General features: G+C 41.5%; 4 protein-coding genes across 8 annotated transcripts in view; 2 read left to right on the forward strand and 2 right to left on the reverse strand.

Moving 5' to 3' along the window:
• Positions 1 to 6,166, forward strand: part of LOC117705501 (uncharacterized) — a 10,840-nt gene extending 4,674 nt beyond the window's left edge. For both annotated transcript variants that reach the window (XM_076931520.1, XM_076931519.1), the window contains 3 exons: positions 297 to 428; positions 1,124 to 1,310; positions 3,536 to 6,166. In XM_076931520.1, the coding sequence (XP_076787635.1) occupies positions 297 to 428; positions 1,124 to 1,310; positions 3,536 to 3,541 (325 nt within the window). In that variant the 3' untranslated portion in view covers positions 3,542 to 6,166. The remainder of the gene's footprint in view (positions 1 to 296; positions 429 to 1,123; positions 1,311 to 3,535) is intronic.
• Positions 6,167 to 20,401: 14,235 nt separating this feature from the next.
• On the reverse strand, positions 20,402 to 25,627 carry LOC117706240 (uncharacterized). The gene is made up of 5 exons (XM_076930506.1): positions 25,498 to 25,627; positions 24,612 to 24,771; positions 23,518 to 23,649; positions 22,636 to 22,822; positions 20,402 to 20,574 (listed from the first exon to the last, which is right to left on the reverse strand). Exons 1-5 carry the CDS (start codon positions 25,625 to 25,627, stop codon positions 20,569 to 20,571), a joined length of 615 nt encoding a protein of 204 aa, XP_076786621.1. The 3' UTR covers positions 20,402 to 20,568.
• Positions 25,628 to 46,914: 21,287 nt separating this feature from the next.
• On the forward strand, positions 46,915 to 53,408 carry LOC117705677 (uncharacterized). Of its 2 annotated transcripts, XM_076931522.1 has the most exons (5): positions 46,915 to 47,631; positions 48,569 to 48,700; positions 49,393 to 49,579; positions 51,339 to 51,420; positions 51,821 to 53,408. In XM_076931522.1, exons 1-5 carry the CDS (start codon positions 47,225 to 47,227, stop codon positions 51,997 to 51,999), a joined length of 987 nt encoding a protein of 328 aa, XP_076787637.1. In that variant the 5' UTR covers positions 46,915 to 47,224; the 3' UTR covers positions 52,000 to 53,408. The 2 variants fall into 2 exon arrangements, with proteins under 2 accessions (XP_076787637.1, XP_034354255.2); XM_034498364.3 differs by lacking the exon at positions 51,339 to 51,420 and having other exon boundaries at positions 51,821 to 51,959.
• A 12,756-nt stretch (positions 53,409 to 66,164) lies between these two features.
• LOC117705679 (uncharacterized) overlaps positions 66,165 to 71,695 on the reverse strand; it is an 11,777-nt gene continuing 6,246 nt past the window's right edge. The window contains exons 5-6 of one of the 3 annotated variants that reach the window (XM_034498365.2): positions 70,150 to 70,231; positions 66,165 to 69,748 (exon numbers count right to left, since the gene is read on the reverse strand). In XM_034498365.2, the coding sequence (XP_034354256.1) occupies positions 69,570 to 69,748; positions 70,150 to 70,231 (261 nt within the window). In that variant the 3' untranslated portion in view covers positions 66,165 to 69,569. The remainder of the gene's footprint in view (positions 69,749 to 70,149; positions 70,232 to 71,695) is intronic. The other 2 variants (XM_076931525.1, XM_076931524.1) reach the window with 2 other exon arrangements.

Below are 71,695 nucleotides of genomic sequence, written 5' to 3' on the forward strand. Positions count from 1 at the left end.
GCATCAGAGATATCTGTTGGGCCCAAGCTTGTGGCAGAGACTAGGAGAAAGTTCTCACAGAACTAGTGTATTCCTTCAGGCTCACACAGGATGCTCTGGAAGATCTGCTCCCTCCATTTGGTCCCCTGGCTCTGCTGTCCTGTGCCCAGGATTATAAGTTTAATTAGAACCAATAGAATCCAGTTCCAAAGAGCAAGGATGTGCCATATATTATTGGTTGGGGTAGTCTAGGATACATCCATTTTGCACATGATCCTTAGAGAAATATTTGCTCCTTGGTCCATGCCCTCATACAGGATGAACATCGAATTCAATATCATGAAAAGAAACCATGAAAAGACCATTATGAATATCCAGAAAATTACTGAGTCAATAACTGATGCCATGGAGAGATACAAGGAGGTCATAGAAGAAAACTATGCCTACAGGTGAGTGACTGACACAGCTGAGACCCCAGCACTAGGCAGGCAATGCTTCTGTCCTTCTAGGACTTTGAACAAATGTCAGGGCTCTGGTTCTATACTATCTGTTTCTTAACAGGAACCCTGCCTTGAGGCAAGGGTCTTGGATTTGTACCTCTTGGACTCAGGTGTCCTAAGTCTGAAGAGTGTATAAGTGTATAAGTTTGTAAGACCTTTCCATCTTTATTCTTCCAAATTCAAGATCCTCCACATAGAAAACATTTCAACCTTGATGGGAATATCAAAAACACTGAACCTCTAGGGCTCTGACAAGAGATTTAAAAATCTGGGATCCATGACAAAAATGGAAAGAGTGTATTCCTGTTGGGTCTTTTCTCCTCTCTCAGAGGGGAATTGCCCTCTATCTGGTGATGGTTTTCTAGTACCAGGGACAGATAAGCACCCATGAGAAACATTTCCTCTTCCTTGATGGACACAAACCCTCTTACTGTCAGGCTTTACAGGAGTACTTTCAGTCTGGTGGAATGTGGCTGGTCTCTGGATGTGACCTGCCTCTAACTGGTGCTGATAGGTAGACTGGAGACTCTAGTCTGTCTAGGCTGTCTAAGGACCAGGGCACTTGCAGGGATGATGGTACTGGGAGGAGTGTTAGGCCAATGGAAGCTGGCTGGGAATCACCATTTTGTTTGTTTGTGGTTCAGCACCAGGCACTGCCAACTCCTTAGAGAATGTTCTCAACTGAAATACAATATCAGGGTATTGCTGCAGAACACGAACAGGAATCTGCTGGTAGAGCAGAGTGAACCACAAGTGTCCTATGGAGAAGATAAGAGCTTCTGTGAGGAGGCCAACAAGAACATCTATGTCCCAAGTGCCAAGCATCAGCAGGTAGGATGAGGCATCAGAGGCAGATTGGCCTCATGTCTAACCAGAAACATAGACAAACCAGTGTCAGTGTCCACGAAGTTATCTAGGTATGGGTGTTTGTATATACAACGGTTTGTGTGTTTGTGTGTGTGTTGTTAATGTGTGTCTTTCTGTGTGTATGTGTGACTTTCTTCTGACATACACCTGTATGTGTCTCGAGATGCCAAGTTTAATGAGTAAAGTATGCTGAGATATCAGTATGCTTCCATGAAATATCATATACATCAGTCCAATTATTCTGCATCTAAACCTAGCTCCCAAGGGAAACAGGACACAAAAACTCTTGTAAAGTCACATTTTCAAATGATTAGGGGGAAAACTGTTGGTTCTCACTGAAGTCCTTTGGAGCAAATCAAAGGAATATGGTGAATGGGTGTAAGGGGGAGGTTGCTATATAAAACCCATGTGTTTATGTCCCTTTTCTGCTCTTGGTGAATTGTCAAAGCCCACTGGAATGTCAGGTGACAAACTGTGCATTGTTAGTCTTCCAGGTTGTTTTCCTCATTTTCTACTACCATTTACTTTCAAGCTACCTCTGCTCAGTAAAAGTTTGCCTTGGAGTTTGTCTTGGATTTTATTCCTTGAGAGATTGAGTTGCTTGGAGCTGCATCTGCGTCCAGCAGAAGTCCCAGAGCTGTGGTGCAAGAACAGGGCTGTTTCAGGAGCTTTTGAGGGTCATGATACTCTAAAGCACTCAGTCTATATTATCTGTGTAGCATTCTGCAACTGCTGTTATTCAAAATCGCTTTCTCTGAGTTAAAATCAGCCTCAGTGGGGGTTGGGAGTCATGAGGACCTTTAGACAGGTCTAGTAGTGTAAAATCTGGTAGGTCTGTGAGAAGCCATGTTCAGAAAGTGGAAATTAAATCCCATTTGACCCAGCAAATCAGAACAAGTAGTAGATGTACACAGGGAAACTAGGGCACATCAGGGTTGCAGTGGTCTGCACAGCAGCCCTGAAGGAGAAACTATCCAGATGTCCATCAGCTAAAGAGTGAAAATGTACCATTTGGTGCAGCCCTTCCATGGACCATTGCTCCAGTGTGAGATAATCCAAACAAGCATTTGGCATTTCAATTAGTCAGCCTTATCTTACTGAAACTGTCCCTGACACAGTCACATGATGGGGAGAAATTGGTACATTTCTATCCTAGTTATGGGGATTTCTTATTATTCTGGGCTCATAGCTTTGGACAACAGGTCAGTCAGGCTATGGCAAAGGAAGCTCCTATGGGAAGAGGCTGTTGACTTAGGGACAAGGCTGACACAGTGAACAAGAAGCTACTCTACCACCGACATGTGACACAAGCCTGCTCTACACAGCCTTGGGAACTTGCTAAGCCAGGTTAGATAATAGGCCAAGAAGCCTGATTCCAAGTTCAGTTTAAGAGAGGAAAGCACATCACTGCCTGACCCGTCCATATGCTATGCCACTATGCACCTATCCCATTCAAGATTTGATGTTTGATACCTGGAATATATACTGAGCAATTTTTATATTAGCAATAACTGAAAAACTAAACTGGTTACTGCTATATACCATGGTCATATTGTGTGAACAGAAATATTTTGTATGTTTGAGATTATGCCCTACAATAGCCATAGACATACAAGGGTATGTTCTGTTTCTTCATGACCATCACCTTATAGTTCAGTGACTAGCCTTGGGAACATTTGCCTTTAACACACTCTTGCTGATTATAGGACCAGGGCAGTGCCCATGGAGTTCATGTGAGATGGTTTCTCTGGGTATTTCCAGATAAAGGGATTGACAAGTGGAACCCAGGTAGGTTCTAGCACTGAAGAAATAATCATAGCCTTCACTTAAATTATTGGCAGGCTCTCCATAAGGTTTCTACAGGGTTTCCGAGGTAGCTCTCATCTCTCTTGAACTCAGATTCAGACATTGCTACAATGTTCTCATTACTTAATATAATATACCTGGATTATAGGAGAAATATGGTGGTTTTTTTTAACTCTAGTTTAGTGTGTAGTTCTCAGGTCCGTTTCTAGCAGTTTTTAAAAGCTGAGAAAGCAATCCAAGCACAGGTGCTCTATGACACTTGGGGATCAGGGAATGGCCTCAGCTGATGGGTCATGTTGGATTGTCCAGCTGAATAGAGCTGCTGTGGGAGGGATAGCTGAATTGACAAATCCTTACCAGGCCTTTGGCCCTTCCTTCCATAGTTCTGAATGCTCCTGCAGAAACTCAAACATGGCACAGACCAGGACAAGATCTTCCACCAAGAGAACTGCTGTGTGAGGTGCACTGAGTGTGTGCAGCCAATGCACCACTATGACATCTCATCCCTAATCACCATGGCAATAGATGGCTGCAGTCTCTTCTTCATCTTGCTTTCCTTGGTGTGAATAGGCCTTAATTTCATCTGGCCACTAGCCCAGCAAGAGTGCACATTTGGAGGAATTCAGAGAAGAGGTGAGGCACATCAAGAGCTGCTGGGCATCCAGGAAGACTCTGAGACTGTACAGTTTTTCTTGTCCTGAGGGGTCATCAAGAATAACTTCATGAATATCAGTTAACAAACTTGCAGACTTTGAGCCAAGAACTGTAACATGTCTTATGCTCAGTCTTGGGAGGACATATCCTTCATACACACACTGCAAAAAAAGGAGACCTGCTTACATTTCTGTTGAAAAGATGATTTCCATCAGTAACTGCTTTTCTACTTTGTTGCCAAGGCCAGCCACAGGCTGTAAGTCTGTGCTGCAAAAGGAGCAGCCAAGGAATGCTGCTTCCCACAGTTCTGGAGTTTGGATTTTGTTTGTTTTTCTAACTTTGTTTATTTGGTTTTCCTTTGAAGTTTTGTTATTGATTTGTTGTTGTTTTGTTCCTGTAATTGATTTACTATTTTGATAAGGCTATACACTGTGCATATTGACTGCTTGGTTTCAGTCACTTTTGAGTATTCTTATGTATTCTTATGAATGAAAGTGTGATCTTTAACTCTTCACTCATAAGAACCTTCCTTATTCAGGTGTGGTGTCACCATGTTGAAATTCCACAGCTATCAGACAGAGATGGATCTCTAAATTCTCATGGGGCTTGGGCTTCTTAATTAATTTGTGCTCTTGTGTGTCAGGTCAGTCAACAGGGTCTAGCAAGAGAGAGAGTATGGATGGAAGGGCAAGAGTCACAAAGAATGGAGAGAAGACAGAGAATCTGATCAAGTCCCATTTATTGAAAAGAAATCCTGGGTATTTGTACACTTTACCACATGCCTTGAAACCAGGGACAAGCAGGGGATCACAGCTGAAGGTGCTTTACCAAGTTTGCCTTACAACTGGGGACACTAAACAGGAAAACAAGGTATGTGAGAAAAACAAGATGTTTATCAGAGTGTGCTCAGCTGTTGTAGGCTGTTTGCAAAACAAGTTTATTGTCAGGCTCTAAGGCTTGAGATGGCTGCAAAGAAGATAGCTGCTTTCTGCTAGGAGAAGGCTCCCAACAACTTCCAGCCAGACTGAACTACAAAGGTGCTGGGACCCCACTCCTAGCAGAAAGCAGCCATCCTCTTTGCAGCCCTCTGGGGCCATATATTTGTAGGTTGATCCTTGTCTACCCTGACTACAGACTTGTTTTTCTAGCATGATATTCTTGAGAGCAGCCACAACTGCTGAGCACATTCTGAAAATCATTTTGTTTTTCTGACATAGCCTGGACTTGTTGTTTAGTGTCCCCAGCTGCTAGGCACTAGTCATTAATTGTCTCCAGCTGCACTCCCCTGCTTGTGCTTATATATCCATGCTTGTGTTTCAATAAAAGAGACTTGATCAGAAAAATGTCTTGTCTCCATTTATTGCCCCTGAATCCCCACTGTCTCCCTTGCAGACCCCATTAAATGACCCTCAGGCCTGGTCACCTGGCATCCAATGTGGGGAAGGGAGAACAAGAAACTTTTTGAGGGACATTACTACAAGAAGGGTTTTCTACCAAAAATTCAAATGTGAAACAAAGATGGTCTCTGGGAAAACCTGCTGCATTGACACTGGTAAGTCATGGCATGAAAATGGGGCAAGAAATAAGTCAGCATGAACTATATGTGGAACAGATGAGAAACTCTTTAAAAACACAAGGAGTAAAGCTGAAAAATCAGCATTTGTTGTCATTTTTAATTGCATTATAGACTTATGTCCCTGGTTTCCTCAAGAAGGAACCATTGCAGAGAAAAGATGGCATAGAGTCGGAAATGCACTTAAAGAATTTTACAGGCTATTTGGGCCTGAAAAAGTCCCAGTTACTGCCTTTTCATAGTTGAGCTTGATAAATGAAATGATCTCAACAAAGTGTCTGTTGATAGAGGTGGTCATTGAAGGGGGTGATAAAAATTTAAAGGCAGTGAAAAGAAAGAAAAAGGGAAAGAAAGAAAAGGTTTATTTTTTTAAGAAAGATATAAATTTAATTTCTCTAGAGAGCAACCTGTCAAAGGTCATCCAGTAGGCCCCAAAATTTAGATCAGACTTTAGAGACAGAAAATCCGAGGGCGATGAAAGCCAAACCAAATAGAGTCCCTCGGCCCAAAGAGAAATGACTCAGCCATTCAAAAGAAAAAGATAAAATGCATATCCCCAAAATTAAAATCCAAAATAAGACCAAAGGATGATGACTATTTGTCTGAGTCAGACTCTGGTAACTTGAACTCAGGTACTGAGTTACCTTCCAAAGTTGTCTTATTCTTTGTGACTGCTTTGGCTAGCCATGTCTTTTGTGTTTCCACATGAACTTTAAAATTGTTTTCTAATTCTGTGAATAAAAATTGGCACCTCATTGATATATCCTTTTCATAGATTACTTTTCATAGAATGATTATTTTCACAATATTAATCTTAACAGTCCCTGCTCATGCGAGATCTTTCTATGTTTTAGTGTCTTCTTCAGTTTCTTCAGTGTTTCAATGTTCAATTCAGATGTCTTTTATGTCCTTGGTTAGGTGCACCCCAAAATATTCTCTTTTTTTAGGCTGTTGTGAATGGAATAGTTTCCTTGATTCTTTTTTTCTCAGTATATTTATCATTGTTAAATATGCTGGCTCGTTTATGGTTAACTTGACACATACTAGAATCAGTTGGGAAGAGAGACCCTCAATTGAAAAATGCCTCCATAAAAGTGTCCTATTGGCAACTTTATTAGACTGTTTCCTGAATAATTATCGATATGGGTGCATCCAGCCCACTATGTGTGTTGCAAACCCTAGGAATTGTTCTGAGTTGCAAAAAGAAAGTAGGCTTCATGAGAAGTAAGACAGTAGGCAATATTTCTCCACAGCTTCTGCTTCAGTTTCTGCTTCCATGTTTGTGCCTATGTTTAAAACATAGTCTTCATAGAGACTTCCAGGCAAATGAGTGTTGTTGCAGAAGCAGAACATAAACATAACAAGTGGATCATAACAGCCACGTGATACAGAAACATGGTTTCAAGTTGAACATCACTCCAAAGTGATCGTAACGGGTGGTCACAACAACATGTGGTCATAATTATCTTTAGAAGAAACAAAGGCATTTTTGCCATTCTGGAAGAGGTAGTACAGAGCCATTTGAGCTACAGTTATTGATAAGCTATAGGCCAATCCTTGCAAAATGTATTTAATCATAAACAGCAATGAACATACTTTTTCTTTAGTGTAAGACAGTTTTCAAGCCTAAGATGGAGGCAGGCTGGTTTATCAATATTATCTAAATGGCTATTTCTTTTCTAGGAGAGATTTGAAAAGGTGTGAATTCAGATACAAGGAGAGGGAGAGAGGATCTTAGAAGAGTTGGTGGAGAGGAAAGCAATCAGAATGTGTTGTATAAAAAAATTCAATAAATGAAATCTAGAAAAGAAAGAAAAAACTGGCTGCGTTATTTTTTCAATTTGAAATTTTGAGTGAATCTAAATTCAAAAATAAAAGATGAATTAACATGGCAGATGAAATTCCAAGGATGCATGAAATGATCTGTACTGACCACATTTAATGAGGTTTACACTGAGAATTAGAAGTAAAATGTAGAGCAAATAGATGTAGAAAAGTGTGAGAGAAAATGTAAGATTAAGACAAAGTGGTCATTATTAAAGAAATGAGTGCCCTAACCATTGGCTACTACTGGGTTCCCTCTCCATTTTTTCTATTTTCTTGCCTGATCTAAAGAATTAGCCTTGAATACTCAGATTCTGGTAAATTGCCTTTCATGAGACTCTGAGTATGGGTTCTGTCTCTCCTTAGGACTCTGTATATCAAGCTAAGTTCTTAGTAGAGCTGTTTCCACCTCTGCAGCACTAGATACATTCAGGAGCTTCTAGCCCTCATAGATGGGTGGGTCTCCAGAGCTTAGATAGGAGATATGACTGTGAACAACACCCTGCCTCCTGCAGACCTTTTTCTGCTGAACAAAGTCCATGCCTAGCTGCAAAAGAAAGGTCTTGGAGCTTCACCACATCTGGCTGGACTATAATATTTCCTCTAATTTAAGGAGTAGGAAACTTGAATGAGTCCTATTGTTTCTGACCATCCACTTAAGTTGAACTTAGGTCCTTGCTGATTATGGGCAGTGTGCTCTTCTCTGTATGGTAGCTGGTCAACCTGATGGTGCTGGTGCTGAGGTGCACTCAGGGCCTTGGTCCCATGGTCCTTCACCCCTGCATCAGCCCATATTTGTGTCCTAAGTGCGACTGTGTAGCATGGCAGTAGCCAACATGCTGGGCAAGTGTCAGTCAGTCCAGTGGTTCTAGCTGCCTAGCAGCAAACCCAGAGTCTACAGTAACTGCTGCCTGACCCAGGGAATCATTCATGGGATGCCATTGCCTTCATGCTCTTCTTCCTGCTGGTCTAGACATGGTAGGTGCTGGCTATGGTGCTGGAGAGAGTGCCAGCTGTCTTACGGACATTCCTTCTTCTACTCAAGCCACATTGCCCTGTGTAGGGAGTAAGTGCGGGCAGTGCTGGTTATGGATGCCTTCTGCTTGGATTTCTTCTGGCTCCAGTTTTCTGGCTTTGGGAAGTTCATGTAGATCTATCCGGGAACTTGGTGCTTCATCCAGGTGGTCCACAAGAATTACTGGGATTCTTAATTGGATTAAGACTATATTTTCATTAAATCTGCCCTCACTAGTATCCTAAAAGAGAAAAAAAAGGAGACACTAGTGATCTATTCCAGGACTTGCCAGCTGGGCTCATTGAAACACTACAGAAGGCCACAAAACAACAAAGATAAGTGAGGTCACACAGGGGTCATGAGAGCATCCTGCTCCTTTTGTTGAGTACTTCCTAGGGTTTTATCACACCCATACACACACAGACCCGTATGCACTGGAGAAGAGTCAAGAGTTCAACATACATTGCTTTTGTCACTCGGTTTGCACCAAATATTAGAAGTTTCAACATGTAGAAGGATTTGAAAATAGCAGTGGGACCCATTGAGTGGAGGTAGCTCAACAATGTGTGTGACAACAGTAAACTGATTTAGAGACAGACAGACAACACACTTAGCAATACTAAAGTAGTAGCCTGACGAGAAAATATGAATAATAATGTAGTCCAGTGAAACAGAAAAAAAATGGAGCCTCGAAACAAGCAATGCAGCATTAGAAAAAGAACAATGTGCCTACACCAAAGGAAAGTACATTGAAAAATGAGTGCCTTAATTGGAAGAAAAGACCCCCAACTCCGATGGATAAAAAAGTAGCTTCACCCCAGCTCGCTTGCTTTAAGCTCTGAGGATCCTAGGGAGGATCTTAGGGTAACACTTAAAGTTGGGGACAGAGCAACTGACTTCTGAATGGACACAAGGGTGACACTTTTAAGTCCTTAAGAATCCCACAGGCCAATTGAAGTTCAAAAGATTTCAGTCCAAGGGGAATCAGGAGTGCTACCTGTCTACCACTGGACCAGTAAATATTCCTCTGAATAGGGAAAAGAATCAAATATTACTGGTGTGTCAGATCATCCATACCCATTGTAGGCATGAGAATTTTTCAATATACTGAAAGTTACCACCATCTTCTCTGATAATGAGCCACAGCCTTCCACATACTCAAAAGAGGACTCTCAAAAAGTATAGTGTAGCATTCTAGTTTGTACATCCACCCAGGTCAATCAGCATGCCTGCTCCCCTCCCACACCTCACAGACCACATGTATCCCAGAGCTCTGTGGTAATCAGAGACACATGTGAGACACCTGCCAGAATATGCACCCAAGCTTGGATAACCACATAGCCCAGCTGACTGAGGACCTATCCCCACTCTCTGAACTCCATCATCCTTCAGGTCTATACCTCCATCTGCAAATGGGGCAGATCATGACCCTGGATCCCCAAGCTTGCTTGTCTCCCAGGAGATCTGCTCTAACCAGGGACATGGACAAGACACCCATCCCAATCCCCATGCCAGCAGGGAATCCTACAGAAACCAACATCAACCGGGTTCTATCCTGCTCTGCCTGATCCCAGTAGATCTTCCAGTTTGCACATCCCTCTCACCGGGGTAGATCCTTCCCTTGTACCACAAAGCCTGCCTGTCTTCCATTAGGTTTGCCTAACCAGGACCACAGCAAGTCTGCCCTAACCAGGGAAACAGAAGGATTGTTACAACCAGGGTCATAGGGAAGAAATAAAGACTTTCTATAATTCAATGAACACAAAGACACAGCATACCCAAACTTTTGGGAAACAAGAAAAGCAGTGTTAAGGGGAAAATTCACAGCACTGAGTGCTTTCATAAGGAATCTGGGGTCATCTTATCCCAACAACTTAACAGCCCACCTGAGGTCTCTAGGACAAAAAGAAGCAAACATATCAAAGAGAAGTAGATAGCAGGAAATACTCAAACTCAGGACTGAAATCAACCAAATAGATACAAAGAACAAGATATAAAGAAGCAACAACAGAGACAGCTGGTTCTTTGAGAAAATCAACAAGATAGATAAACCCTTATCCAAAGTAAATAAAGGGCACGGAGATAGTACCCCAATTAACAAACTCTGAAATGAAAGGGACACAAAACAACAGAAACAGGAAATTAAAAACTCATCACATCTTACTAGAAAAGCTTATACTCAACAAATCTGGAAAATCTACATGAAATAGATGATTTTATAGACAGATACCACATACCCAAGTTAAATCAAGATATGGTGAACTATGTAAACAGTCCCATTACCTCTATAGAAATAGAAGGAATCATTAACAAAGAAAAAAATCCCAGCACAAATGAGGAAAGTGATTCTCTAATCTGAAACGTGTCTGCACAGATCATCTTTGAGGCTTTGAAGACAGGTGATTTTGACTTCAACACCAGCACTTCCAGATACTTCCAAACCTTTTCTTCTACAGGCCCATGAAACAAAAGTTACTGCAAAGGGTGTGGAACCACACATTTTAGGCCATAGAATCACAGTGCACCAGACTTGTCCAAGCTATTGGACCCTGTATCATCAGGCTGGTCCACTTATCTAAGAATTGTGGTGGCTATCAGTAGTCTCATGAAAGAATCAGAGAAGTTAACTCTGGGTTAGCATCTTACACTTACATTCACCCTATGCAGTTGAGGCTCTTCTCAAAGGAACACCAGAACCCGGGCTGTTTAATGCATGTGTGAAATAGTAGCAGGTCCTACTTCTGACCCATCCTGGAGTCTGGTCTGAAAACCCCACAGGCATCAATCTTGCTACCATCTTGCCAGATGATGACCCACAGATGCTCATCAGTAACTGTATGAGGAAACAAACAAGATGAGAAAGATCAGTCTAGACCTAATGTAAACCTCCACATCTCATGTAAGAGTCTAATGCAATGCTCAAGATGGACAGGGAATCTTCATTAAATGTGGAACCAGGTACACGGGGTCTTCAGAAGTTATTGCAACTGAAACAATTTGGACACAAGAATTATAGCCCAAATATATGGTGAAAAAGAAAGACCTGTCTTCAAATATCAGGACACCACTATGCTTTAGTTACTGCATATGTGGATGTTATGATCTAGACGGAGAAAGACCTTATCCTGGCTGGCTGGAAGGACATTAAAAACAAAGAGGGATTCTTAACTCACCTCCAAACTAGTTGCCTTCCTCCATGAGTTTCCCTGTGTCAATGCTGAGGACACAGACTTGATGACTTTTTCTGGGTCAGAGATAACATGGAAGAGTGCTGTGTGGAAACAACAGGGCTGTATGTGGCGGCCAGCATGAAGATATATGACCTATGTACCAAGCAGCAGCAGCAGGATGCATGAAGCATCAGGGGCAGGTTGCCCTCATGACTAATAAACACTGTCAAGCCCATGGAACCATCCTCCACCTTATCCAGGCACTCTCCTATGTCTCATCCACGTGTTCTGTGATCATTTACAAGACTTTCTGTGGAGTTAGCCTCTTTCAAGAAACTGCATGATTTGCAAGCAACCTCTCCTTCTCAACTACAAGCTGCAGTTCATTAAGATAGATGGGGTGAACACACATTACACACCTACATTATGCTAGAAGGGTTCTTTTCGGGTGCCTACTTGACAGGAGCACAGAGCTTTGAGTGATGTAGTCAGGGACTGTAGCTCATTTGGTTGTAGGGGTCAGGTGAGGTCACATGTGCGAAGCAATTTGCAAGTCTTAGAGCCAAGTGGAATTGTAAAATGAATGGTTCTCATTGTCTTTTGGGGGGAGTTGTGTATTTTCTTTCCAAGGGATGGATAGTAGAGTCCTGGGTCTCACTTGAAACATCAGTGTTTCTACATTCAATGGTTCCTCCAGCATTGAGGTTTCCTTGTTGTTTCTCCTCACTTGTGGTTTCTGGTGGGGGGGGGGGCGGGTTGGGGGAGAAAGGGGATATGCATGTCTGTGCCAATATGTATATTGGTGGGTATGCTGAGAGGCCTGTTAATTATATGTGTCTTTGATCAGTCTTTCTGCTCATAGTGCCTTGAGCCCAGGTCTCTCACTGGATCTGAAACTTCCTGTTTTGGTTAAGCTGTCTGACTAGCATCTTTGAATCTTCTGTCCCCTCCCAGGCAGAGCTCCTGGTATCCTTTGGTCTCAAGTAACTGCTACAAGGGGAAATTACTCATAGAGAGGAAGAACATGGTGGCTCTCTCCACATTTTTACATATTTTATTGTTTTGGGTTTTGTTGTTGTTGTAAAAACCAGTTTATTAACATGGACTAAGCCAGTGCTGTCTGCTCCAGGTGTCGGACACACAACTTGGCCCACTGTGCTTTCTCATGAGCTTTCTTGTCATCAGGCTGAAGTCCCTAGGGAGAGGGAGGAGGGTGTTGGTGGGCCAGGATGGGTCTTATCCTATAAACCTAGGCTCCACGTAACCCACAGGTGAGTTTTCCAACCCAATAAAACTTTATTAAACAAACAGAACCCATGTTGCCAACACTTAAAAGTGAATAATTTCATATTTAGCCCTGCCCACCCTTCCCAAATCTTATCATGTGACCTCAGATTCCCCTTCCTAGTCCTTCCCTCTTTTATTACAACTTCCTAACCCTGGGTTTGGAGGCCCACCCATGTGCAGAACAACCATGAAGCAGACATGGTACTCTTGGAACCAGAGCAGGATGTGAGGCACAAAAGGGGTGCTCAACAATAGCTAGCTCCACACAGGAGACAAAAGATGGCTCCAAGGATCTGGGTGGTCCTATTTAAATGACTCTTCCAAACCTGAACACCAGCCTCTCATTCTAAGATGGGAGTATGAGCTCTTACAGGAGGAGAAGCAGGAGTCCAGGAACCCTAGATTCACATAGGGTAGTTCCCTGGTCTGGTGGGAAAGCAGTGGGTTTGGTTGACAGACCACCAAGGCCACCTCACCTGGTTTCTTATGACTGGTCATCTGCTGGTCCTCAGAATCCAGTGACCCCAGAGAACAAGCTTCTTTCCCAAGCTCCAGGTCTCAGTCCCTTCTTGACCTAGGGACTTTCACACAGCACTCTTTCTCTCACCTGTCTACCATATGGTTGCAGAAGGAGGAACAGCTGAATCTCAAACCCTCAAGTCACCCAAGCTGGACATGACCTTCCTGGCTGCTTCTCCAAAGGCCTCTTCCTCTGCTCCATCTCCCAGGCCACCACTGCTACCCTATCAATCCAGGCACAGGAGCTTCTGGTCCTGTGACCACCGCCCCTTCTAGATCTATGGTATGGAGAGGTGTCTAAGGATGCCACTTCTGGAATTATCTAGGACCCAGGTCCTCCCTACTGCTCTATGGTGGCTCACTCAGAGAGGCTAGGGTCCAGCCCTCTACCAGGACAAAAAGTGAGGCTCTCATTTTATTGGTTTTTTTTTTTTTTCATTTTATTGTTTTGTAATTAAAGTCTTTCAAAAATGAAAAGTTTAACAATATAGCTATTTTAAAAATAAAAAAATTAGATTTCTTTGCCTTACTTGTACTAAGATAACACCCTGGAAATTCATGGTGTGTCTTATTGGCTTTACCATGAGGATTCATGAAATCCTACAGTGCATCCCTCTGCTGACATTGTATGGATGAGTATATCATTGACATGGCTTTGCTTCAGGACAGTTCCCCCTCATAGTTTTGCAGAGTGCTGCATTTCAGAGAAATCGTTGCATGTTAATTCCCCAGCTTTCTTTGGAATGACATTAGGGATGTTTTCATATCTCATGAACTGTAATGTGTTGTAAAGATCATGGATAATAAAAGTGGCTATTTTTTTATGGTGCTACCAGGGTCTTCTGAGAAGGAACTAAGGTAGGTTTAGAGAGCAGAATATGATGTTTCAACATGAAGCTTGCTGGAGGATGTTCTTAAAACTCCCTTTCTTAGGATCTTGAATCATGTGTGGAACAGCTTGTCTGTGCAGAGCTTATAACTTATTGTAGGACCAGCAAGTATCTGCATGAAAAAAGTTCATGACAGAGAAATATGTACAGGCCTGGGCAGCAGAGGCTGAGTTAGTCTAAGAGCCTACTACACGGCTCAGGTGCAAGTACCTCCTCAAGTGACAGGAAATGTGCTCAAACAGAAATCTTTTGATTGATGTGTAGGTCTGTGCTGCAAAATCTACAGCAAGTGAATGCTGCTTAGCTTAATAACTGTGTTTTGGTTTTGGTTAGTTTTGATTGCCTGAGTATATGGTTTTCTTTCTTTTCATTTGAAGTTTTGGTATTTATTTATTTTTCTTACTGTAATTACTTTGCTGTTTGGTTAAGGATATGTACTATGTACTTTGAGCCCCCAGTTTAAGCTGGTATTCAATAAAATCAATGTATTTTATGAATAAAAAGGCAATCTTTAATTTTTATCTCATAAGAACTGCCTGTATTCATCTATGGTTCAGTCTTGTAACAGTAGAAGTGTCAGGTAGGAATGGACCTCTTCAAGTGTAATGTGGCTTAGGCTTCATTATTAGTTCCCAACCAGTCAGAGCTACACAGAGAATTGTGCTTTTGATGTGGATACTGTGTCAAACTCTGTGGATACCAGCTTCATGATGAAAAACATATCCATGCTGTATGTTTGTGGTCATAAATTCAGCTATGTTAAAATGTACTACTCCGTGGAAGTTCATGATGGACACACAGAGGAGAAACCCAAGAGTTTTTCTCTAATACATCCCAAAAAATAAAATTATTCACTAAGGGAGTATCAAAGAAATCTGTAAACACAGAGCTGTATGCCTCTTGTTTCCTTGAAAGGTAGCATCACTTATAACTGCACAGCAGAGATCATGAATTCCAAGACCTTTTGGGAGATGTTAGGTTGTTTGTTTGTTTGGTTTTTTTTGGTGTTGTTGTCCTATGATGATCATTTTTGTTCTCTTGTCTTTGAAAATGTATTTGGTGCTTTAAAAAAAAAATTGGTTAGGGCATTGTTTCTGGTTTTTTTTTATTATTTCTTTAATATGTATGGGTGTTCTACCTGCTGTATGTCTGTACACTACCTGCATACAATTTCCCTAAGGTCAGTGGATGCTACCTGGAACTGAAGTGACAGAGGATTGTTAATCATTGCTCTTAAGGGCCTCTGAGAAACAAATTCTCAAATGGATAAGCCCTGGTCTGGACATTTGTTCTTCCTTGTGTGGTGTTTTAGTTGCACTGGATGACACTCAACCAAAGAGAGTAGATTCTTGAGAACTGTGGCAGGCATGTTCAGTGTTTAAACTTTGAGGCCTCCATGTAGGGCATTATACTGGGTTCCAGATTGTGCCTCAGGATCTCTTATTATCAGGGTTGGGGCAGATCTCTCCTGTCTCATCCTGCATGACAGTGCAGATTAGGCTTTATCAGATGAATTGTAGAACTGAGAACTCTCTGAGGGGTGGAAGTGGTAAATAAATCTGTTGAAGTGCCATCAAAACAGTATTTAGATTAAGCATCAGACAAGCCAAGGAGGATGGAGCCTTCAGCAGAAGACACAGGACTGTGGGGTGAATATTTCAGTTCAAGGCTAGCAAGGGAGAGGGAGGGTAGATGTTACCTGTATCTTTGCTCTACCTTCTGCCTTTACTCTGGGAAGTGACTCTGCCACCAGGCCCCTCCTAGCTTTTCTTAAATCTGAGGCTAAAACACACACATAGATACACACACACACACAGAGTTGTTCATTTTCTACTTGTCCTCTCAGGGTTGTACTATCTCCAGACTGGAAAAGAGTGTCTTCATCAATTTCTTATCTCCACCTTTCCACCTCCCCTACATTTTAGCCTTTTAGTTACATCTGTCCCCTGCAAAATGCCCCTGACCACCTGCCTGAAGGAGCAGACTGTGTGGCCACTTTATTTTGATGACTCACATTCCTGTAAATTTCTTCTTTCTCCAAAGCATGCTCCCCTTCCTTTTGTCCACTTTTCCACAAGGAACCTGCACCTTCTGCCCACCAATTAGCCCATGGCTTTTTTACTGACAGGCCATGAAATAATTGAGAACAGGACCATAACATCAGAACTGTCCCCCACAGGTAGAAGGGGCACCTTTACCATAGTAGATCCCACAGTAAATTAGGACATGTTTCTTCAGATGAGTAACTGATTCTGGTGAAGCTCCCCTGAATCATGTGACTTCTGAGACTGAGGAGGAAGTAATCCTGTGCATCTACAGAATGGTGTTGTCAAAACCAAGAGCAAAAAGTATCACCTCTTTATGACTCATGGACAGATACACAGAGAACTTCAGTATAGGTACAGAGCTTCTTCAGTTCCATGACTGAGGTGATCAGGTGGTTTGCTGGCTCAACAAGTAAAGTCCTTTTTGCCAACTCTCCAAACCAGGGCTCCTTCCCTTATACCTACATGATTGGGAAAAAAAAGCAAACGACCTACAAAATGTCCTCTGATTTTAATGTTGGGGGTGCAGTGCGTTACCCACCACTCCAGATTTTCAGTGTTTTGCTGTTAGGTTTTTTAACTGCACTCATTTCTTTAATAATGACCACTTTGTCTTAATCTTACATTCTCTCACACACTTTTCTACATCTATTTGCTCTACATATTACTTCTAATTCTCACTGTAAACCTCATTAAATGTGGTCAGTACCGATCATTTCATGCATTCTTGGAATTTTGTCTGCCATGTTAATTCATCTTTTATTTTTGAATTTAGATTCACTCAAAATTTCAAATTGAAAAAATAACGCAGCCAGTTTTTTCTTTCTTTTCTAGATTTCATTTATTGAATTTTTTATACAACACATTCTGATTGCTTTCCTCTCCACCAACTCTTCTAAGATCCTCTCTACCTCTCCTTGTATCTGAATTCACAACCTTTCAAATCTCTCCTAGAAAAGAAATAGCCATTTAAATAATATTGATAAATCAGCATGCCTCCATCTTAGGCTTGAAAACTGTCTTACACTAAAGAAAAAGTATGTTCATTGCTGTTTATGATTAAATAGGTTTTTCAAGGATTGGCCTATAGCTTATCAATAACTGTAGCTGAAATGGCTGTGTACTACCTCTTCCAGAATGGCAAAAATGCCTTTGTTTCTTCTAAAGATAATTATGACCACATGTTGTTGTGACCACCTGTTATGATCACTTTGGTGTGATGCTCACCTTGAAACCATGTTTCTGTATCACGTGGCTGTTATGATCCACTTGTTATGTTTATGTTCTGCTTCTGCAACAACACTCATTTGCCTGGAAGTCTCTATGAAGATTATGTTCTAAACATAGGCAGAAACGTGGAAGCAGAAACTGAAGCAGAAGCTGTGGAGAAATATTGCCTACTGTCTTACTCCTCATGAAGCTACTTTCTTTTACAACTCAGAAAAATTCCTAGGGTTGGCAACACATAGTGAGCTGGATGCACCCATATCGATAATTATTCAGGAAACAGTCTAATAAAGTTGCCTATAGGACACTTTTATGGAGGCATTTTTCAATTGAGGGTCTCTCTTCCCAACTGATTCTAGCATGTGTCAAGTTAACCATAAACAAGCCAGCATATTTAACAATGATAAATATAGTGAGAAAAAAAGAATCAAGGAAACAATTACATTCACAACTGTCTAAAAAAAGAGAATATTTTGGAGTGCACCTAACCAAGGACATAAAAGACAGCTGAAACTAACATTAAAACACTGAAGAAACTGAAGAAGACACTAAAACATAGAAAGATCTCTCATGACCAGGGACTGTTAAGATTAATATTGTGAAAATGATCATTCTGTGAAAAGTAATCTATAAAACGGTGCCAATTTTTATTCACAGAATTAGAAAACAATTTTAAAGTTCATGTGGAAACACAAAAGACATGGCTAGCCAAAGCAGTCACAAAGAATAAGACGACTTTGGAAGGTTCAAGTTACCAGAGTCTGACTCAGACAAATAGTCATCATCCTTTGGTCTTATTTTGGATTTTAATTTTGGGGATATGCGTTTTATCTTATTCTTTTCAATGGCTGAGTCATTTCTCTTTGGGCCGAGGGACTCTATTTGGTTTGGCTTTCATCGCCCTCGGATTTTCTGTCTCTAAAGTCTGATCTAAATTTTGGGGCCTACTGGATGACCTTTGGGAGGTTGCTCTCTAGAAAAATTAAATCTATATCTTCCTTAGAAAAACCAACCATTTCTTTCTTTTCTTTTTTCTTTCTTTTCACTGTCTTTTAAATTTTTATCACCCTCTTCAATGACCGCCTCTATCAACAGACACTTTGTTGAGATCATTTCATTTATCAAGCTCAACTATGAAAAGGCAGTAACTGGGACTTTTTCAGGCCCAAATAGCCTGTAAAATTCTTTAAGTGCATTTCCGACTCTATGCCATCTTTTCTCTGCAATGGTTCCTTCTTGAGGAAACCAGGGACATAAGTCTATAATGCAATTAAAAATGACAACAAATGCTGAATTTTCAGCTTTACTCCTTGTGTCTTTAAATGTTTCTCATCTGTTCCACATATAGTTCATGCTGACTTATTTCTTGCCCCATTTTCATGCCATGACTTACCAGTGTCAATGCAGCAGGTTTTAGCAGAGACCGTCTGAGTTTCAGTTTCGAATTTTTAGTCAAAAACCCTTCTTGTAGTAATGTCCCTCAAAAAGTTTCTTGTTCTCCCTTCCCCATATTGGATGCCAGGTGATCAGGCCTGAGGGTCATTTAATGGGGTCTGCAAGGGAGACAGTGGGGATCCAGGGGCAATAAATAGAGACAAGACAGTTGTCTGATCAAGTCTCTTTTATGGAAACACAAGTATGGGTATATAAGCACAAGCAGGGGAGTGCAGCTGGAGACAATTAATGACCAGTGCCTAGCAGCTGGGGACACTAAACAACAAGTCCAGGCTATGTCAGAAAAACAACATGATTCTCAGAATGTGCTCAGCAGTTGTGGCTGCTCTCAAGAATATCATGCTAGAAAAACAAGTCTGTAGTCAGGGTAGACAAGGATCAACCTACAAATATATGGCCCCAGAGGGCTGCAAAGAGGATAGCTGCTTTCTGCTAGGAGTGGGGTCCCAGCACCTTTGTAGCTCAGTCTGGCTGGAAGTTGTTGGGAGCCTTCTCCTAGCAGAAAGCAGCTATCTTCTTTGCAGCCATCTCAAGCCTTAGAGCCTGACAATAAACTTGTTTTGCAAACAGCCTACAACAGCTGAGCACACTCTGATGAACATCTTGTTTTTCTCACATACCTTGTTTTCCTGTTTAGTGTCCCCAGTTGTAAGGCAAACTTGGTAAAGCACCTTCAGCTGTGATCCCCTGCTTGTCCCTGGCTTCAAGGCATGTGGTAAAGTGTACAAATACCCAGGATTTCTTCTCAATAAATGGGATTTGATCAGATTCTCTGCCTCCACTCCATTCTACTTGCCTCTTGCCCCTTCTTTCATCCTCTCTTTCTTGCTAGACCCTGTTGACTGACCTGACACACCAGAGCACAAATTAATTAAGAAGCCCAAGCCCCATGAGAATTTAGAGATCCATCTCTGTCTGATAGCTGTGGAATTTCAACATGGTGACACCACACCTGAATAAGGAAGGTTCTTATGAGTGAAGAGTTAAAGATCACACTTTCATTCATAAGAATACATAAGAATACTCAAAAGTGACTGAAACCAAGCAGTCAATATGCACAGTGTATAGCCTTATCAAAATATTAAATCAATTACAAGAACAAAACAACAACAAATCAATAACAAAACTTCAAAGGAAAACCAAATAAACAAATTAGAAAAACCCAAACGAAAATCCAAACTGTATAACTGTGGGAAGGAGCATTCTTTGGCTGCTCCTTGTGCAGCACAGACTTACAGCCTGTGGCTGGCCTTGGCAACATAGTAGAAAAGCAGTTACTGATGGAAATCATCTTTTCAACAGAAATGTAAGCAGGTCTCCTTTTTTTGCAGTGTGTGTTTGAAGGATATGTCCTCCCAAGACTGAGCATAAGACACGTTACAGTTTTTGGCTCAAAGTCTGCAAGTTTGTTAACTGATATTCATGAAGTTATTCTTGATGACCCATCAGGACAAGAAAAACTGTACAGTCTCAGACACTTCCTGGACGCCCAGCAGCTCTTGATGTGCCTCAGCTCTTCTCTGAATTCCTTCAAATGTGCACTCTTGCTGGGCTAGTGGCCAGATGAAACTAAGGCCTATTCACACCAAGGAAAGCAAGATGAAGAAGAGACTGCAGCCATCTATTGCCATGGTGATTAGGGATGAGATGCCATAGTGGTGCATTGGCTGCACACACTCAGTGCACCTCACACAGCAGTTCTCTTGGTGGAAGATCTTGTCCTGGTCTGTGCCATGTTTGAGTTTCTGCAGGAGCATTCAGAACTATGGAAGGAAAGGCCAAAGGCCTGGTAAGGATTTGTCAGTTCAGCTATCCCTCCCACACCAGCTCTATTCAGCTGGACAATCCAGCAGGACCCATCAGCTGAGGCCATTCCCTGATCCCCAAGTGTCATAGAGCACCTGTGCTTGGATTGCTTTCTCAGCTTTTAAAAACTGCTAGAAATGGACCTGAGAACTACACACTAAACTAGAGTTAAAAAACCACCATATTTCTCCTATAATCCAGGTATATTATATTAAGTAATGAGAACATTGTAGCAATGTCTGAATCTGAGTTCAAGAGAGATGAGAGCTACCTAGGAAACCCTGTAGAAACCTTATGGAGAGCCTGCCAATAATTTAAGTGAAGGCTATGATTATTTCTTCAGTGCTAGAACCACCTGGGTTCCACTTGTCAATCCCTTTATCTGGAAATACCCAGAGAAACCATCTCACATGAACTCCATGGGCACTGCCCTGGTCCTATAATCAGCAAGAGTGTGTTAAAGGCAATTGTTCCCAAGGCTAGTCACTGAACTATAAGGTGATGGTCATGAAGAAACAGAACATACCCTTGTATGTCTATGGCTATTGTAGGGCATAATCTCAAACATACAAAATATTTCTATTCACAAAATACGACCATGGTATATAGCAGTAACCAGTTTAGTTTTTCAGTTATTGCTAATATAAAAATTGCTCAGTATATATTCCAGGTATAAAAAATCAAATCTTGAATGGGATAGGTGCATAGTGGCATAGCATATGGCGGGTCAGCTGTGTAAATGGGACATTTTTTCCCACTTTCTGAATGTGGCTTCTCAAAGACCTACCCAATTTTACACTACCAGACCTGTCTAAAGGTCCTCATGACTCCCAACCTCCACTGAGGCTGAATTTAACTCAGAGAAAGAGATTTTGAATAACAGCAGTTGCAGAATTCTACACAGATAACATAGGCTGAGTGCTTTAGAGTAGCACGACCCTCAAGGGGCTCCTGAAATAACCCTATTCTTGCACCAAAGTTCTGGGACTTCTGCTGGATGCAGATGCAGCTCCAAGCAACTCAATCTCTCAAGGAATAAAATCTAAGACAAACTCCAAGGCAAACTTTTACTGAGCAGAGGTAGCTTGAAAGTAAATGATAGTAGAAAGTGAGGAAACAATCCGGAAGGCTGAGAAGGCACAGCGAGCCACCTGACATTCCAGTGGGCTTTGACAATTCACCAAGAGCAGAAAAGGGTACAAACACATGGGTTTTATACAGCAACCGCCCCCTTACACCCATGCACCATATTCCTTTGATTTGCTCCAAAGAACTTCAATGAGAAACAACAGTTTTACCCCTAATCATTTGAAAATCTGACTTTACAAGAGTGTTTTGTGTCCTATTTCTCTTGTGAGCTAAGTTTAGATGCAGAATTATTGGACTGATGTATTTGATATTTCGTGGAAGCAAACTGAAATCTCAGAGTGCTTTACTCATTAAACTTGTCATCTTGAGACACATACAGGTGTATGTCAGAAGAAAGTCACACATACACACAGAGAGACACACATTAACAACACAAACACACACACCGTTGTATATACAAACACCCATATCAAATCACTTGCAAAATCACCTTGCATTACACAAACACAAAATATTAGTATAAACACACTAATCCACAGCTGGTCCAAATACACACATAGACACAAAAGCATTCACACTACACACCATAAACACACCACACACACACATACACACACACACAAACACACACACACAGAGAGAGAGAGAGAGAGAGAGAGAGAGAGAGAGAGAGAGAGAGAGAGACCAAAAGTCATGAGTGAGCAGAAAACAATGAGGAATCTGTCATGTTTGGAGAAAAGGTAATTTAGGGCAGGCAAAGCAGATGATTCAAGTGAGACCCATAACACTTCTGTTCTTCCTAGAGGAATGAAAATGAACACTTGGATCAGACATAACTGAGGGCCTTGATAACTTCGTTGACAGTGACACTGGTTGTCTATGTTTCTGGTTAGACATGAGGCCAATCTGCCTCTGATGCCTCATCCTACCTGCTGATGCTTGGCACTTGGGACATAGATGTTCTTGTTGGCCTCCTCACAGAAGCTCTTATCTTCTCCATAGGACACTTGTGGTTCACTCTGCTCTACCAGCAGATTCCTGTTCGCATTCTGCAGCAATACCCTGATATTGTATTTCAGTTGAGAACATTCTCTAAGGAGTTGGCAGTGCCTGGTGCTGAACCACAAACAAACAAAATGGTGATTCCCAGCCAGCTTCCATTGGCCTAACACTCCTCCCAGTACCATCATCCCTGCAAGTGCCCTGGTCCCTAGACAGCCTAGACAGACTAGAGTCTCCAGTATACCTATCAGCACCAGTTAGAGGCAGGTCACATCCAGAGACCAGCCACATTCCACCAGACTGAAAGTACTCATGTAAAGCCTGATAGCAGGAGGGTTTATGTCCATCAAGGAAGAGGAAATGTTCCTCATGGGTGCTTATCTGTCCCTGGTACTAGAAAACCATCACCAGATAGAGGGCAATTCCCCTCTGAGAGAGGAGAAAAGACCCAACAGGAATACACTCTTTCCATTTTTGTCATGGATCCCAGATTTTTAAATCTCTTGTCAGAGCCCTAGAGGTTCAGTGTTTTTGATATTCCCATCAAGGTGGAAATGTTTTCTATGTGGAGGATCTTGAATTTGGAAGAATAAAGATGGAAAGGTCTTACAAACTGATACACTTATACACTCTTCAGACTTAGGACACCTGAGTCCAAGACTTACAAATCCATGCCCCTTGCCTCTAGGCAGGGTTCCTGTTAAGAAACAGATAGTATAGAACCAGAGCCCTGACATTTGTTCAAAGTCCTAGAAGGACAGAAGCATTCCCTGCCTAGTGCTGGGGTCTCAGCTGTGTCAGTCACTCACCTGTAGGCATAGTTCTCTTCTATGACCTCCTTGTATCTCTCCATGGCATCAGTTATTGACTCAGTAATTTTCTGGATATTCATAATGGTCTTTTCATGGTTTCTTTTCATGATATTGAATTCGATGTTCATCCTGTATTAGAGCATGGCCCAAGGAGCAAATATTTCTCTAAGGATCATGTGCAAAATGGATGTATCCAGGACTACCCCAGCCAATAATATATGGCACATCCTTGCTCTTTGGAACTGGGTCCTATTGGTTCTAATTAAACTTATAATCCGGAGCACAGGACAGCAGAGCCAGGGGACCAAATGGAGAGAGCAAACTTTCGAGAGCATCCTGTGTGAGCCTGAAGGAATACACTAGTTCTGTGAGAAGTTTCTCCAAGTCTCTGCCACAAGCTTGGGCCCACCAGATATCTCTGATGACTTTTTTTAAGGCAGGCATCTCAATCCTTGGTTCCTATTGTTACCTGAATTCTCAGAGGACAAGAATAGTATTTCCAGGGAGAGGCTTAGTAACACCTCCAGACCCAGCCCCAGGAGAGTCCTATGGGACACCAGAGCAAACAGAAGGAGCAAAGTACCCTGTGGATCAATTTGGGCCTCTATGGACTCAACACTATCCTGATCTGCAAACTATGCATCAGACAAATCCGCAAACCCCATCAAAGTTCCCAGAGCCTCGTATCCTGAACAGCACACACACACACACACACACACACACACACACACACACAACTACATTCACACACATACACACCAACCCACCCACAAACACAATTAGAATGCCAAGTAAATCCAGGGAGGCTCCATAGTCTCAGAGTATAAGGACCAAACTCAGAGGAAAGCAGTGATGACCTGAAGGCATTTCATTCACACACTGAGAGACAGCAAGTCTTACCAGGTCCTTCCAGTTGTGGACAGAACCAAACAGACTCCAAGCACCTCAAGGTCAAGTATCCTACTACTCCACACCTGTCAGGGCTTTCTAACATGCATGATTAGAGATGACACACTTTTTTGATGAGAGGAAATCTCGGGTCAATAGAGAGGGCACAATACTGTCAACAGGGGACTGAGCATAATTACTACCTGTAGTTCAAATCATCATAATTGTACAGGTTCAGCATTTCACTAATTTCTTCCTCCTCAAAGCTCATCTTCTTGATCTTCAATTTCAGTTCTTCCAATTTTGTCATCTGCTTCTGGTTATTCATGGTGGAATTCTGGGATGATGTTTGCCTAGCAGAGTCTGGAGATAGATATACACTTAGGAATTTGCAGAGTTGATGGCTCAGAGGCAGGAGAGACCATTCTGAAACCCCAAAAGAAGGTTGAAGAAGAGGAAAAGCCAGAGATAAGGTGAATCCCAGAGGGAGCAGAAAAGCTATCTTTGAGCTGTTCTGCTCAGCTATATCCCTCTTCCCAACCTTCATCGTCATACATATGCCACACTCACTATTACAGGGCCCCTTGCACTGAAATCCATAAGCTGCCTCAGACATGAAGATTTAGGGATCATTGTCAGCTCCTATCAGATGTGATGTAGGTAAATCCTGGAGCTCATATTGCTTAGCACCATGAAGGTCTAATCATGTGTGTTGAAACGCAAAGCATCTGAGACCCCACACATGACCAGGGTAGCATCCTTCTCTGTTCTGTCCTCAGAGACTCCTTTAACCTACAGTCATCTTAGAGGATGAAGGCCTTCAACTCCTACCATGAATGGGCACATTGTTAATCTCATAGTGCCTCCTCCTGACATTCTTTGCCACTCAAAAGGAAATTAAATAGCTCCCAGAAAAGTAGCCCCAGGCTTGTCAGTACCCAGGTCTCTGTCAAACTAATAATTAGAAATTCTTGACTCTTGTTTTGCCATTGAGAAATTCCAAGACTCCAGCTTGTAAGGCATACTGCTGGAAGGCCCAGCTCAAGCCTATTTCTTCCAGGAAGTTCCCCAACTCTATTCAGGACTCACTGTGCCTTCTCCAGAACGATTTCAGTCTTCCTTTTTTACAAGACAGGAGGCCAGCTTCCTTCTTACTGGGAGTGGTCTCTCCTTGATCGCCATTCTCTTTCCGAAATAGCCTAAACAGCCTGGAAAACATGCCTGTTTGTGAACCCAACAGGCACTGAAGAAATATCCCACAGGCAGCTGTCACCACAACACAGGTGACAGACATCACAGAAGATTCTACTTCTTTCCTAGATACAAGAGATTGTCCATGGAAGGCATTCCAGATGATGTCACTGGGAACTGACATTCCCAACTGCTCACTAGCTGTCCCCAAATTGTCCAATATCATTGGTGTCCTTTGCTGGAGCCTCTCATGTGACCCGGGGAATATCCGTTGGCAGCCTCTTTATCCAAAGTTAGAGATTTCTCTCTGCTTCATTAGAAGCAAACTTCTTTGGAAGGGGAGTGTTGCGCTTACTGGAGCCCGATGTTGGACGCCAAACTGTTGCAGCCTGTACTGCCCGTTCTGGTCCGAGGGTCAGGGTCTAGCGAGAGAGAGAGAGAGAGAGAGAGAGAGAGGGGGGGGGGATAAAGGGGAAGAGACTCGAAGAATGGAGACAAGACAGAGATTCTGATCAAGTCTCTCTTTATTGAAGGGAATTCTGAGCTATTTATAGGCTTTTGCCACGTGCCTTGTAGGCGCGTGGATACCACGTGCCTTGCAGGTGTTGATATGACGTAAGCCTTACAGGCGTCTATAGCGTGGACAGCACGTGCACCACAATGCCTTGCAGGCGTGGATAGCACATGCGCCTTCTAAGCATGTATGGTGTAGATAGCACGTGGACAGCATGTGAACTGCATGTCTTGTAGGCATGACTACCACGTGCACCTTGCAGCTGGGGGCAGTAAACAGCAACACAAAATATGTGGGATATCAGAGTGTGCTTCAGCTGTTGTAGGCTATTGAAAACCAAATCTTTCGTCAGGGTATATGGTTCCAGATGGCTGCAAAGTTGATCTAGCCGCTTTTTGCTAAAGTCGGCTCCCAACAGGTCCCCCTTTTTAAATTTTTTTTTTTTCAAAAGGGAAGGCTGGGAAAACTTACGGAAACCGTGCCTGTCCTAGGTTGGAACAAAGGACCCCAGCCTCCCTTTCCCGTCCTTGGATACTCAACAGCCATTGGTTGAGCTCCTGTCTTAGGATGGTGAGGCCTCCCTTCTTTTAGGGGCAAGGGTCTCGGTATGCTCTCTTACCCGTCACTGACTATCCGGCTTAGCGCGTAAGTTAGGGGTTAATCCTCATCAGTCTTGATGACAGAGGTTTCAGAGTCCCCTACTTCCAGCCTGTAATAGTGGACCTGTATGGGTTTCATTTGAATAGTATCTCGTACAAAAGCCATCAGTTTGTTGAACCTTATTAACCCAAGAGACAAGAGACTTAGCAATGCCTGAACAGTCAATATAAAAGCAACACTCTTTTTTAAGGGTAACACATAACTCCCTCTATCAGAGGAGTAAAAAGTGTAAGCCTCTTCTATTCTGTTTATAAATGTCTTATATCAGAATCTAAATCTATATAAATACAGAACTGATCATAGCTTTGATCTAAAGAAAACTAAGGAAATCCCTGTTCCTGCTCTAGTCAATCTCAAACCCAAAAAACAACTATAGTAACTGTGGTAGTGGGTTTTCTCCTAATCTAAATTCCCACTAAATCTAAAACAATCTAGTTCCCCACTAAATCATAAGTCAGGGAATCAAGAGTCCAATAGAGCCACCCTGGAGATATGGGTGGTGATGTCTCCTTCAGCACTGATAACTTCCCAAGTCAGGTTTACTCGTTGATCTGTTCCAATTTGAAGGCAATTGTGAAGCATCTTTATGTTTCCTGTGAAGAAAAAATACGCTTCTCAGGGGGTTTCTCCTCCCTGGATTTGTTATTGTTGTCTATTTGTGTAATCAGTCTCTCTGGCAGCCAACGTGCAGCATCTGCAGTTTGGGAATATATGCAAACAGAACCTCTTCCCCAGATAAGCACTGGGTCTGGCCCATTCCAGGTTCCAGTTAATGGGTCTTTCCAGAGGACTGTTGCAAAATTTTTTTTTTTTTGTATCAGGATGCCAGAATCTATCTGCAGCAGATTTTCCTTCAGAATCCAAATTTAAAAAATTTAAAATGAAGAGTGCATGATGAAGGATATTTCTGGGGGATCCCTTGGTAGGGTACCATTCCCCCTTTTTAATTTTTTCAAATTGACATTTAATGGTTTGATGTGCCCTTTCTACTATACCTTGGCCCTGTGGATTATATGGAATACCCGTTTTATGTAGTATTCCCAATCTTTCACAAAATTGGTGGAAACTGGAGCTTGTATAACCTGGGCCATTGTCAGTTTTTATCTGTTTAGGCACACCCATTACAGCGATTGTAGCAAGCATATGAGCAATTACATGCTTGCTTGTTTCTCCAGTTTGTAATGTTGCATAGATGAAACCACTGTATGTGTCTACACATACATGTATATATTTTTGCTTGCCAAATTCATTATAATGAGTAACATCCATTTGCCAGATACTGTTTGGTATCAGTCCCTTTGGATTTATACCCAAATGAGGAACTGGTAAAAGTTTAACACATGATTGACATTGTTTGACAATTTGTCTAGCTTGTTCTCTGGTAATTTTAAACATAACTCTTAAGGTTTTAGAATTAAGGTGATGTAACTCATGAGCCTTTATGGCCTGATCCAAATTAGATTTTTGATCTGATAAAGTCACTGCAGCTATTCGAGTAGCTAGGTCTGCCTTGGTATTTCCTTCAGAGAGAGGACCTGGTAGCCCAGTGTGGGCTCTCAGGTGTCCTATAAAGAATTTACACTTTCTCTTCAAAATTAATTGTTGGCACTGTAAAAACAAATCAGCTGCTTCTGAGGAATGCTTTATCTGTGCAGTAGTTTCTAACAGAGGGATAGACTGAGCTATGTATGAGCTATCTGTATAAATGTTAATGGGTTGATTTGGAAATGCTTGAAACACAGCAATAACAGCATGTAATTCAACCAATTGAGCTGACACAGATGATGTAGCAAAGGAGATTACTTGATCTTTAAAGGCATAAGCAGCTGTTCCTGATGAGGAACCATCAGTGAAAACTAGCAATGCTTCCTTGATAGGTTCATGTGCAGTACGAAATGGAAAAACAAATTCATGATGATTACAAAACTGAACCAATTTATCTGGTGAATAATGATTATCTATCTGACCAGCAAATGAGGCACATGCAATAGGCCAGACTTCAGAATTCTGCATAAGCCAATCAACCTGATGCCTTGTATAAGGTTGTACTATGACATCAGGATCTTTTCCAAAATATTTTTGACTGTTATCTCTGCCTAACATAATCATATCTGCTACAGCTGCATAGTATGGATTAAGAACCTTCTTGGGGGATGAGGGAAGATGAACCCATAATATGGGTGCAGTTTGCCAAAAAACTGCAGTAGGAGTCAGTTTAGTGTTAAAAATAAGAAAATATAAAGGCTTAGAATAATTAATATGAGTTACAAATTGGGATGAAATAGCATTCTCTACCTTCTGTAAGGCTTTTCTACCCTCCTCTGTTAGAGCCCTGCCAGATTTAGGGTCAGGATCTCCCTTGAGAATATCAAACAGAGGCTTCAATTCTCCTGTTGTAAGTTTCAAATATGGTCGTAGCCAATTAATGTCTCCCAGTAGTTTTTGAAAATCATTAAGTGTCTTAAGGGAATCAGTCCTCAGTGTGGCTTTACTATTAATAATACTTGGACCATTAATCTGAAATCCTAAATAGGTATATGGGTCTTGTAATTGCACCTTTTCTGGTGCTATTTGTAACCCTGCAGTCTGTAAAGCTGTTCTAAGATCATCAAAGCACTGGAGTACCTGTTTTCCATCTTTTCCAGCTATCAAAATATCATCCATGAAATGAATCGTGTAAATTTGCTTCCACATAGTTCTAACACCCTCTATGGCAGAAGCCACAAACTTTTGGCACAAGGTAGGACTGTTAGCCATACCCTGAGGCAATACCTTCCATTGATATCTTTTCATAGGTTCTCTAAAGTTTATAGAGGGAATACTGAAAGCAAAACGTTTTCTATCATTAGGATGTAAGGGGATAGTAAAAAAACAGTCTTTTAAATCTATAACTATTTTATAATAACCTAAAGGTATGGCCACCGGTGTGGGCAGCCCAGGTTGTAAGGCTCCCATTTTAATCATGGTTGCATTAACAGCCCTCAAGTCTTGCAACAATCTCCACTTTCCTGATTTTTTCTTAATGACAAATATTGGGGTGTTCCAGGGAGAGTTACTCTCTTCCAAATGCCCTGCCTGTAATTGCTCCTGCACTAGCAACTGGGCAGCTTGTAATTTTTCAGTGGTTAGGGACCACTGATCCACCCAGACGGGCGAGTCCCCTTTCCAGGTGATGGGATCCGCACAACGTCCTAGGGGTGCAGCTGAATCAGTAGCCCCCATCAAAAATACCCCAAGCCTCTTCTTTCATTGTTACCATAAACTTCAGTAGGATGAATAATTTCATCTTCACCTTTTCCTAATCCTTTGCCTGGGGAAGGCTCAGAGTTTACCATTTGAGCCATGATTACTTCATTAGGGCTGCACATAATCAATCCCAACTGGGATAACAGATCTCTGCCCCAGAGATTAATGGGAAGGCCTGAGATGACATAGGGTTGTATATTTCCTGTATTTCCTTCTTTATCTTTCCACGTTAGCACCTTAGAGCTTTGTAGTGGATTTTGACTTTGGCCAATACCCCTTAAATTGGTTAAGGTTGGGGTCAGAGGCCAGGTAGCAGGCCAATCACTTTGTTTTAGGATAGTCACATCAGCTCCTGTGTCAACCAAGCCTTGGAATGCCTTTCCATCTAGCCAGATTGTCATCATAGGTTTTTGTTTAACTATAGGCTGTACCCAGTATGCATCAGAGGAACCAAAACCTTGATCCCCTCTTTTAGGATTCTTATATTTGTGATTAGTAGGGTACAATGGAAGTAACAATAGTTGAGCTATCCTCTTTCCTGTAGGAATGGTGACTATGTTCTGAATTGCCTGCGCCATTACCTTAATCTCACCCTGATAATCATTATCTATAACTCCAGGAAAAATTTGTAATCCCTGCATAGTAGTACTGCTTCTTCCCACTATCAGGCCAAACACATTTGGATAGAGTGGTCCAAACACTCCAGTGGGTAAAGCCTGAGGTCCCATTTCTGGGGTTAATACTGTGTGGGTGGCAGAACTGAGGTCCAGTCCTGCGCTTCCTGGTGTTGCTCGACTAAGTTCAGAAAGGGATTGGTATTTGCTGGTAGGACACTGACTGCTCCATAAGCCTGTTTTGGCTTGTGTCGGTTCGGGGCCTGGAGCTGGCCCCTGTTCCCGTTTCCCTGATTATGGGAAAGGGTGTTACCTTGTGCGTCTCTTTTAGACATACAATGACTAGCCCAATGCCTTCCACGTTTGCAACGTGGGCAGAGCCCAGGCTGTTTTCTGGGCTGTCTCTGGCTTAACTCATTTTCTACTTTGCAATCTCTTGCAAAGTGTCCAGGCTTACCACATTTAAAACATGCCTTTCTGTCTTTATTTGCCAAAAAATCTCTTACAGATTTTCCTTGCATAGCAGCTGCCATAGCTAAGCCCTGTTGATAAGAGGGACCTATGTCAGAACAGAGTCTGATATATCCCATAAGGTCTGTCTTTTTCCTATAAGGTCTAATGGCCGCTTGGCAGGCAGGATTAGCATTTTCATATGCAAGTTGTTTCACATAATCTACACCTGCCTCTGCATTGCCAAAAATCCTCCCTGCTGTTGTCATTAATCGATGAACAAAGTCAGAAAATTGTTCATCAGGCCCTTGCCTGACTGCTGTTAAAGATGCACCAGGGTCTCCCTTTACCGGGAGTTTACGCCAAGCCTTCATGGCTGCATTTTGAATTTGAGCATATAAACCTGGGTCATATTGCATCTGGTTATCACTAGAAGCAAATTGCCCTTCTCCTACTAAGGCATCAAAGGACCAACCATTGCCTGCCTGAATGTTTCTCCTAGCTGTCTCTTTACAATTCTCATGATACTCTGATTTCCAAATAAGATAGTCTCCACCACTAAGAACTGCCCTCACTAACATATTCCAATCACTAGGAGTTAGCCACTCCTCTGCAACAGATTCTAAAATTGCAAGAGTAAAGGGAGCAGTGGCACCATATTGAGATACTGCATTTTTTTAATTCTTTAATAATTTGAAAATTAAACCCTGTGTGATGTCTCCAAGCAACCCCTTGAGCGTCTCTGGTCTCTGATACAGGGAAAGCCTTAGCGTCTCCCTCCTCTGGCTGATCTGTAGCTGAATTAAAGCTAGAGGATAGGGACTGCCTTTGGACACCAGGTTGAGGAACATGAAAATCCGGGGGATTTCGCAGTTAGTCTCTTGAGACCTCTTCCCTGTCCTTAATTTCTGTAACTGGTTACTTAAGCCCTGATACTCTTTTTCTAACTCTATCAGTTGTTTAAGGGTAGTAATTTTGTCCTGTAACTCCTTTTTAGGATCTACAACCATTGTCTCCATTGGGGGAGCACTTGGAGGTGGAGGCACATAGAAAGAGGGCATTTCAGCGTCATAAAATTTAACTTCCTCTTCCTCTTGGTCAGCACAATCTGGCTCTGACAAATTGTCATCAACCTTTGGCTGTATTTTGGATTCTAACTTACGCTTCTTTTTATTTTGAACAAAAAAGACAGCATTCAAGAACAAAAGCAGAAAATTAACACATGTGAGCAGCAAACAAAACCAAAACAGAGAGTTGAATTCAAGCTGACAAATTTCTTGTCCCATTTTCATTACCTTTCTCGAAACAAACCAAAACAGAGAGTTGGATTCAGGTTGACTAATTTCTTGTCCCATTTTTCTTACCTTTCTCAATGCGGCAGATTCGTGATCACCTTCTTCCAGTAACGTCCCTCACTGGGTCTCTCGTTCCCGCTGCCTCTCGTTGAGCGCCAAACTGTTGCGCTTACTGGAGCCTGATGTTGGACGCCAAACTGTTGCAGCCCGTACTGCCCGTTCCGATCCGAGGGTCAGGGTCTAGCGAGAGAGAGAGTGGAGATAAAGGGGAAGAGACGCGAAGAATGGAGACAAGACAGAGATTCTGATCAAGTCTCTCTTTATTGAAGGGAATTCTGAGCTATTTATAGGCTTTTGCCACGTGCCTTGTAGGCGCGTGGATACCACGTGCCTTGCAGGTGTTGATATGACGTAAGCCTTACAGGCGTCTATAGCGTGGACAGCACATGCACCGCAATGCCTTGCAGGCGTGGATAGCACATGCGCCTTATAAGCATGTATGGTGTAGATAGCACGTGGACAGCATGTGAACTGCATGTCTTGTAGGCATGACTACCACATGCACCTTGCAGCTGGGGCCAGTAAACAGCAACACAAAATATGTGGGATATCAGAGTGTGCTTCAGCTGTTGTAGGCTATTGAAAACCAAATCTTTCATCAGGGTATATGGTTCCAGATGGCTGCAAAGTTGATCTAGCTGCTTTTTGCTAAAGTCGGCTCCCAACAGGGGAGAGTAGGTTAGGACCCTGACTAGGATAAGACATTAATGTTAGCACCTAAATCTCTGGGGACCATGGATGCGGGAAATTGTTCTCAATAATAAATATAACCACTTGAGTCAATTCATGTGCCATACAGTCCACTGCCCTTAGTTTTCCCTTTTTGCAGGAGGCCAATATCTTTCTCCTATACCTTTGATTGTATAATACATGGATAACATTTCATAAATGTTTAGTTTGTGTAGGCAGAGGATTGTTTCCTTCACACATTAAGTTTCTGACTCACTGTTAGTCTCAGAAATCAGTTCTGTTCCAGGGGAACTTCACAAGACTGAAGCATCCACTGGAAGAAAGAGTTCATCAAACACTCTGAAATCTACTGTGATTAAAGATCAACATCAACCACCACTTGCTCTCCCTTGTTGATTTACACAGATATGCCCTCCACTAGAGGCATGTGACCTCTGCTTCAGGCTCCATCCTGGCAGGATAGTCTGAAGCTTCAGATCTTCCCAATTGGACATTTCATCATTAGGCATTTCATACCTAATCTGCATGGTTATCCTAGATGAGAAGTGACAGATCTTCTCCAAACCTGACAATCTGTGATTCTAGTGCCTAATCTTGAACCCACATGGGTACCTGATAACCTATCAAAACCAGCATGTAATCTTCATGCACCTGTACCTAAAGGTCTCCAGTAACTTGCATGTTTGTTTTCGAATAATCTCTTTCAATTAAAAAACACACAAGTCTGGAAGGAAAAAGATCAAATGTAGGGACTGAAGAGAAGGCTCTTCCATTAAGAGCATTTGTCTATCCACAAGAAGACCCAGAGGGCAGTTAACAATCCCATTACTCTAGCTCTAGGTGGAAGGCCATGCCCTCTTCTGGCCCTGGGAGGAATTGCATGCATGTGGTGCACAGACATCCAGCAGGGAAAGATATAAATAAATGAAAGAAAACAAACAACAACCCTCCAAAACCAAGCAATACCCTAAAAGCTCCAAATGGGTAGCCACACTAATATTTTCTAAAAATAATGCCATGTCTTAACATGCTTGGGACTTCTCAACATAAAAATTTGGAAAGTCGTTATCTGGGAAGTCATAATTTCAACTTCACAGTTATCCCGGAGACTGTATTTCAATGAAAGGAGAGGCAGATAGCTCTGGATTTCTGGGTTTCTTGTATACACCCAGAATGAATATTCGTTTCCTAAGACTCTTACAGCAATACAGTTGTGACTCTCATTAATTTCATCTGCATGACTATTTCAGGAACATGTGAATGCATGCACCATATTTTAGGGGCATCTAAATATAGGACCTAATCTGGACCAGAACATATTCCACCCACCTTCTTTATCTCAATAATATTTTCTGTTATGTAAGTTGATTTTTGAGATATTAAGTTCATGTTGCATTTCTTCTTCAGTAAACCCTACTTGGTTGTATCATGTAGTTACTTTAGGTTGCAGATTTCAATTTGATAATATTTGGAAGAATCTTTCCATGTCTTTACTCTAAAGTATTGCTGTATAATTAATTATCTTGTTATATCCTCTGGCTTAGATAGCATGGCAATCCTAGCCTCATAAAATAAGTTGGGAAATGTCCTATTTTCTGAAATAGTTTATGAAGAATTGCCATTATTTCTTTGTAAAATATTTTACAGATTTCACCAGTAAAGCATCTGGTGCTGGCTTTTCTTCACAAGAAGATTTTGAATCATTAATTGATACCTTTTCTCCTTATAAATTTATTCTTATATTTGGATTATTCCTGTGTGTGTGCAGCAGTTTACACAATTCTATAAATAGTTCATTTTGTTCAAGTTGGTCAATTTGTTACCATTAATCTATTCATAATTTCACATTGTAATAGTTTTTTTCCAAAGGCAAATAGGAAAAGATCCAGGCAGCTAGGAAGAGGGTCTTAAAGCCCATGCCCACAGGGGCACACCTATTCCAAGGCTATACCTCCAAATAGTGCCACTCCCTGAGCCAAACATATTCAAACCACCACAAATGCTTAGGAGCCTGAACTTAAGTCTTCACTCCTTCCCAGAAAGCACTTTACTAACAGTCATCTACCCGGCAACAAAAACAAACAACAATAAAACTGTTACATTGTAGCTTTTATGAATTATTTTTAAATTTAGAGGTGGGCAGTGATGGTGCACACCTTTAATCCCAGCACTTGAGAGGCAGAGGCAGGTGGATTTCTGAAATCCACCTGGTCTACAGAGTGAGTTTGAGGACAGCCAGGATAACACAGAGAAACCCTGTCTCAAAAAAATTAGACATTAACTCTTTATTAGCTATATAGTTTGCCTATTTTCCCAGTCCATAGGTCATGGATTTGTTGATTATTTTATTTAGCATGAAGAAACTTTTCAGTTGGTGCAGTTCCATTCATTTCTCCTTTTGTAGAGTGAACTTTTGGATGGGATGTCCACATCATTGCCAGGGCCAAGGGGTTTCTCTTATTTTCACCTAATGGCTTATGGTTTCATGTCTTCTCTCCATTTTCAGTTCATTTTTATATGTAGTACAAGGCAAGGGGCCAATTTCATAATTTGGTTATGAAAACATACTTTCCTATTACTTATAGAGGTCATCTGTTCCTAACATGTCAAGGTTATCAAGAATCTAGTATATTAAGAATAAGCTGGTCATATGTCTTTAGATATATTTCTGAGTTCTTTCCTCTGCTCCATAGGCCTGGAGCTGTCTTTATGCTGTCATATTGCTTTGATTACTATAGCTTTATAATATAACTTTAAATTAGTATATGTGAGGCCTTGAATGATATTTTCTTTCTTCAGAACTGCATTGACTATTTAAAATTGTGTTGGTACCATAAAAACTTAGGATTTCAAAAAGAGTCTCTGAAGTTTCCTTGGAATTTTGATACGGATTGCACTGAATCTGTCTATTGCTTGGGGTAGCATGGACATTTTTGACAATATTAATTTATGTGATCCATGAGCACAGGCTTTCCATTTATTTGTGCCTTTAATTTCTTAATTCAACATTTAATAGTTCACAATGTACAACTCTTTCATTCCATTGGTCAAATTTATTCTATAGGATTAATTTAGATTTTTTAATTATGTGTAGGTGTGTGTGTCTGTGTGTGTGTTTGTGTGTGTGCATGTGACTATGTACAAGTGCCAGTTGGAGTTACAGAAAATTATTACCTGATTACTTACCCATATTACTGATATGGGTGCTGGGAAATGAACTCGGGTCCTCTGGAAGAGCAAGAAGTAAGCTTAACATTGGAGCCATCTTTCCAGCTTCCATGGACACATTGAATCTATCATAGGCGAAATAGTCTTGTTAAGAAATCCCTCTCTCAGAAACTCGAATGGCTGAGAAGCACCTTAAGAAATGCTCCACATCCTTAGTCATCAGGGAAATGCAAATCAAAACAACCCTGAGATACCACCTCACACCAGTCAGAATGGCTAAGATCAAAAACTCAGGTGATAGTAGATACTGGTAAGGATGTGGAGAAAGAGGAACACTCCTCCATTGTTGGTGGGATTGCAAGCTGGTACAACCACTCTGGAAATCAGTCTGGTAGTTCCTCAGAAAACTGGACATAGCATTACCTGAGGATCCAGCTATACCACTCCTGGGCATATACCCAGAAGATGCTCTAACATATAATGAGGACATGTGCTCCACTATGTTCATAGCAGCCTTATTTATAATAGCCAGAAGCTAGAAAGAACCAAGATGTCTCTCAACAGAGGAATGGATACAAAAAATGTGGTACATCTACACAATGAAGTATTACTCAGCTATTAAAAATAATGAATTTGAGAAATGTTTAGGTAAATGGATGGATCTAGAAATTATCATCCTGAGTGAGTTAACCCAATCACAAAAGAACACACATGGTATTTACTCACTGTTAAGCGGATGTTAGCCCAAAAGCTTAGAGTAGCCAAGACTCAACCCACAGACCACATGAAGCTCATGAAGAAGGAGGACCAAGAGGGGATGCCTCAGTTCTACTTAGAACAAGTAACAAAAATGCTCAAGGGAGCAAATATGGAAACAAAACATGGGACAGAACCTGAAGGAGGGGCCATCTGGAGACCATTCCACCTGGGTATCCATCCCATGTACAGTCACCTAAGCTAGACTCTGATGTGGAGGGCTGGAGGTGCATGCTGACAAGAACATGATATAGCTGTCTCCTTAGAGGTCTGTCAGAGACTGACACATTCAGAGGAAAATGCTCACAGCTAACCACTGATTTGATCAAGGGTTTCCCAATGGAGAAATTAGAGAGAAGACTGAAGGAGCAGAAAGGGTTTGTGACCCCAGAAGGAAAGCAATAATACCAAACAACCAGAGGGCCCCCACCCAGGGTCTAAACCACCAGCCTGGGAGCACATAGGGAGGCACCCATGACTCCAGCGGTATATGTAGGGGAGGATGGCCTTGTCGGGCATAGGTGGGAGAGATTCTTGGTCCCATCAAAAATGAACACGGGGTGGGGGGGATGTGATGGTGTGGAGGGGTAGTGGGGGAAGGGGTTAGGTGGGCGCACAGCCTCATAGAAGCATGAAGAGGGGGGATAGAATAGGAGGTTTCTGGGTAGTGGGAGGAAGTGGGGTAAGTGGATAAAATCTGAAATGTTAATATAATACCCAATTTTTTAAAAAGATGAAAAAAAAAGAAAAAAGAAAGAAAAAAAGGAGATTTAATAACACAAATGGAAGGATTTAGAAATTTAGGAGGCAGTTTATGTTAATGGAAACATCATCATAGAAACAGGAAAATCACACCCTCCTAGAAGCACAAGAAAGGGGGAAGGGATAAGGGGTTCCTGGGTGGTGGGGGGAATGGGATAAGGGGATAAAATTTGAAATGTAAATATTATAACCAATTAAAAAAAGGGAAAAATAAAAGTTGTTAGAACTAACATCTTTAATAAAATGTCAGCCCTCTAAAAAAATTATCTTGATACTAAAACTTGTTTTGAGAATTGTCTATTGCAGAATACATAGCCTTGGTGTATCTACTCATCAAGCAAACTGAGCAGACCTGCTCAAATATCTGATGTCCTGGAATTCCATCTGGATGCAGTGAAGACACAGCATCAGAGGCTTATCAATGTACTCTTCCCTTTATCTTTTTCCCTTACTGCTTTTAGTATTTTTTCTTTGTTTGGTATATTTGATGTTTTGATTATTATGTGACAGGAGGTATTTCTTTTCTCGTTTAGTCTACTTGGGGTTCTGTAGGCTTCTTGTATATTTAAGGACATCTCTTTCTTTAGGTTAGGGAAGTTTTCCTTTATAATTTTGTTGAAGACATTTACTGGCCCTTTAAGTTGGGAGTCTTCCCCCTCATCTATACCTATTATCCTTAGGTTTGGTCTTCTCATTGTGTCCTGAATTTCCTGGATGTTTTGAGTTAGGAGCTTTTTGCATTTTGCATTTTCTTTGACAATTGTGGCAATGTTTTCCATGGTATCTTCTGCACATGAGATTCTCTCTTCTATCTCTTGTATTCTGTTGGTAATGCTTGCATCTATGACCTCTGGTCTTTTTCTTAGGTTTTCTATCTCCAGAGTAGTCTCCTTTTGAGATTTCTTTATTGCTTCTACTTCCATTTTTAGATCCTGGACAGTTTTGTTTAATTCCTTCATCTGTTTGGTTGTGTTTTCTTGCATTTCTTTAAGGGCTTCTACCTGTTTACCTGTGTTCTCCTCAAATTCTTTGAGAGTGTTATTTATGACCTTCTTAAAGTCCTCTAACATCATCATGAGAAGTGATTTTAATTCTGGGTCCTGCTTTTCTGGTGTGATGTGGTGTTCAGGACTTGTTATGGTGGGGGAACTGGGTTCTGGTGATGCCAAGTAACTTTGGTTTCTGTTGTTTACATTCCTGTGCTTGCCTTTCGCCATTTGGTTAGCTGTAGTTCTACTCGCACTCACTGGTTCTGACTGGAGTCTGCCTTTCCAGTTATCTTGGTTGTATCAGAACTCCTCGGGGTACGGATGACTCTATGGTCCTGGGCTCCAGGTGCTCTGGGTTCAGTGGCTCTTCTCTAGTGCTGCAATGAGCCCAGCTGGCAAGTCCTGGAATAAATCTCTAGTGTCCCATTATATTTTTTCTTTTTTAGGATACTAGTGAGGGTAGATTTGATGAAAATATAGTATAATCCAATTAAGAATCCCAGTAAGTCTTGTGGACCATCTACATGAAGCAGCAAGTTCCAGGATAGTTCTGCATGAACTTCTCAAAGCCAGCAAACTGGAGCCAGAAGAAATCCAAGCAGAAGGCATCCAAAACCAGCACCGACAGCACTTCCTCCCAGCACAGGGTAATGTGGCTTGAGTAGAAGAAGGGATGACCTCATGACAGCTGGCACTCCAGTACCATAGCCAGTACCTACCATGTCTAGACCAGCACAAAGAAGAGCATGAAGGCAGAGGCTTCATATAAATGATTGCCTGGGTTAGGCAGCAGATGCTGTAGGCTCTGGGTTTGCTGCTAGGCAGCCAGAATGACTGTACTGACTGACAATGCCCAGCATGTTGGTTACTGCCATGTCACACAGTGGCACTTAGAACACAAATATGGGCTGATGCAGGGGTGAAGGACCATAGAACCAAGGCCGTGAGTGCACCTGCAGCACCATCAACATCAGGTTGACCAGCAGCCATGCAGAGAAGAGCACACTGCCCATAATCAGCAAGGACCTAAGTTCCACTTAAGTGGATGGTCAGAAACAATAGGACTCATTCAAGGTCCCTGCACCATTAAACTGGAGGGGAAGCTACGGTCCAGCCAGATGTGGTGGGGCCCTAACCTTACCTTTTGCAGCTAGGCATTGAGTTTGTTCAGCAGAAAAAGGTCTGCAGGAGGAAGGGTGTGGTTCACAGTAATATCTTCTATCTTAGCTCTGGAGACCCACCCATCTATGAGGTCTAGAAGCTCCTGAAAGTATCTAGTGCTGCAGAGGTGGAAACAGGTCTACTAAGAACTTAGCTTGATACACAGAGTCCTAAGGAGAGACAGAACCCATACCCAGAGTCTCATGAAAGGCAAATTACTCAGAATCTAAGTATTCAAATCAGATTCTTCACATCAGGCAACAAAATAGAAAGAATGGAGAGGGAACCCAGTAGGAGCCAATGGGGAAAAGGGAGGCCACGTGCTCCTTTTAGCTATGATGTCTGCCCAGAGTTCATGCCAAATTTCAATGTGGATTATGAAACTAGAATACGATCACCTTGATTGATTCCATCCACAGTGTTGGGACTGAGAAGCCAAGCAGGGAGGCTGAGAGAGGGCTGACATTTCCACCACTCTTGAAGCCGCTACTCGCTTAAGGTCCGCACAATGTGGAGATTAACAATGAGTTCAGCAAACAGGGTCCTTGAAATGTTAGGGCATCTGCTTCGGGTCACAGAGTGTGGAAGTGGCAATGTCAACCAGGAATCACATGATTCTTTAGTGCACCTGTCAGTTGCTGTGACAGAGTCAGTTTCAGGGCCAGCTCTGTCTACCAATGAAAATCCAAGAAGTGATATTGATTTGGGTGTCAGAAACCACACTGACTATGTAGACATGGTGACAGGCATATGGTGAAGTGAACTGAGGGTGACAACATCACCCTGGGATCAAGTCCTGGATCTTTTGTTACTGTATGTGATTTTCTCAGTTTCCTAAACAGTAGCATCTGTTTTGGTATTTGGTGTCTTTGAAATATAGAGGCCAGGGATAGTTAATGCCTGGGGAGACCTGGGTGTATGCAGTTGTCTCAGTCATATTTGGGGGAAAGAGTTCCAGCCTTTCAGAATGCTCTGACTACAAAGCATTCTGAAACACATCTGGTTAGCTCTGTGTCAGGTGCCTTCCCTATCAAGCCCATCTCCTAGCAATTAATGATGAATTTAGGTGACTTCCATTTGAGTATGACCGAGTGGAAAGGGAAGGAAGACCTATGGACAAGGACAAGAGAGCTCAAACGATATGTTGACAATCAATTTTAGTTTTTCTTGTGACTTCTGGAGATCAAAAACTGATCACCAGCTAGGTTGCAAGCACCTTCACTTGCTGACACATCCCACCAGTGCATTTTTTTTTTTTTTTACTGTTTTGAGGCAAAGGTTATATAGCCCAGGCTGCCTTGGAAGACAGGGAGATATCTTACTGAGCCTAAAATTAAAGACACCCATTACTACTTCAAATTTGGTTGTGGCCATGAAGTGTAGAGCCTAGGCATATCCAATAAGCACCTCAGTTTCTGCATCAAAAAGCACTCCATCAAACACACTGTGTACCTCACAAAGGCTGTAGGACATAAACCCTAGGCCAGCCTTGGTGACTCTCAGGCAGAGGTGCATGACACTGCAGCCTTCTACTCACCTCCATTAACTGTTTGTTGTTGATTTACTCCAAAGGACTTCAAGGTGGATGAAAAGACTTTCAGTCACTTGAAAATCTGACTTTATATCAGGTTATGTGTCCTTTTTGTTGTAGGGATCTTAGTGGAGATGCAGAATGATGGGTTGCTGTATTGTGTGTTTCAAGAATGCAAACTGAACAGCAATTATACTCTTCTTATTAAATTTGGTTTATAAAAAACACACAAGTGCATGGATGCATAAATTCAGACATAAACACACATACATGCACATACACACATGCATACACACACCTCAGAAACCATAAGTGATCAGAAAGCAATGAGGAATTCATCATGCAAGGGGAGCATTGAATTTTGGCTATACAATGAAAATGTTCCAAGTGAGACCCTGCACTCTGTCAGTCATCCTTTCTGGTGACAATGACTAGGAAGTACATTTCTTGTTCAGACTCGGTTGATATGATTGGAGTAATTTTTCTCTTGTAGCCTGAAATCTCTCATAGCAATCCTCAGCTTGTGAAAACCCTTTCCAATATCCCCAGTGTGATGGTTTGTGTATGCTATTCTTAGGGAATTGTGCTGTTACAAGGTGTGGCCCTGATGGAGTAGGTGTGTCATTGTGGTTGTGGGCTTTAAGACCCTCCTCTTAGGACTCTGGGCCAGAAGGCTGAAGATTTGATGCTCGAACATTCGGTAGTATAGGGGCTTCTCAGGTGTTCATTGGTCTTTATAAATTGGCTAAGTTTTAGAAGCTACGTTTAGTGCTTCCCATAACTTCAGTTAACTCAGTCATTCCGGATTTCTGACGGGGTTGAAGACCCATAGTCTCATAGCCAATCCTGGCTATTTACTTTGAGAGAAAAGATCTGAGTAGATAGTTTTCAGCTGACATTCATTCTAAAGCCAAAAAAAAAAAAAAAAAAAAAAAAAAGCCAGGATCAAAAGTAAGTGTTTTAATTAGAAGAGATGACAGAGGTTCTGGTTAGTCAACAAAATGATGGACTGGGTATTAGGACTATCTTGTACCTCACCGGTACAATTAGGAATAAGTATGCTCTAATTGTATTTTGAGAGAAAAGTTTTACTTTAACAGGAAGAGTGATATGTAGGAGAAGCTAAGTGGGAAGGAGTATTGAGAGGAAGATATGGAGTAAGGAGAGAAGATTAAGAAGAGAAGAAGCTAGGTGATGAGAGAGAGAAAGAGAGAGGGGGCATGGAGGCAGATGTTCACAGGTCTCCACCAGTCAAAGATAGTTTTTATATCTAGGTAGGGTATTGGGTTACACTTCTGACTGAGCATTACCAAACTTATAAATCCTTTGATTAACATTTTAAAAAAATTGTATAAAAGCAAAAAGGAAAGGGGGGGCATGGGACAGGGGTTTTCTAGGGAATCATATATCATATAAATCATATAAAGGAATCATATATGGAATTCACTTGTGAATCATGTGACAGTACAACTGGACAACAACAACGAACATGACCTTCAGGGAGAATGACCTGAGCTTTCAACCAGAGTTGTACCTGCAGCTGATGAGGTTCGTACATGAGCCTCCGATAGCCAAAATATCAATGTGATAGACAAATTCAACTTCTCAGATTAATCAACACTTGCTGAATCTTGGTGGAAAACAGAACCTAAAAACACTACAAATTATTTACCCTGCAGCCATGAATCCCACTGGAGAGAATAATGACAGATAGTATGTGGTTAATCTGAACCACAAGGTTGTCTGCAAATGGTATAAGCTGGGGGGTGATGTGGTGCTTTAACAAAGTGTATAAGAGAGGAGGTTATGCTCTCTTTCAAGATGGGTGCTCCTAAACTTATAGAGCATGAGTGACTGTGGACTCTTTAGATACTTGCTGTCCATTGTGTGTGGCATGGAGGATGTGTCCAGGATATGAAGTGCATCACCCACAATTAAGTTAAACCCAGTGTCACAGACAGAACTTAGGATTCCTGCTCCACTCTTAAAACGCCTTTGATAAATGATGACATATTAGAGTTTCAGAGGGATCATCTGAAAAGTATAATTGTAAATCTTTCTGTGAAATAGCATTTCAGAGAATTCTACTGCTGCAACAGTTTAACTGCAATTATTCATTTCTCAATGTTATAGGTCTGGACCAGGTCATTATTAGACATAGGTGTGTGGGGATAGTAAGAACTGCTATCATACTTCAAGCTGAGAACCTAAGAAACTTCACTATTCACAACTAACATAAAAAGTGCCTACTTGGGAATGAACAAAGCTGTAATTCATTAGGCTCAACAGCCATTTCACAGCCAAGGAAGCAATAATGGTATTGCTTCCAAGTCAGTGCTGGTGTGTGCAGAGTGTGTCAGAAAAACAGGAGGGGAGCTACGGGTATCCAGGAGAAACCACCAAGAACACTTAGGATGCTAGAAATTATATTCTATGTTCTATTGTGTATATTCTATGTTATAAAATTACTGGTGTACATCAAGAAGATGTTCATCTTCTTAGGAGTAGAAATATTTGAGCAGAGGTAAAGTGAGTGTCCAGAAAGGCAGGGCAAGTGTGTTTCTACACAGAGGTGTGTGGGATAGCCCTCTTGCTGAGCTTGCAGCAGGCAGTGCTTCAGACAAAGCAGAAGCACATCCATAGCTGCTCAGCATTCAGGAGAATAAGTTCTAGAGTAAAAATTTATACTAGCTTTGATCTGCCATGTGATAATCTCTAAAGGAGATGTGTCAACTAAAGGTAAAGGTCTTTGAGCAAAAGCCTGTAATACGTTTCATCCTTAGCCTTGGGAAGGCTTAAACTAAAAAGCTCCTAAAGAGACATAGCAACCGATGTCTCTATAGCCTATTACATCTGAAACTGCCTTTATACCCTGCCTTCAATTCTGGCCACATGGTTTAGTTCAGTGCTGCTAAACTGTAGCAAGGGAATACAGCTCAACTTGATTGTTTTTTTTGTTTGTTTGTTTGTTTGTTTGCTTGTTAGTTTGATTTAGGTTTGAGTTTTGTTTTCTTTGAGGTTTAGGCTTTGTGTTTCATTGGTTTGAGGTATTGATGTTTTGGGGTTTTTTTGTTCTGGTCATATCTTGGTATTTTGCTGGGGCTATATGCACTGGCTATACTGATCTAGCTGATTAGACATTCCTTTAAGCCCCTATTAAGAGAAATGGCTGCATTTTTGTGAACTAAAAAAAGTCAGTTTCCAAGTCTTCACTCTCTGACAGCTCTTGTCACCAGGTGTGTTGTCACACTCCTGTATCCCCAGAATTCACAGACAGAGATGGATCTCTATGATCTCCAGGCACCATGGGCTACATTGTGAATTCCCTGCCAGCCAGTTCTACACAGTACTTTTTAGGGGCATGAATGTCATGGTCTACTCTGTGGATACCCACTTAATGGTGAAAAATGTACCCATACTGTATCCTTTAGGTCATATATGTAGATACCCCTAAAATATAGTGCACACATTCACATGTTCCTGAAATAGTCATGCAGACCAAATTAATGAGAGTCACAACTGTATTCCTCTAAAGCCTCTTAGGAAACGAGTATTCATTCTGGGTGTATACAAAAAAACCAGGAAATTCAGAGCTATCTGCCTCTCATTTCCATGAAATACAGCCTCAGGGATAACAGCAAAGTTGAAATAATGACTTCCCAGATAAAGACTTCCGAAATATCTATGTTGAGAATTCCCAGATATGTTGAGACATGGCTTTATTTTTAGTTAATATTAGTGTGTTGACACATTTGAAGCTTTTGAGGTGTTGCTTGATTTTGGAGAGTTGTTTGTTTTCTTTTGTTTAAATGTATCTTTCCCTGCTGGATGTCTGTGCAACAAATGCATGCAATTCCTCCAGAGCCCAGAAGATGACATGGCCTTCCACGTAGAACCAGAGTAATAGGATTGTTAACTGCCCTCTAGGTCTTCTTGTGGATGGACAAACCCACTTAATGGAAGAGCCTTCTCTCCAGTCCCTACATTTGATATTTGTCCTTCCAGACTTGTGTGGTTTTTAATTGAAAGAGATTACCCCAAACCAAAGATAGAAGACCTTTAGGTACAGGTGCATGAATATGGCATGCTAGTTTTCTTAGGTTACCAGGCACCCATGCAGTACTCTTGTGGGTCCAAGATTATACCCTAGAATCACATATTGTCAGGTTTAGAGGAGGTCTGTCACCTCTCATCAAGGATAACCATGCAGATTAGGCATGAAATGCCTAATGATGAAGTGGCAAATTGAGAAGGTGCTCTTGAGGGCAGAGGTGGAGGAAGGAATCACCATTTAAAGTCAGCTGGCCAGTGTTGGGGTGAAGCTTCAGACAATCCTGCCAGGATGGAGCCTGGAGCAGAAGTCACATGCCTCTAGTGGAGGACATATCTGTACAGAGCTAGCAAGGGAGAGCGAGTGATGGTTGATGTTGATCTTTAACCACATTACATTTCAGAGTGTACTGAGGAAGTATTTCTTCCAGGAGATGCTTCAGTCTTATGAAGTTCTGCTGGAACAGATCTGATTTCTGAGACTAACAGTGAGTCTGAAACTTAATGTGTGAAGGAAACAATCCCCTGCCTACCCAAACTAAACATTAAGAAAATATTATCCATGTCTTATACAACTAATGGTATATGAGAAAGATATTGGCCTCTGGGAAATAGGGAAAACACGGAACAGAGAACTGTATGGCACATGAATTGACTCAGGTGGTTATATTTATTATTGAGAACAATTTCCCACATCCATAGTCCCCAGAGATTTAGGTGCTAACAAAAATCTCTTAGCCATGTCAGGGTCCTAAACAACTCTCCGGATCCAAAGAAATTTACTTATCATGAAGCAGAGAGAAATCTTTAACTTTGAATGGAGAAGTTGCCAAAGGGTATTCCCTGGGTCACATGAGATGTTCCAGGAAAGGACACCCCAGAAATTGGACAATTTGGGGACACCTAGTTAGCAGATAGGGTATGTGAGTTCCCAGTGACATCATCTGGAATGCCTTCCTTGGACAATCTCTTGTATCTAGGAAAGAAGTAGAATCTTCTGTGATGTCACCTGTGTTGTAGTGACAACAACTGCCTGTGAGATATTTCCTCAGTGCCTTTTGGTTGCACAAACAGGCATGTTTTCCAGGCTGCTTAGGCTATTTCGGAAAGAGAATGGTGATCAAGGAGAGACCACTCCCAGTAAGAAAGAAGCTGGCCTCCTGTCTTGTAAAAAAGGAAGACTGAAATCATTCTGGGGAAGGCACAGTGAGTCCTGGGTAGAATTGGGGAACTTTCTGGAAGAAATAGGCTTGAGCTGGGCCTTCCAGCAGTATACCTTATAAGCTGGAGCCTTGGAATTTTTCAATGGCAGAACAAGAGTCAAGAATTTCTGATTATTAGTTTGACAGAGAGCCGGGTACTGACAAGCCTGCAGCTACTTTTCTGGGAGCTATTTAATTTCATTTTGAGTGCCAAAGAATGTCAGGAGGAGGCACTATGAGATTAAAAATGTGTCCATTCATGGTAGGAGTTGAAGCCCTTCATCCTCTAGATGACTGCAGGTTAAAGGAGTCTCTGAGGACAAGAACAGAGAAGGATGCTACCCTGGTCATATGTGGGGTCTTAGATGCTTTGTGTTTTAACACACATGATTAGACCTTGATGTTGCTAAGCAATATGAGCTCCAGGATTTACCTGCATCACATCTGATAGGAGCTGACAATGATCCCTAAATCTTCATGTCTGAGGCAGCTTATGGATTTCAGTGCAAGGGGCCCTGTAGTAGGGAGTGTGGCATATGTATGATGAGGAAGGTTGGGAAGAGGGATATAGCTGAGCAGAACAGCTCAAAGATAGCTTTTCTGCTCCTTCTGAGATTCACCCTATCTCTGGCTTTTCCTCTTCTTCAACCTTCTTTTGGGGTCTCAGAATGTCCTCTCGTGCCTCTGAGCCATCACAAATTCCTAAGTGTTTATCTATCTCCAGACTCTGCTAGGCAAACATCATCCCAGAATTCCACCATCAATAACCAGAAGCAGATGACAAAATTGGAAGAACTGAAATTGAAGATCAAGAAGATGAGCTTTGAGGAGGAAGAAATTAGTGAAATGCTGAACCTGTACAATTATGATGATTTGAACTACAGGTAGTAATTATGCTCAGTCCCCTGTTGACAGTATTGTGCCCTCTCTATTGACCCAAGATTTCCTCTCATCAAAGGAGTGTGTCATCTCTAATCATGCATGTTAGAAAGCCCTGACAGGTGTTGAGTAGTAGGATACTTGACCTTGAGGTGCTTGGAGTCAGATTGGTTCTGTCCACAACTGGAAGGACCTGGTCGGACTTGTTGTCTCTCAGTGTGTGAATGAAATGCCTTCAGGTCATCACTGCTTTCCTCTGAGATTGGTCCTTATACTCTGAGACTATGGCACCTCACTGGATTTAGATGGCATTCTAATTGTGTTTGTGGGTGGGTTGGTGTGTATGTGTGTGAACGTAGTTGTGTGTGTGTGCTGTTCCGGATCCGAGGTTCTGGGATTTGATGGGGTTTGAGGATTTGTCTGATGCACAGTTTGCAGGTCAGTATAGTGTTGAGTCCATAGAGGCCCAAATTGATCCACAGGGTACTTTGCTCCTTCTGTTTGCACTGGTGTCACAAAGGAATCTCCTGGGGGAGGAAGTGTTATTAAGACTTTCCCTGGAAATACTATTCTTGTCCTCTGAGAATTCATGTTACAATAGGAACCAAGGATTGAGATGCCTGCCTTAAAAATAAAAAAAAAAATATCATCAGAGATATCTGTTGGGCCCAAGCTTGTGGCAGAGACTTGGAGAAACTTCTCACAGAACTAGTGTATTCCTTCAGGCTCACACAGGATGCTCTGGAAGATCTGCTCCCTCCATTTGGTCCCCTGCCTCTGCTGTCCTGTGCCCAGGATTATAAGTTTAATTAGAACCAATAGAATCCAGTTCCAAAGAGCAAGGATGTGCCATATATTATTGGTTGGGGTAGTCTAGGATACATCCATTTTGCACATGATCCTTAGAGAAATATTTGCTCCTTGGTCCATGCCCTCATACAGGATGAACATCGAATTCAATATCATGAAAAGAAACCATGAAAAGACCATTATGAATATCCAGAAAATTACTGAGTCAATAACTGATGCCATGGAGAGATACAAGGAGGTCATAGAAGAAAACTATGCCTACAGGTGAGTGACTGACACAGCTGAGACCCCAGCACTAGGCAGGGAATGCTTCTGTCCTTCTAGGACTTTGAACAAATGTCAGGGCTCTGGTTCTATACTATCTGTTTCTTAACAGGAACCCTGCCTTGAGGCAAGGGGCATGGATTTGTAAGTCTTGGACTCAGGTGTCCTAAGTCTGAAGAGTGTATAAGTGTATAAGTTTGTAAGACCTTTCAATCTTTATTCTTCCAAATTCAAGATCCTCCACATAGAAAACATTTCAACCTTGATGGGAATATCAAAAACACTGAACCTCTAGGGCTCTGACAAGAGATTTAAAAATCTGGGATCCATGACAAAAATGGAAAGAGTGTATTCCTGTTGGGTCTTTTCTCCTCTCTCAGAGAGGAATTGCCCTCTATCTGGTGATGGTTTTCTAGTACCAGGGACAGATAAGCACCCATGAGGAACATTTCCTCTTCCTTGATGGACATAAACCCTCCTGCTATCAGGCTTTACATGAGTACTTTCAGTCTGGTGGAATGTGGCTGGTCTCTGGATGTGACCTGCCTCTAACTGGTGCTGATAGGTATACTGGAGACTCTAGTCTGTCTAGGCTGTCTAGGGACCAGGGCACTTGCAGGGATGATGGGACTGGGAGGAGTGTTAGGCCAATGAAAGCTGGCTGGGAATAACCATTTTTTTTTGTGGTTCAGCACCAGGCACTGCCAACTCCTTAGAGAATGTTCTCAACTGAAATACAATATCAGGGTATTGCTGCAAAACGTGAACAGGAATCTGCTGGTAGAGCAGAGTGAACCACAAGTGTCCTATGGAGAAGATAAGAGCTTCTGTGAGGAGGCCAACAAGAACATCTATGTCCCAAGTGCCAAGCATCAGCAGGTAGGATGAGGCATCAGAGGCAGATTGGCCTCATGTCTAACCAGAAACATAGACAAACCAGTGTCAGTGTCCACAAAGTTATCTAGGTATGGGTGTTTGTATATACAACGGCTTGTGTGTGTGTGTGTGTGTGTGTGTGTGTGTGTGTTGTTAATGTGTGTCTCTCTGTGTGTATGTGTGACTTTCTTCTGACATACACCTGTATGTGTCTCGAGATGCCAAGTTTAATGAGTAAAGTATGCTGAGATATCAGTTTGCTTCCACGAAATAACAAATACATCAGTCCAATTATTCTGCATCTAAACCTAGCTCCCAAGATAAACGGGACACAAAAAACTCTTGTAAAGTCACATTTTCAAATGATTACGGGCAAAACTGTTGGTTCTCATTGAAGTCCTTTGGAGCAAATCAAAGGAATATGGTGCATGGGTGTAAGGGGGAGGTTGCTGTATAAAACCCATGTGTTTATGTCCCTTTTCTGCTCTTGGTGAATTGTCAAAGCCCACTGGAATGTCAGGTGGCTCACTGTGCCTTCTCAGCCTTCCAGGTTGTTTTCCTCATTTTCTACTACCATTTACTTTCAAGCTACCTCTGCTCAGTAAAAGTTTGCCTTGGAGTTTGTCTTGGATTTTATTCCTTGAGAGATTGAGTTGCTTGGAGCTGCATCTGCATCCAGCAGAAGTCCCAGAGCTGTGGTGCAAGAACAGGGATATTTCAGGAGCCTTTTGAGGGTCATGATACTCTAAAGCACTCAGCCTATGTTATCTGTGTAGCATTCTGCAACTGCTGTTATTCAAAATCGCTTTCTCTGAGTTAAAATCAGCCTCAGTGGGGGTTGGGAGTCATGAGGACCTTTAGACAGGTCTAGTAGTGTAAAATCTGGTAGGTCTGTGAGAAGCCATGTTAAGAAAGTGGAAATTAAATCCCATTTGACCCAGCAAATCAGAACAAGTAGTAGATGTACACAGAGCAACTAGGGCACATCAGGGTTGCAGTGGTCTGCACAGCAGCCCTGAAGGAGAAACTCTCCAGATGTCCATCAGCTAAAGAGTGAAAATGTACCATTTGGTGCAGCCCTTCCATGGACCATTGCTCCAGTGTGAGATAATCCAAACAAGCATTTGACATTTCAACTAGTCAGCCTTATCTTACTGAAACTGTCCCTGACACAGTCACATGATGGGGAGAAATTGGTACATTTCTATCCTAGTTATGGGGATTTCTTATTATTCTGGGCTCATAGCTTTGGACACCAGGTCAGTCAGGCTATGGCAAAGGAAGCTCCTATGGGAAGAGGCTGTTGACTTAGAGACAAGGCTGACACAGTGAACAAGAAGCTACTCTACCACCGACATGTGACACAAGCCAGCTCTACACAGCCTTGGGAACTTGCTGAGCCAGGTTAGATAATAGGCCAAGAAGCCTGATTCCAAGTTCAGTTTAAGAGAGGAAAGCACATCCCTGCCTGACCCGCCATATGCTATGCCACTATGCACCTATCCCATTCAAGATTTGATGTTTTATACCTGGAATATATACTGAGCAATTTTTATATTAGCAATAACTGAAAAACTAAACTGGTTACTGCTATATACCATGGTCATATTGTGTGAACAGAAATATTTTGTATGTTTGAGATTATGCCCTACAATAGCCATAGACATACAAGGGTATATTCTGTTTCTTCATGACCATCACCTTATAGTTCAGTGCCTATCCTTGGGAACATTTGCCTTTAACACACTCTTGCTGATTATAGGACCAGGGCAGTGCCCATGGAGTTCATGTGAGATGGTTTCTCTGGGTATTTCCAGATAAAGGGATTGACAAGTGGAACCCAGGTGGTTCTAGCACTGAAGAAATAATCATAGCCTTCACTTAAATTATTGGCAGGCTCTCCATAAGGTTTCTACAGGGTTTCCTAGGTAGCTCTCATCTCTCTTGAACTCAGATTCAGACATTGCTACAATGTTCTCATTACTTAATATAATATACCTGGATTATTGGGAAAATATGGTGGGTTTTTTTAACTCCAGTACAGTGTGTAGTTCACAGTTCAGTTTCTAGCAGTTTTTAAAAGCTGAGAAAGCAATCCAAGCACAGGTGCTCTATGACACTTGGGGACCAGGGAATGGCCTCAGCTGATGGGTCATGCTGGATTGTCCAGCTGAATAGAGCTGGTGTGGGAGGGATAGCTGAATTGACAAATCCTTACCAGGCCTTTGGCCCTTCCTTCCATAGTTCTGAATGCTCCTGCAGAAACTCATGGCACAGACCAGGACAAGATCTTCCACCAAGAGAACTGCTGTGTGAGGTGCACTGAGTGTGTGCAGCCAATGCACCACTATGGCATCTCATCCCTAATCACCATGGCAATAGATGGCTGCAGTCTCTTCTTCATCTTGCTTTCCTTGGTGTGAATAGGCCTTAATTTCATCTGGCCACTAGCCCAGCAAGAGTGCACATTTGGAGGAATTCAGAGAAGAGCTGAGGCACATCAAGAGCTGCTGGGCATCCAGGAAGAGTCTGAGACTGTACAGTTTTTCTTGTCCTGAGGGGTCATCAAGAATAACTTCATGAATATCAGTTAACAAACTTGCAGACTTTGAGCCAAAAACTGTAACATGTCTTATGCTCAGTCTTGGGAGGACATATTCTTCAAACACACACTGCAAAAAAAGGAGACCTGCTTACATTTCTCTTGAAAATATGATTTCCATCAGTAACTGCTTTTCTACTATGTTGCCAAGGCCAGCAACAGGCTGTAAGTCTTTGCTGCAGAAGGAGCAGCCAGGGAATGCTGCTTCCCACAGTTCTGGAGTTTGGATTTTGTTTGTTTTTCTAACTTTGTTTATTTGGTTTTCCTTTGAAGTTTTGTTATTGATTTGTTGTTGTTTTGTTCTTGTAATTGATTTACTATTTTGATAAGGCTATACACTGTACATACTGACTGCTTGGTTTCAGTCACTTTTGAGAATTCTTATGTATTCTTATGAATGAAAGTGTGATCTTTAACTCTTCACTCATAAGAACCTTCCTTATTCAGGTGTGGTGTCACCATGTTGAAATTCCACAGCTATCAGACAGAGATGGATCTCTAAATTCTCATGGGGCTTGGGCTTCTTAATTAATTTGTGCTCTGGTGTGTCAGGTCAGTCAACAGGGTCTAGCAAGAGAGAGGGTATGGATGGACAGGCAAGAGTCACAAAGAATGGAGAGAAGACAGAGAATCTGATCAAGTCCCATTTATTGAGAAGAAATCCTGGGTATTTATACACTTTACCACATGCCTTGAAGCCAGGGACAAGCAGGGGATCACAGCTGAAGGTGCTTTACCAAGTTTGCCTTACAACTGGGGACACTAAACAGGAAAACAAGGTATGTGAGAAAAACAAGATGTTTATCAGAGTGTGCTCAGCTGTTGTAGGCTGTTTGCAAAACAAGTTTATTGTCAGGCTCTAAGGCTTGAGATGGCTGCAAAGAAGATAGCTGCTTTCTGCTAGGAGAAGGCTCCCAACAACTTCCAGCCAGACTGAGCTACAAAGGTGCTGGGACCCCACTCCTAGCAGAAAGCAGCTATCCTCTTTGCAGCCCTCTGGGGCCATATATTTGTAGGTTGATCCTTGTCTACCCTGACTACAGACTTGTTTTTCTAGCATGATATTCTTGAGAGCAGCCACAACTGCTGAACACATTCTGAGAATCATGTTGTTTTTCTGACATAGCCTGGACTTGTTGTTTAGTGTCCCCAGCTGCTAGGCACTAGTCATTAATTGTCTCCAGCTGCACTCCCCTGCTTGTGCTTATATATCCATGCTTGTGTTTCAATAAAAGAGACTTGATCAGAAAACTGTCTTGTCTCCATTTATTGCCCCGGATCCCCACTGTCTCCCTTGCAGACCCCATTAAATGACCCTCAGGCCTGGTCACCTGGCATCCAATATGGGGAAGGGAGAACAAGAAACTTTTTGAGGGACATTACTACAAGAAGGGTTTTCTACCAAAAATTCAAATGTGAAACAAAGATGGTCTCTGGGAAAACCTGCTGCATTGACACTGGTAAGTCATGGCATGAAAATGGGGCAAGAAATAAGTCAGCATGAACTATATGTGGAACAGATGAGAAACTCTTTAAAGACACAAGGAGTAAAGTTGAAAATTCAGCATTGGTTGTCATTTTTAATTGCATTATAGACTTATGTCCCTGGTTTCCTCAAGAAGGAACCATTGCAGAGAAAAGACGGCATAGAGTTGGAAATGTACTTAAAGAAATTTACAGGCCATTTGGGCCTGAAAATGTCCTAGTTACTGCCTTTTCATAGTTGAGCTTGATAAATGAAATGATCTCAACAAATTGTCTGTTGATAGAGGCGGTCATTGAACGGGGTGATAAAAATTTAAAGGCAGTCAAAAGAAAGAAAAGGTTGATTTTTCTAAGGAAGATATAGATTTAATTTCTCTAGAGAGCAACCTCCCAAAGGTCATCCAGTAGGCCCCAAAATTTAGATCAGACTTTAGCGATAGAAAATCCGAGGGGGAAGAAATCCAAACCAAATAGAGTCCCTCGGCCCAAAGAGAAATGACTCAGCCATTCTAAAGAAAAAGATAGAACACATATCCCCAAAATTAAAATCCAAAATAAGACCAAAGGATGATGACTATTTGTCTGAGTCAGACTCTGGTAACTTGAACTCAGGTGCTGAGTTACCTTCCAAAGTCGTCTTATTCTTTGTGCCTGCTTTGGCTCGCCATGTCTTTTGTGTTTCCACAGGAACTTTAAAATTATTTTCTAATTCTATGAATAAATATTGTCACCTCATTGATATATCCTTTTTATAGATTACTTTTCATAGAATGATTATTTTCACAATATTAATCTTAACAGTCCCTGGTCATGGGAGATCTTTCTATGTTCTAGTGTCTTCTTCAGTTTCTTCAGTGTTTTAATGTTCATTTAAGATGTCTTTTATGTCCTTGGTTAGGTGCACTCCAAAATATTCTCTTTTTTAGGCTGTTGTGAATGGAATTGTTTCCTTGATTCTTTTTTTCTCAGTATATTTATCATTGTTAAATATGCTGGCTCGTTTATGGTTAACTTGACACATACTAGAATCAGTTGGGAAGAGAGACCCTCAATTGAAAAATGCCTCCATAAAAGTGTCCTATAGGCAACTTTATTAGACTGTTTCCTGAATAATTATCGATATGGGTGCATCCAGCCCACTGTGTGTGTTGCCAACCCTAGGAATTGTTCTGAGTTGTAAAAGAAAGTAGGCTTCATGAGAAGTAAGACAGTAGGCAATATTTCTCCACAGCTTCTGCTTCAGTTTCTGCTTCCACGTTTCTGCCTATGTTTAGAACATAGTCTTCATAGAGACTTCCAGGCAAATGAGTGTTGTTTCAGAAGCAGAACATAAACATAACAAGTGGATCATAACAGCACATGATACAGAACCATGGTTTCAAGTTGAACATCACTCCAAAGTGATCAGAACAAGTGCTCACAACAATATGTGGTCATAATTATCTTGAGAAGAAATAAAGGCATTTTTGCCATTCTGAAAGAGGTAGTACAGAGCCACTTGAGCTACAGTTATTGATAAGGTATAGGCCAATCCTTGAAAAATGTATTTAATCATAAACAGCAATGAACATAATTTTTCTTTAGTGTAAGACAGTTTTCAAGCCTAAGATGGAGGCAGGCTGGTTTATCAATATTATTTAAATGGCTATTTCTTTTCTAGGAGAGATTTGAAAGGGTGTGAATTCAGATACAAGGAGAGGGAGAGAGGATCTTAGAAGAGTTGGTGGAGAGGAAAGCACTCAGAATGTGTTGTATAAAAAAATTCAATAAATGAAATCTAGAAAAGAAAGAAAAAACTGGCTGCATTATTTTTTCAATTTGAAATTTTGAGTGAACCTAAATTCAAAAATAAAAGATGAATTAACATGGCAGACAAAATTCCAAGAATGCATGAAATGATCTGTACTGACCACATTTAATGAGGTTTACAGTGAGAATTAGAAGTAATATGTAGAGCAAATAGATGTAGAAAAGTGTGTGAGAAAATGTAAGATTAAGACAAAGTGGTCATTATTAAAGAAATGAGTGCAGTTAAGAAACCTAACAGCAAAACACTGAAAATCTGGAGTGGTGGGTAACACACTGCATCCGCAACATTAAAATCAGAGGACATTTGTTAGTGGTTTGCTTTTTGTCCAGTCATGTAGATATATGGGAAGGAGCCCTGGTTTGGAGAGTTGGCAAAAAGGACTTTACTTGTTGAGCCAGCAAACCACCTGATCACCTCAGTCATGGAACTGAAGAAGCTCTGTACCTATACTGAAGTTCTCTGTGTATCTTTCTATGACTCATAAAGAGGTGAAACTTTTTGCTCTTGGTTTTGACAACACCAGTCTGTAGATGCACAGGACTACTTCCTCCACAGTCTCAGAAGTCACATGATTCATGGGAGCTTCACCAGAATCAGTTACTCATTGGAGGAAACATGTCCTAATTTACTGTGAGACCTACTATTGTAAAGGTGCCCCTTCTACCTGTGGGGGACAGTTCTGATGTTATGGTCCTGTTCTCAATTATTTCATGGCCTGTCAGTAAAAAAGCCATGGGCTAATTGGTGGGCAGAAGGTGCAGGTTTGTTGAGGCCTTTACTCTACCTCAACGGTTTTGCCTCAACACTTTTGGGGCTAAGTGCTCTGGTCAAGAGAGAGTGTGGGGCTCTTGGGGCAAGAGACACGAAGAATGGAGACAAGACAGGGTGTGATTCAGTCTCTCTTCTATTTTCTCAAGTCTCCCCTACTGAAGGGAATTCTGAGGTATTCATATACACAAGTAGGAGAACACAGGTGAAAACATTTTACCACGTGCACCATACAGCTGAGGTCACTAAACAGCAAAACAAGCTATGTGGGATAAACAATAATTTATCAGAGTATGCTTCAGCTGTTATAGGCTTTTGCCAACCAAGTCTTTCATCAGGGTATATGGTTCCAGATGGCTGCAAAGTTGATCTAGCTGCTTTCTGCTTAAGTCAGCTCCCAACACAGGTTCCTTGTGGAAAAGTGGACAAAGGAAGGGGAGCATGCTTTGGAGAAAGAAGAAATTTACAGGAATGTGAGGCATCAAAATAAAGTGGCCACACAGTCTGCTCCTTCAGGCAGGTGGTCAGGGGCATTTTGCAGGGGACAGATGTAACTAAAAGGCTAAAATGTACGGGAGGTGGAAGAGGTGGAGATAAGAAATTGATGAAGACACTCTTTTCCAGTTTGGAGACAGTACAACCCCGAGAGGACAAGTAGAAAATGAACAACTCTGTGTGTGTGTGTGTGTGTGTGTGTGTGTGTGTGTGTGTGTGTGTTTTAGCCTCAGATTTAAGAAAAGCTAGGATGTTAGATGCTCTAGAACAGCAGTTACAGACAGTTGTGAGATACCATGTAAGTCCTGGGAACTGAACCTGGTTCTTCTGCAAGAGGAGCAAGAGCTCTGAGCTACTTAGCCCCAGTTTATTTGCCATCTTGTGAATAAGGTGAAGTTAACTCTTTCAGTTTACATCAAGAACATTTCCCAGTTTCTCTTTTCTTTTTTCCCTCTTGCTCATTTTTGGCAATATATGGGAGCATTTTTTGACTCTTAAAAAATGGGAGAGGAAAAAGTGCTACTGGCATCTATTGGGTAGAGACCAGAAATGTGGCTCAAATTTTTCAGTGAATGGGACAGTTCCTTTTAATAAAGAACCATCTGGGGATGGGGAAATGACTCATATAAAATACTTGCTACATAAGACCATCTAAAAGCCAGTTGTGGTGGTATGTGTCTGTAACCCAGTGTTAAGGTCAAGAACAACAATTCCCTGTCCTAGCCCAAAGCCATTTTCATGCCTGAGGCCTATTTCTTTGTTCTAGTTTAAGATTTAGATTTCTGCCTATACTTACTTCTTTGTTCCAGCCTAGTGTCAGATTCCTGCCTGCAGTCCATTTCCATGTCCTTGGCCTATGTCAGATTCCTGCCAGGCAGCCCCCAAAGGTATCCACACCTCCCCCTTTTGATTGCATGAACCAGACTGAGCCTGTCTTAGGTCATTCTGACAAGAAAGTCTTTCTTATTCTTCATGGTATATGCATTATCATAAGGAATGCACTTCTGTCTTAGGTTGGTAAGGCCTTTTACAGAATCTTACCCATCCTTGGCTTGCCAGCCTGTGAAATTAATAACTCTGTCTGGGGGTCCATTATCAGTTTCAAGTCATGTACTTTGGATGCCAGCCGGTTGATGTAGTTAGAGATGAGTTTAAACACGATGGGCAGGAAGAAAATTATTCCCAGGACAAGAAGAGCTAGCCTGATCAAGCTATGTATACCATTCCTCAGGTTTGACCAAAATGGAAATACTGACCTCAGGCCATGGATAATTTCATCAGCATTATTTGAAGCATCAAAGCTCAACAGAGCAGTATTCTTTAAATTCATAATCTCACTATGCAAAGATAACACACCCAGAGAGATGTTAGGATTATGCCAGATATCCTACAGGTGTCTTTAAAAGCTTTTCTAATTATAATGACAATAATAGTAAATTTTAGAAGTAACACTACTCCAATGATATTTGTCATGACAATTGGGGTGGCTCCTAACTCTTGAACCCTGGACCCCCTCAGGTAATTTGAGTAGATTATAGAGCATCATCCATTGTTCCAGATACTTGTATAATATTTTTGCATACTCAATACATTAGTAACAATTTTTTGCTAGATGGTTAACAAAAATAGTTGTCTTAACTCCTTGTGTCAATGCTATTGCAGAAGCAGTGGTGCTAGCAATCAATGAAATTAAAGCTGTTATACCAGCAATAATCAAGCCCACTACCCTCTTGCTTCTGCTTAAAGCCTAACTCACTTCTTCCAGCACTTTCAAGCTTTTTTCCAGAGAAACAAGGTTTTCTAATACTCAGGGCAGTGAGACAAAAGCTGGTTGATAGACCCCTGTAACAGACATGTCAGGTTTCAACACACTAACGTAATTGGAAATTATACAGTCAATGAAACTTACAATAAACACTGTAGAAGAGACAAAGCCAATTTTAGCTTGACAAAAGAGCCTTAAAACATGCACTAGCCCTTGTTTGAAATCCAGATCCTGTCTCAACTTTATCTCTTGCTATCAGAACATCATAATGAACTACAGCTAACTTCCAAATATGTCTCTGACAATTTGTCCGGATACATCCTTCAAAATGTAGTCTGTTATTTCCAATATTGGATTGATTTCTAGACCAGTACATGATTGAGTACTAATAGCTGGTCACCTTTAAGAAAAATACAAGAGACATTAAAATTTCTATTTTGATTCTCTATCCCACAAGGTCTAAAAACTTGAGGGAAGGCAGCTTGTCCCATCTGGGATATAGTCAAGCAAAGGTGGGTCAGGAATATATGTCCACTACAGCTCCCTCGTCACCCTTGTCAGGGCACTCAGCAAGGTCACAGGTTGGCATCATTCTTTGTCTCAGCAACAGTATGTCTCACCAATCTTTTTAAAGTTCCATGGGCCCCTTCTGCAATACCTTATCCTTGAGGATTATAAGAAAACCCAGTAATAAATTGTTGACAAAATGTTTCAACTGCCCCACTACAACTGCCAGACCCATTGTCTGTTTTTTAAAATTGGATATTTTATTTACCTTCCAATGTTCTCCCCTCTCCCATCCCCCCCAAACCCCTTATCCCATCCCCCTCCTCTTACTTCTATCAGAATGTGCCCCCACCATCCTCCCATTTTTGCCTCCCTGCTCTTGAATTCCCCAGCACTAGGGAATCCAAACTTTCAGTTACCAAGGCCCTCCATTTCTACTGATGCTTGACAAGGCCATCCTCAAATAACTATACAGGTGGAGCCATGAGTCCCTCCCTTTGTGTTCCCAAGCTGGAGGTTTAGACCCTGGGAGCTCTGGTTGAGTATTTTGATACTCCTTCTAAGAAGGACCAAAGTATCCACACTTTGGTCTTCCTTCTTCTTCTTGAGCTTCATGTAGTATATGCATTGTGTCTTAGGTGTTGTGAACTTTTGAGCTAATATCCACTTATCAGTGAGTGCATACCATGTGTGTTCTCTTGTGATTGGGTTAACTCACTCAGGATGATATTTTCCAGTTCCATCCATTTGCCTAGGAATTTCATGAACTCATTGGTTTTAATAGCTGAGTGGTACTCCTTGGTGTAAATGTATAACTTTTTCTGAATCCATTCCTCTGTTGAAGGACATCTGGGTGTGTTCCAGCTTCTGGCTATTATAAATCAGGCTGCTATGAACATAGTGGAGCATGTGTACCTGTTGTATGTTGAAACATCTCTTGGGTATATGCCCAGGAGTGGTATAGCTGGGTCCTATGTTCAATTTTCTGAGGAACCACCAGAATGATTTCCATAGTGGTTGTACTAGCTTATAACTAACAGAAGTTATGAACCAAATGGATTTAACAGATATCTATAGAACATTTTATCTTAAAAAAAAAAACAACATACCTTTTTCTCAGCACCTCATGGTACCTTCTCCTAAATAGGCCACATAATTGGTCACAAAACATGCTTCAACAGATACAAAAAAATTGAAATAATCCCATACATACTATCAGATCACCATGGACTAAGGTTGGTCTTCAATAACGACAAAAACAATGGAAAGCCCACATTCACATGGAAACTGAACAACACTCTACTAAATGCTAATGTGGTTGGAAAGAAATAAAGAAATTAAAGACTTTTTAGAATTTAAGAAAATGAAGAAACATCATACCAAAACAGAAATTGAGGAAATTCAAAAAAATCATCAGACCCTACTCAACATAAAGCCTCTACTCAACATAAATTGGAAAATCTGGATGAAATGGACAATTTTCTAGACATACCAGTTACCAGAGTTAAATCAGGACCAGATAAACCATCTAAACAGTCTCATAACCCCTAAAGAAATAGAAGTAGCCATTAAATGTCCTCCCCACCAAAAAAAGTACAAGACCAGACTATTTTACTGCAGAATTCTACCAGACCTTCAAAGAACACTTAATACCAAGTCTCTATAAACTGATCCACAAAATAAAAACTGAAGGAACACCACCCAATTCATTCTATAAAGTGACAATTATGCTCATACCTAAGCCACACAAAGACCCAAAGAAAGAAGAGAACTTCAGACCAATCTCCCTTATGAATATTGATGTAAAAATACTCAATAAAATTCTCACAAACCAAATCCAAGAACACATCAAAACAATTATCCAACATGATCAAATAGGCTTTATCCCAGGAATGCAGGCATGGTTCAATATATAGAAATCCATAAATGTGATCCACTATATAAACAAACTCAAAAAACCACATGATCATATCACTAGATGCTGAGACATCATTTGACATAATTCAACACCCCTTCATGATAAAAGTTTAGAAAGATAAGGAATTGAAGGCCCAAACCAAAACATAGTAAAGCAATATACAACACACCAGTAGCCAACATGGCCGTCCTATTTCAAAGATACCAAACAACCAAAACAGATGGTACTGTTTAGGAAACTGAGAAAATCACACTCAGTAACAAAAGATCCAGGACTTGATCCCAGGGTGATGTTGTCACCCTCAGTTCACTTCACCATACTGTCACCATGGCTACACAGTCAGTGTGGTTTCTGACACCCAAATCAATATCACTTCTTGGATTTTCATTTGTAGACAGAGCTGGCCCTGAAACTGGCTCTGCCATTTAGGGATATGAGTCACAGAAACTGACAGGTGTAGTAAAGAATCATGTGATTCCTGGTCGACCCTTCCACTTCCAAACTCTGTGACCTGAAGCAGATGCCCTATCATTTCAAGGACCCTATATTTGGAACTCATTGTTAATTCCCACATTGTGAGGACCTTAAAACTAGTAGTGGCAATCTCGGCCCTCTGTCAGCCTCCCTGCTTGGCTTCTCAGTCCCAACACTGTGGATGGAATTAAACAAGGTGAGTATATTTTAGTTACATAATCCATATTAAATTTGGCATGAACTCTGGACAGACTTCATAACCACCAGGAGCATGTGGCCTCCCTTCTAACCATTGGCTACTACAGGGTTCCCTCTCCATTTTTTCTATTTTCTTGCCTGATCTAAAGAATTAGCCTTGAATACTCAGATTCTGGGTAAATTGCCTTTCCTTGAGACACTGGGTATGGGTTCTGTCTCTCCTTAGGCCTCTGTATATCAAGCTAAGTTCTTAGTAGAGCTGTTTCTGCCTCTGCAGCACTAGATACATTCAGGAGCTTCTAGCCCTCATAGATGTGTGGGTCTCCAGAGCTTAGATAGGAGATATGACTGTGAACAACACCCTGCCTCCTGCAGACCTTTTTCTGCTGAACAAACTCCATGCCTAGCTGCAAAAGAAAGGTCTTGGATCTTCACCACATCAGGCTGGGCTATAGTATTTCCTCTAGTTTAATGGTGCAGGGACCTTGAATGAGTCCTATTGTTTCTGACCATCCACTTAAGTTGAACTTAGGTCCTTGCTGATTATGGGCAGTGTGCTCTTCTGTACATGGCTGCTGGTCAACCTGATGGTGCTGGTGCTGAGGTACACTCAGGGCTTGGTCCTGTGGTCCTTCACCCCTGCATCAGCCCATATTTGTGTCCTAAGTGCGATTGTGTAGCATGGCAGTAGCCAACATGCTGGGCAAGTGTCAGTCAGTCCAATGGTTCTAGCTGCCTCGCAGCAAACCCAGAGTGCACATTAACTGCTGCCTGACCCAGGGAATCATTCATGGGATGCCATTGCCTTCATGCTCTTCTTCCTGCTGGTCTAGACATGGTAGGTGCTGGCTATGGTGCTGGAGAGAGTGCCAGCTGTCTTCAAGACATCCCTTCTTCTACTCAAGCCACATTGCCCTGTATAGGGAGTAAGTGCGGGCAGTGCTGGTTATGGATGCCTTCTGCTTGGATTTCTTCTGGCTCCAGTATGCTGGCTTTGGGAAGTTCATGTAGATCTATCCGGGAACTTGGTGCTTCATCCAGGTGGTCCACAAGAATTACTGGGATTCTTAATTGGATTAAGACTATATTTTCATTAAATCTGCCCTCACTAGTATCCTACCAGAGAAAAAAAGGAGACACTAGAGATCTATTCCAGGACTTGCCAGCTGGGCTCATTGCATCACTACAGAAGGCCACAAAACAACAAAGATAAGTGAGGTCACACAGGGGTCATGAGAGCATCCTGCTCCTTTTGTTGAGTACTTCCTAGGGTATTATCACACCCATACACCCACAGACCCATATGCACTGGAGAAGAGTCAAGAGTTCAACATACATTGCTTTTGTCACTTGGTTTGCACCAAATATTAGAAGTTTCAAAATGTAGAAGGATTTGAAAATAGCAGTGGGACCCATTGAGTCGAGGTAGCTCAACAATGTGTGTGACAACAGTAAACTGATTTAGAGTTAGAGAGACAAGACACTTAGCAATACTAAAGTAGTAGCCTGATGAGAAAATATGAATAATAATCTAGTCCAGTGAAACAGTGTTGAGGCCCACACTCTGCCTCAACACTTTGCCTCAATGCTTTGGGGCTAAGTGCTCTGGTCAAGAGAGAGAATGGGGCTCTTGGGGCTAGCGACTCGAAGAATGGAGACAAGACAGGGTGTGATTCAGTCTCTTCTATTTTCTCAAGTCTCCCTCATTGAAGGGAATTCTGAGGTATTTATATACACAAGCAGGAGAACACAGGTGAAAACATTTTACCATGTGCACCATACAGCTGAGGTCACTAAACAGCAAAACAAGCTATGTGGGATAAACAATATATTTATCAGAGTGTGCTTCAGCTGTTATAGGCTTTTGCCAACCAAGTCTTTCATCAGGGTATATGGTTCCAGATGGCTGCAAAGTTGATCTAGCTGCTTTCTGCTTAAGTCAGCTCCCAACAGGTCCCCCTTTTTAATTTTTTTTCAAAAGGGAAGGCTGGGAAAACTTATGGAAACCGTGCCTGTCCTAGGTTGGAGCAAAGGACCCCAGCCTCACTTAAGATGGTGAGGCCTCCCTTATTTTAGGGCCAAGGGTCTCGATATGCTCTCTTACTCGTCATTGGCTATCCGGCTTAGCACGCAAGTTAGGGGTTAATCCTCATCAGTCTTGATGACAGAGGTTTCAGAGTCCCCTACTTCCAGCCTGTAATAGCAGACCTGTATGGGTTTCATTTGTTATCTGTTGCCGTACCAAAGCAATCAGTTTGAACAGCATGAACCCGAGAGACAAGAGACTTAATATCTAAACCGTTGATATAAAAGCAACACTCTTTAAGGCAACACACAACTTCCCCTGTTGGAGAAGTGAAAGGTACCCACAAATTTATACCAATGAAATCCTTGAATTTTGCATCAGCTTAGTAACAATTATACAGATAAAGACAGCCTAATATTAACCACCTCAGTCCCCAAGTCCAGGGAATTGGAGCGCCGACTCTTCATTAACTTCTTCAAGCTGAACATGGGCGTTGACTTTTAGAAGAGGAATGAGGGGAAGGGTAAATTGATAAGCATCTGAAGTCTGTCTTAACTGCATCCAGCTGAAGTCCAGGGCATCAGTGAACATGCAGGTGATAAGATTCATTCTCCAAAGCTGTGTATTCTGCAATATACAAATCTCAAAACAAATTTTACTATCAAGATAATTATTTTGATTTTCTGAAATTTAGTATTCTGGAGGCCTACCTCTGTCATGTCTGATCCATATAATTCTGGAAGACATAACTACTACCTTAATGACCTCATCAGAAAACTCATAGAAAAACCTTTTTTTCCAAATTAGCCTTTCCTTAAGCCAGTAACCAGAAAAACCTTTACATTGAGTTTTTATCCAGAAAAATATAATTATATAACTCAGAATCACACCCATTTTGAAAGTTAAATCAATTAACATTATCATTCTGCTTAGCCCTCTGTCTAGAGCAGCCTTCTATTTATTCTTCGCGTCTTTAAAGCCTTTTTCATCTGTTTTTACTCACTTATTTCTTGCCCCATTTTCGTTACTATAACCTTTATCTATTTATCTGTTTGGCTCTCTTGACTCAGAGCAGCCTGCAATTTACTCCTTGCATTTTTAAAACCTTTTTTCATCTGTTTCTGCTTATTTTTTTCTTGCCCCGTGTTTGTTACTATAACCTTTATCTATCTGTTTGGTTTTCTTGACTCAGAGCAGCCTGCAATTTACTCCTTGCATCTTTAAATCCTTTTTCATCTGTTTCTATTTACTTATTTCTTGCCCCGTTTTTGTTACTATGCAATCACCTTTGTTTCACTTCCGAATTCAGCCAGCTCCGTCAGTCGACTGGTTCTCCAGCTCAGGGTGTCTTCCACTGTATCCCGCTTACTGGAGCTCTAACATTGAGACTCTGTCAGTTGACTGGTTCTCCAGCGCAGGGTGTCTTCCACTGTATCCCGCTTACTGGAGTCCCTGTTCGGGCGCCACTAATGTTGAGGCCCACATTCTGCCTCAACACTTTGCCTCAACGCTTTTGGGGCTAAGTGCTCACACACACACACACACACACACACACACACACACACACAGAGTTGTTCATTTTCTACTTGTCCTCTCAGGGTTGTACTGTCTCCAAACTGGAAAAGAGTGTCTTCATCAATTTCTTATCTCCACCTCTTCCACCTCCCGTACATTTTAGCCTTTTAGTTACATCTGTCCCCTGCAAAATGCCCCTGACCACCTGCCTGAAGGAGCAGACTGTGTGGCCACTTTATTTTGATGCCTCACATTCCTGTAAATTTCTTCTTTCTCCAAAGCATGCTCCCCTTCCTTTTGTCCACTTTTCCACAAGGAACCTGCACCTTCTGCCCACCAATTAGCCCATGGCTTTTTTACTGACAGGCCATGAAATAATTGAGAACAGGACCATAACATCAGAACTGTCCCCCACAGGTAGAAGGGGCATGTTTACAATAGTAGGTCTCACAGTAAATTAGGACATGTTTCCTCCAATGAGTAACTGATTCTGGTGAAGCTCCCATGAATCATGTGACTTCTGAGACTGTGGAGGAAGTAGTCCTGTGCATCTACAGACTGGTGTTGTCAAAACCAAGAGCAAAAAGTTTCACCTCTTTATGAGTCATAGAAAGATACACAGAGAACTTCAGTATAGGTACAGAGCTTCTTCAGTTCCATGACTGAGGTGATCAGGTGGTTTGCTGGCTCAACAAGTAAAGTCCTTTTTGCCAACTCTCCAAACCAGGGCTCCTTCCCATATATCTACATGACTGGACAAAAAGCAAACCACTAACAAATGTCCTCTGATTTTAATGTTGCGGATGCAGTGTGTTACCCACCACTCCAGATTTTCAGTGTTTTGCTGTTAGGATTCTTGGAATTTTGTCTGCCATGTTAATTCATCTTTTATTTTTGAATTTAGGTTCACTCAAAATTTCAAATTGAAAAAATAATGCAGCCAGTTTTTTCTTTCTTTTCTAGATTTCATTTATTGAATTTTTTTATACAACACATTCTGAGTGCTTTCCTCTCCACCAACTCTTCTAAGATCCTCTCTACCTCTCCTTGTATCTGAATTCACACCCTTTCAAATCTCTCCTAGAAAAGAAATAGCCATTTAAATAATATTGATAAACCAGCCTGCCTCCATCTTAGGCTTGAAAACTGTCTTACACTAAAGAAAAAGTATGTTCATTGCTGTTTATGATTAAATACATTTTTCAAGGATTGGCCTATACCTTATCAATAACAGTAGCTCAAGTGGCTCTGTACTACCTCTTTCAGAATGGCAAAAATGCCTTTATTTCTTCTCAAGATAATTATGACCACATATTGTTGTGAGCACTTGTTCTGATCACTTTGGAGTGATGTTCAACTTGAAACCATGGTTCTGTATCATGTGCTGTTATGATCCACTTGTTATGTTTATGTTCTGCTTCTGAAACAACACTCATTTGCCTGGAAGTCTCTATGAAGACTATGTTCTAAACATAGGCAGAAACGTGGAAGCAGAAACTGAAGCAGAAGCTGTGGAGAAATATTGCCTACTGTCTTATTCCTCATGAAGCCTACTTTCTTTTACAACTCAGAACAATTCCTAGGGTTGGCAACACACACAGAGGGCTGGATGCACCCATATCGATAATTATTCAGGAAACAGTCTAATAAAGTTGCCTATAGGACACTTTTATGGAGGCATTTTTCAATTGAGGGTCTCTCTTCCCAACTGATTCTAGCATGTGTCAAGTTAACCATAAACGAGCCAGCATATTTAACAATGATAAATATACTGAGAAAAAGAGAATCAAGGAAACAATTCCATTCACAACAGCATAAAAAAGAGAATATTTTGGAGTGCACCTAACCAAGGACATAAAAGACATCTTAAATGAACATTAAAACACTGAAGAAACTGAAGAAGACACTAGAACATAGAAAGATCTCCCATGACCAGGGACTGTTAAGATTAATATTGTGAAAATAATCATTCTATGAAAAGTAATCTATAAAAAGGATATATCAATGAGGTGACAATATTTATTCATAGAATTAGAAAATAATTTTAAAGTTCCTGTGGAAACACAAAAGACATGGCGAGCCAAAGCAGGCACAAAGAATAAGACGACTTTGGAAGGTATCTCAGTACCTGAGTTCAAGTTACCAGAGTCTGACTCAGACAAATAGTCATCATCCTTTGGTCTTATTTTGGATTTTAATTTTAGGGATATGTGTTCTATCTTTTTCTTTAGAATGGCTGAGTCATTTCTCTTTGGGCCGAGGGACTCTATTTGGTTTGGATTTCTTCCCCTTCAGATTTTCTATCTCTAAAGTCTGAACTAAATTTTGGGGCCTACTGGATGACCTTTGGGAGGTTGCTCTCTACAGAAATTAAATCTATATCTTCCTTTAAAAAAAATCAATCTTTTCTTTCTTTTCTTTTTTATTTCTTTTGACTGCCTTTTAAATTTTTATCACCCCCTGCAATGACCGCCTCTATCAACAGACACTTTGTTGAGATCATTTCATTTATCAAGTTCCACTATGAAAAGGCAGTAACTGGGACTTTTTCAGGCCCAAATGGCCTGTACAATTCTTTAAGTGCATTTCTGACACTATGCCATCTTTTCTCTGCAATGGTTCCTTCTTGAGGAAACCAGGGACATAAGTCTATAATGCAATTAAAAATGACAACAAATGCTGAATTTTCAGCTTTATGCCTTGCGTCTTTAAAGAGTTTCTCATCTGTTCCACATATAGTTCATGCTGACTTATTTCTTGCCCCATTTTCATGCCATGACTTACCAGTGTCAATGGAGCAAGTTTTCCCAGAGACCATCTTATTTTCACTGTTGAATTTTTGATCAAAAACCCTTCTTGTAGTAATGTCCCTCAAAAAGTTTCTTGTTCTCCCTTCCCCACATTGGATACGAGGTGATCAGGCCTGAGGGTCATTTAATGGGGTCTGCAAGGAGAGAGTGGGGATGCAGGGGCAAGGAATAAAGACAGTTGTGTGATCAAGTCTCTTTTATGGAAACACAAGTATGGGTATATAAGCACAAGCAGGGGAGTGCAGCTGGAGACAATTAATGACTAGTGCCTAGCAGCTGGGGACACTAAACAACAAGTCCAGGCTATGTCAGAAAAACAACATGATTCTCAGAATGTGTTCAGCGGTTGTGGCTGCTCTCAAGAATATCATGCTAGAAAAACAAGTCTCTAGTCAGGGTAGACAAGGATCAACCTACAAATATATGGCCCCAGAGGGCTGCAAAGAGGATAGCTGCTTTCTGCTAGGAGTGGGGTCCCAGCACCTTTGTAGCTCAGTCTGGCTGGAAGTTGTTGGGAGCCTTCTCCTAGCAGAAAGCAGCTATCTTCTTTGCAGCCATCTCAAGCCTTAGAGCCTGACAATAAACTTGTTTTGCAAACAGCCTACAACAGCTGAGCACACTCTGATAAACATCTTGTTTTTCTCACATACCTTGTTTTCCTGTTTAGTGTCCCCAGTTGTAAGGCAACCTTGGTAAAGCACCTTCAGCTGTGATCCCCTGCTTGTCCATGGCTTCAAGGCATGTGGTAGAGTGTATAAATACCCAGGATTTCTTTTCAATAAATGGGACTTGATCAGATTCTCTGTCTCGACTCCATTCTACTTGCCTCTTGCCCCTCCATCCATCCTCTCTCTCTCTTGCTAGACCCTGTTGACTGACCTGACACACCAGAGCACAAATTAATTAAGAAGCCCAAGCCCCATGAGAATTTAGAGATCCATCTCTGTCTGATAGCTGTGGAATTTCAACATGGTGACACCACACCTGAATAAGGAAGGTTCTTATGAGTGAAGAGTTAAAGATCACACTTTCATTCATAAGAATACATAAGAATACTCAAAAGTGACTGAAACCAAGCAGTCAATATGTACAGTGTATAGCCTTATCAAAATAGTAAATCAATTACAAGAACAAAACAACAACAAATCAATAACAAAACTTAAATGAAAACAAGGAAAACCAAATAAACAAAGTTAGAAAAACTCAAACGAAAATCCAAACTCCAGAACTGTGGGAAGCAGCATTCCTTGGCTGCTCCTTTTGCAGCACAGACTTACAGCCTGTGGCTGGCCTTGGCAACATAGTAGAAAAGCAGTTACTGATGGAAATCATCTTTTCAAGAGAATGTAAGCAGGTCTCCTTTTTTTGCAGTGTGTGTTTGAAGAATATGTCCTCCCAAGACTGAGCATAAGACATGTTACAGCTTTTGGCTCAAAGTCTGCAAGTTTGTTAACTGATATTCATGAAGTTATTCTTGATGACCCCTCAGGACAAGAAAAACTGTACAGTCTCAGACTCTTCCTGGATGCCCAGCAGCTCTTGATGTGCCTCAGCTCTTCTCTGAATTCCTCCAAATGTGCACTCTTGCTGGGCTAGTGGCCAGATGAAATTAAGGCCTATTCACACCAAGGAAAGCAAGATGAAGAAGAGACTGCAGCCATCTATTGCCATGGTGATTAGGGATGAGATGCCATAGTGGTGCATTGGCTGCACACACTCAGTGCACCTCACACAGCAGTTCTCTTGGTGGAAGATCTTGTCCTGGTCTGTGCCATGAGTTTCTGCAGGAGCATTCAGAACTATGGAAGGAAGGGCCAAAGGCCTGGTAAGGATTTGTCAATTCAGCTATCCCTCCCACACCAGCTCTATTCAGCTGGACAATCCAGCATGACCCATCAGCTGAGGCCATTCCCTGGTCCCCAAGTGTCATAGAGCACCTGTGCTTGGATTGCTTTCTCAGCTTTTAAAAACTGCTAGAAACTGAACTGTGAACTACACACTGTACTGGAGTAAAAAAAAACCACCATATTTTTCCAATAATCCAGTTATATTATATTAAGTAATGAGAACATTGTAGCAATGTCTGAATCTGAGTTCAAGAGAGATGAGAGCTACCTCGGAAACCCTGTAGAAACCTTATGGAGAGCCTGCCAATAATTTAAGTGAAGGCTATGATTATTTCTTCAGTGCTAGAACCTACCTGGGTTCCACTTGTCAATCCCTTTATCTGGAAATACCCAGAGAAACCATCTCACATGAACTCCATGGGCACTGCCCTGGTCCTATAATCAGCAAGAATGTGTTAAAGGCAAATGTTCCCAAGGCTAGTCACTGAACTATAAGGTAATGGTCATGAAGAAACAGACATACCCTTGTATGTCTATGGCTATTGTAGGGCATAATCTCAAACATACAAAATATTTCTGTTCACACAATAGGAGCACGGTATATTGAAGTAACCAGTTTAGTTTTTCAGTTATTGCTAATATAAAAATTGCTCAGTATATATTCCAGGTATAAAAAATCAAATATTGAATGGGATAGGTGCATAGTGGCATAGCATATGGCGGGTCAGCTGTGTAAATGGGACATTTTTCCCCACTTTCTGAATGTGGCTTCTCAAAGATCTACCTGATTTTACACTACCAGACCTGTCTAAAGGGCCTCATGACTCCCAACCCCCACTGAGGCTGATTTTAACTCAGAGAAAGCGATTTTGAATAACAGCAGTTGCAGAATTCTACACAGATAACATAGGCTGAGTGCTTTAGAGTAGCACGACCCTCAAGAGGCTCCTGAAACAGCGCTATTCTTGCACCAAAGTTCTGAGACTTCTGCTGGATGCAGATGCAGCTCCAAGCAACTCAATCTCTCCAGGAATAAAATCCAAGACAAACTCCAAGGCAAACTGTTACTGAGCAGAGGTAGCTTGAAAGTAAATGGTAGTAGAAAGTGAGGAAAACAACCTGGAAGGCTGAGAAGGCACAGCGAGCCACCTGACATTCCAGTAGGCTTTGACAATTCACCAAGAGCAGAAAAGGGACATAAACACATGGGTTTTATACAGCAACCTCCCCCTTACACCCATGCACCATATTCCTTTGATTTGCTCCAAAGGACTTCAATGAGAACCAACAGTTTTGCCCCTAATCATTTGAAAATCTGACTTTACAAGAGTTTTTTGTGTCCTGTTTCTCTTGTGAGCTAGGTTAGATGCAGAATTATTGGACTGATGTATTTGATATTTCGTGGGAGCAAACTGAAATCTCAGAGTGCTTTACTCATTAAACTTGGCATCGAGACACATACAGGTGTATGTCAGAAGAAAGTCACACATACACACAGAGAGACACACATTAACAACACACACAAAAACACACACACTGTTGTATATACAAACATCCATATCAAATCACTTGCAAAATCACCTTGCATTACACAAAAACAAAACATTAGTATAAACACACTAATCCACAACTGGTCCAAACACACACATAGACACAAAAGCATTCACACTACACACCATAAACACACCAGAGAGAGAGAGAGAGAGAGAGAGAGAGAGAGAGAGAGAGAGAGAGAGAGAGAAACACCAAAAGTCATGAGTGAGCAGAAAACAATGAGGAATCTGTCATGTTGGAAGAAAAGGTAATTTAGGGCAGGCAAAGCAGATGATTCAAGTGAGACCCATAACACTTCTGTTCTTCCTAGAGGAATTAAAATGAACACTTGGATCAGACATAGCT

Source organism: Arvicanthis niloticus, chromosome 3 (assembly GCF_011762505.2).
Source record: "Arvicanthis niloticus isolate mArvNil1 chromosome 3, mArvNil1.pat.X, whole genome shotgun sequence".
NCBI lineage: Eukaryota > Metazoa > Chordata > Mammalia > Rodentia > Muridae > Arvicanthis > Arvicanthis niloticus.

What these genes read in the sequence shown, in the direction of transcription:
- LOC117706240 (XM_076930506.1), bottom strand. Translation starts at nt 25,627, where the DNA reads ATGTTTTCCAGGCTGTTTAGGCTATTTCGGAAAGAGAATGGCGATCAA. An exon ending in ATCGTTCTGGAGAAGGCACA is followed by an intron (nt 24,772 to 25,497) that starts GTGAGTCCTGAA and finishes ATCTATCTCCAG; the next exon opens with ACTCTGCTAGGCAAACATCA. An exon ending in TATGATGATTTGAACTACAG is followed by an intron (nt 23,650 to 24,611) that starts GTAGTAATTATG and finishes GCTCTAATACAG; the next exon opens with GATGAACATCGAATTCAATA.
- LOC117705677 (XM_076931522.1), top strand. Translation starts at nt 47,225, where the DNA reads ATGTCTGAGGCAGCTTATGGATTTCAGTGCAAGGGGCCCTGTAGTAGG. An exon ending in TATGATGATTTGAACTACAG is followed by an intron (nt 47,632 to 48,568) that starts GTAGTAATTATG and finishes GCCCTCATACAG; the next exon opens with GATGAACATCGAATTCAATA. An exon ending in CAAGTGCCAAGCATCAGCAG is followed by an intron (nt 49,580 to 51,338) that starts GTAGGATGAGGC and finishes TGCTGATTATAG; the next exon opens with GACCAGGGCAGTGCCCATGG.